The following is a 68,612-nucleotide window of genomic DNA, read 5'->3' on the forward strand; positions in this document are numbered from 1 at the left end:
TCCAGGACCAAATCCCCGCCCACCTCCACGGGAGCCCGTCCTGAATGAAGTTCATGCAGGAATTCCACGCTCACAAAAGGAAATCTCAAACAAGAAGTGGGCAATGCCACCCAAAAATGCCGTGTGCCAGGCTGCCACCTTCACATCCCCAGGATCCCGGGGAATCCATTCCCACTTGGTTTTCTGGCCATTTCCAGCTCTGCCTTTCCTGGCAGCCTGGGCTGAGCCTGGACAGCACCTTTAAAAAGCCCTCGTGGATTTACAATTTAAAATTCCAGCGTGGCGGGGGTGGGTGGGAATAATTGAATTTTAAAATCTGGGAGCTGGCAGCACAAACGGGAGTGGGAGAGCCCAGCAGCTCCTCCCCAGCACTTGGGAAAGCCGAGTTCACCCCCACGGAGTGCCGAGGGCAGCTGGGGAGGGAAGGGAAGCTCTTCCCTGTGCTGGGCAGGGCTGGAAAGTGCAGCCCCAAGTGGGGCCTGGGGGTCCCGTGCCCTCCCCTGCCCGGGCTCTCCCAATCTCCCAACAAAGGATTCCTTGCAATTCCGACTTTTTAATGGTCCCCCCATTATCGGGGCGGGCGGAGCGCCGCTCCTGCCTTTCATCCCTCCCTCGCAGCAGGTCCTGTCAGCTCGCATCCATCACGGGAGCCCCCGCGGGACGCTCCGGCTGGCCCAGCTCATGGAAGGGCTTTGTCTCCATCAGGGAGCTCGGGAATGCTGGAATGCATTGGGATGGCCGGCCCGGCCCCGGGGCAGGATTCCCTGATCAGGATTCCCTGATCCCTCTCCCTGCATCCCCAAATCCCGGCCGGAGCGGAACTGCCGCGTGCTGAAAGGGGAGGGACGGGGTTTGGGGTGGCCCGGGAGGAGCCCAGCCCTCGGCAGCACATCCCACGGGACTGGGGAGATGCCGAGGGCTGGGAATTTCTCCCATCAGTCCTGGGCTCCATCCCACCTCCAGCGCCACCCCCAAACTCGGGGGTCCCCGTCAGGGGCGTCCTGTGCCCCCCAACCCTCCCCTGCTCCTGCCTTTCCCCCCACCTCCGTGAAATTCCATGGATCAGAGGGTTTAGAGACACTTTGCTTGCGGTTGAGCTTCAGTACATTGACTTTTTATTCTTTTTTTTTTTTTTTCTCTTTTTGGCCCTTTTTACAAAAACCAGTGGTAGTTATTAACAGCTGTACAGATTCTGCTACATACTTTGGTGTGAAGTTGAGAGCCTGGCTCCGGAACGCGCAATTCCTGCACTTCCCTCCTGGCATTTCGGGGAGAAAAAACCCAGCAGCCGAGCCCGGGGGGACACGAGCTGGGGGTGACCCCACTGCCAGGGGGGGGCCCTGGGGACAGGGCAGAGCCCCCCAGCCCTTCCCAGCACAGCCCCACCCGTGCAGAGCGCGGCGCTCCGGAGGCCACGGAGCTGGGAACGCTGTGCCCAGGGTCAGGGAGCAGAAAGGGGCAGAGCTGCCCCCACAGATCCCAAAAACCGACCCCAAAACACCCCTGGGACAGCCCTGGACCCCTCCCAAGGCTCTGCTGGCCGCAGGGGCAGTCGTTAATCCGAGCCAAACCACCCTAAAACGCCTTTCCCTAAAAGCAGCTTTAGAGAACTTTCCCTTCCTTGGGTCACCCGAAGTGATCCCAACCCTCCCACGGAGCCACCCCAAGCCTGGAACCTTCCCTCACTTTCAGCTCAGAACCCTCTCATTCCGATGGGAACACCGGGATTTCCCGGGAGATCTCTCCTCCTTCCCAGCTCCTCTGTCTGCCCCGGGAGCAGCCGGAGGGATGGGATGGGTGGGGATGGATCCCTCAGAGGGATGGGATGGGATGGAGGCTCCTGGGAGGGCTGCAGCTCCAGGTCTTCTCCATCCTCCTCTCCCAACCGTTCTCCCCTCAACCCTAAACATCTGGTTTTTTTTATTTCCTTTTGGACCAGATCCAACTCGCCAAAAATAATCCATAAAAATGCGGTATAAAAATCCTCTGCCGTGTGCTACGATACAGGTGAGCACTGCTGCTACACAAATACTTTTATTTTCCCGTTAGGTCTTCGGGTTTTTTTTGTCTTTTTTTTTTTTTTTTTATGTCCTTTTTGGAACCCTTTAGTACAAAAGGCCTGTGGGGGGAGGGAGTTGCTCCATAAAACCAGAAGACACAAGACCATAAAGCCCACAAGGACCACGAACAGCCCCCCACCACACACAAACCCTACTTGTTAGTAAACTTTTCGCTTTTAAAAAAAACTGTATTTTCTTTTTTTTTGTCTTTTTTTTTTTTTTCAAGGTTATCAATTCTAATTCTTTACTTTCATTTGAATACAAAACACATAAGTTTGCTATTATCTTTCGTGGCTCCCTGAGCTGAATTTTTCTAAGCTTTCTTTGAAATCACTCCTCATTTGCTTCTGTCCGAAGACCAAGAAGGGCTTGCGTGGGCTTCCCCTTTTCTTCAAACATCCAAGCACGGGAAAAAAAAAAAAAAAAAAAAAAAAGGATAAATCCATAAATCCATCTATAAAAAACAAACCCCAAGGTGATTGTGTTGATGTCCCGTCAGTAGCTGAGGATCCGAGCGATTCCCCACCATCACTAACACACGACGCACGACAGGAGGAACAACTTTTCACCAGTGGACATCTCTGCTCAGCCTGGATGGCAAAGTCCCCACGGACACTCCCGGAGTGGGGAAGGAAAAAGGAGGGGGGGAAAAAACCCCAAAAAACAAAAACAACAACAACAACAAAAAAAAAAAAAAAAAAAAAAAACAACCAACCAAAAAACCCCCAGAATAAAATTGCCACCACCAAAACCATCAGTGGAATACAATTACAGCAGACAAAAATACACAACTAAGTGTACTGGGAGGGTCCCCCCTTCCCACGCTATTTCCTAGTCCAGTATTTACATTTTTCACAAGTCTTATGCGGGATGCACAAAAAAAAAAAAAAAAGTCCCAATAAAAAAGGAGTCCTTTATAGTGCCACCAAAGCCAGACGGAAAGAACCGGAAAACCAAAAAAAAAAAAAAAAATCAAAAGGAACCCCAAAACCTTAAAACCAAATAAAAATCCGTTTAGGGCTTCCATGTGTGCCAGAGTTGCAGATCTCCAAATAAATCCGAGTGTGGCGGGTGCCGGTGGAGCTGGGCCGGGCCCGGGGCCTCCCCTCGGCATTCCCGGGGCGTTCCCGAGTGCTGGAAATCCCAGGATCAGTAGATGACCTCGTAGACCGTGGCCTTCTTGTCCCCAGAGCCCGTGACGATGTACTTGTCATCCGCCGAGATGTCGCAGCTCAGCACGGACGAGGATTCCTTGGACTGGGAAAAGCAGGAGGGGAGAGGAACCATCAGTGGGGGAGAGAGAACCCAGAGGGGTGGGAGAGAGAAACCAACAGGGGCAGGGAGAGAGAACCCAGAGGGGTGAGGGATAGAGAGAACCCAGCAGGGGCAGGGAGAGAAAACTCAGCAGGGTCAGGGAGAGACAGAAAACAGCAGGGTTGGGAGAGAGAACCCATCAGTGGGGGAGAGAACCCAGCAGGGGCAGGGAGAAAGAAAACACAGAGGGGTCAGGGAGAGAGAAAACACAGAAGGGTCAGGGAGAGAGAACCCAGAGGGATCAGTGGGAGAGAGAAAACAGCAGGGGAAGGGAGAGAGAACCCAACAGGGGCAGGGAGAGAGAGAACCCATTAGTGGGGGAGAGAACCCCATCAGGGTCAGGGGGAGAGAACCCAGCAGGGTCAGGGAGAGAGAAACCAACAGGGTCAGGGAGAGAAAACCCAGAGGGATCAGGGAGAGAGAGAACCCAGCGGGGTCAGGGAGAGAGAACCCAGAGGGATCAGGGAGAGAGAGAACCCAGTGGGGTGAGGGAGAGAGAACCCAGCAGGGTGAGGGAGAACCCAGAGGGATCAGGGAGAGAGAGAACCCAGAGGGATCAGGGAGAGAGAGAGAGAACCCAGAGGGATCAGGGAGAGAGAGAACCCAGAGGGATCAGGGAGAGAGAGAACCCAGAGGGATCAGGGAGAGAGAGAGAACCCAGAGGGATCAGGGAGAGAGAGAGAACCCAGAGGGATCAGGGAGAGAGAGAGAACCCAGAGGGATCAGGGAGAGAGAGAACCCAGAGGGATCAGGGAGAGAGAGAGAACCCAGCGGGGTGGGATTCCAGGATTCCCTCAGCAGCATCCATGCTGGGGGCAGCACCATATCCTGCGCCCTGACACCCACCCAGCCATCCCAAAGGATCCCCCCTCTCTCCAGGATAATTGGGAATGGGAATCTGGGAGCAGCCCCTACCTGGAAGATGCTGGCTCCGTAGGGCGTCCTCCAGGCGTTGAGCAGGTTGTCCTTCCCAGTGCTCACAAACCACTTCCCTGCAGCAGGAATTTGGGATCAGCAGCCGAACGCTGCCGGGGCCACCTCCCCAACCCTTCCCTGTCCCCACAGGCTGTCTGAGCCCAGAGATTTGGGAGAAATGGGAAAACCTGGAGGTTCCCTGGGGAGTCCTGCCCAGCCCTACTCTGCTGGAAGAATCCAAGTGCTGCTTCCCACCTCTGGTGGTGCCCCGTGGCCGTTTGCAGCCACAGCTGGGATGGTTTTATGGGAATAAACCCTGCCAGAGCCAGGATGGTTTTATGGGAATAAACCCTGCCAGAGCCAGGATGGGTTTATGGGAATAAACCCTGCCAGAGCCAGGATGGGTTATGGGAATAAACCCCACCACATCCAGGATGGGTTATGGGAATAAACCCTGCCAGAACCAGGATGGGGTTATGGGAATAAAACCTGCCAGAACCAGGATGGGTTATGGGAATAAACCCCACCACATCCAGGATGGGCTTATGGGAATAAACCCCACCACATTCAGGATGGTTTTATGGGAATAAACCCCACCACATCCAGGATGGGTTATGGGAATAAACCCCACCACATCCAGGATGGGTTTATGGGGATAACCCAGGGAATAAACCCTGCCAAAACCAGGATGGGTTTATGGGGATAACCACGGCCACAGCCAGGATGGTTTTATGGGGATAAACCCCACCACAACCGGGATGGGTTCATGGGAATAAACCCCAAGTGCAGCATCCATGGGATGGATCCTGCTGGAAACATCCGTGCTCAGCCCTCCCTTGCTTCACTGGGCACTGTTCCCTCCTGCACTTCATGGACATCCCTGGAAGTGTCCACGGCCAGGCCGGATGGGGCTTGGAGCACCTTGGGACAGAGGGAGTTGTCCCAACTTAAGGTTCCCTCCAACCCCAAATATTCCACGATTCCACGCTCCCATCCACGAGGAGGGGGTCCAGGGAGGGGGGTAAGATGGAAGGTGCCCCAGAGACGAGCTGGAAGGTCTCTCCCAACCCGAACCACTCCACGATTCCGCGATGCCCATCCCTGCCCGCTCACCGCAGTAGGCAAATTTGAGGGAGAGGACGCAGCTCTCGTGCAGGTGCAGCTGGTACTTGTCGGGCTTGGTGTGGTGCAGCACCTCCACGTTGCTGCTCTCCATGCCCACCGCCAGCCACTCGCCCGTCGGGCAGTATCCCAGAGAGAAGATCTGCGGGAAGATACGGGGAGATCATCCCGGCGCCCCCACGGAAGGTTGGGATGAGAGATCCTCATGGTGCCTCCCAACCCAACCGTTCTGGGATCTGTGGCACTGCTGGAGGTGCTGGCCAGCCCCAGATGGGTGGGGAGAGGCGGATCCCTGGGTTGGGATGGCTCCATCCCCATGGATACTGCTGCCCTTGCCAGTGGGACACAAGGTCCCAGCTCTGTTCCTCTGGATCAGGGCTCTGGCAGGCTCTGCTGAGCCTGATCCCTGCTCTCATCCCCACACACAGGGCACCCAGAGAACCCCGTTACAGCCACAGGCATCCCACGAGAAGAGCTGCTTCCTCAACAGCAGCCTCATCCTGCCAGGACGGAAAAGAGGAGCTGGCACAAGACCCAGGGAGCCCCACGGCTCCGGCATTCCTGGGCCACCCCGAAACCAGCGGGAACAGCCACGCTCGGAGCTCCCAGGGCCGTTTTCCCAGCAGGAAAAGCCCCTCCCAGGAGCCAGGGGCTGAGCAGGACCCCGTGTTTCCCGTGGGGATGGATCCCTGGTCCCTTGCCCTACCTGGGAGGTGAAGTCGTGCTGCTGCAGCTGCCGCCCTTCCCGCAGGTCCCAGGAGCGCACCGTGTTGTCCAGGCCCCCCGTCCACAGCTTCGTACCATCGTGGGAGATGTCTATGCAGCTGGCCCCGTCCGTGTGGCCTTGGAATTGCCTTGGGAGCAGAAAAAAAAAAAAAAAAAAAAAGATGGAATTCTGCAAGGGGAGCGCTAGAAGAAGCGCGGAGCCGCGTTCGAGGCTCATCCACACCGAGCATTCCTGGAAATCCATCCAGGAGCATCCTGGGCAAAGGAGCACCAGCCTGGCCAAGGACCGGGCTGGTTCAGGGATGAGCACCCCGAGGTGGTGCAGCATCACCAGAGGGTGTTCCTGGCTCCAGCCCAGAGGGGATGGTGGAGTCCCCACCCCTGCAATGTTGAAGGCCAGGTTGGACAGGGCTTGGAGCAGCCTGGGATAGTGGAAGGTGGTTTTGCTCAAGGAAAAGAGGAAAGGGACCGTGATGGGAGGGAAGTGGAAAAGGGACCATGATGGGAGGGAAGAGGAAAAGGGATCATGATGGGCAGAAGAGCAAAAGGGACCATGATGGGCAGAAGAGGAAAAGGGACCATGATGGGCAGAAGAGGAAAAGGGACCGTGATGGGAGGGAAGAGGAAAGAGATGGCAATGGGGTGGGGAAAGAGGAAACGAGACATAGATGAAGGAAGAGGAAAAGGGATGTTGACATAAGAAGAGGAAAACATTGACAAAAAGAAAAGGAAAAGGGACACTGACAAAAGGAAAAGGAACACTGACAAAAGGAGAAGAAAAGGGATGTTGTGGGGGAAGAGGGAAAGGAACACTGACAAAAAGAGAAGAAAAGGGACATTGTGGGGGAAGAGGGAAAGGAACACTGACAAAAAGAGAAGAAAAGGGACGTTGTGGGGGAAGAGGGAAAGGGACGCCGACAGAAGACAAAAAGGAACGTGACGGGCTCAAAACAACCTTTAAGGTCCTTCCCACGGCAGGATCCCCGAGCTCACCTGACCAGGGTCTGGTTGTGCAGGTCCCAGACGGCGATGTTGCCGTCGCTGCAGCACGAGAAGCACACCTTGGCGTCGGGGCTGATGGCCAGCGCGTAGCACGCGGGCGCCGACGACGTCAGCTCGGCCTTGATGCGCGGCGTGGGCGACGCCAGGTCCCAGATGGTCAGAGTGCTGGCCTCGCCCCCCACGATCAGCGTGCGGCCGTCCGGCAGCAGCTTGCAGGAGCGGATGTAGTTATCCCTGTTCTGGGGACAGAAGGGAGCGTGAGGGAAAGGGCTGGGGACGGGGCAGGCGGCGACCGAAGGGAAAGGGCGCGCGGGGAAGGGGTGTTATGGGGGGGAGAGGAAAAGGGATGGGGAGAGGGAAGAGGAAAGGGAGTGCAAGGGGGTGGGAGAAGGGGAAAAGGGACGTTGATGGGTGGAAGAGGTAAAGGGACGTTGATGGGGAGAAGAGGAAAAGGGATGTTGATAAAGAAAAGAGGAAAAGGGATGTTGATAAAGAAAAGAGGAAAAGGGATGTTGATAAGGAAAAGAGGAAAACAGATGTTGATGGGGGAAGAGGAAAACAGATGTTGATGGGGAGAAAAGGAAAAGGGATGTTGATGGGGAGACAAAAAGAGACGCTGATAGGGAGAAGAGGAAAAGGATGTTGATGGGAGAAAAGGAAAAGGGATGTTGATGGGGGAAGAGGAAAACAAATGTTGATGGGGAGAAAAGGAAAAGGGATGTTGATGGGGAGACGAAAAGGGACGTTGATAGGGAGAAGAGGAAAAGAGACGATGGGGGAAGAGGAAAAGGGATGTTGATGGGGAGAAGAGGAAAAGGGATGTTGATGGGGAGAAGAGGAAAAGGGATGTTGATGGGAGAAGAGGAAAAGGGACATTGATGGGAGAAGAGGAAAAGGGATGTTGATAAGGAAAAGAGGAAAAGGGACGTTGATGGGGAGAAGAGAAAAAGGGATGTTGATAAAGAAAAGAGGAAAAGAGATGTTGATAAGGAAAAGAGGAAAAGGATGTTGATGGGGGAAGAGGAAAAGAGATGTTGATGGGGAGACGAAAAGGGATGTTGATAGGGAGAAGAGGAAAAGGATATTGATGGGAGAAGAGGAAAAGGGATGTTGATAAGGAAAAGAGGAAAAGGGATGTTGATGGGATAAGAGGGAAAAGGACCATCACAGGAGAAGAGGGCAACAGGGTGAGAAAAGAGGAAAAGGGACGTTGATGTGGAAAGAGGAAAAGGGAAATTTAAAGGGGGAAAAGAGAGGTAACGGCAAGAGGAAAGACAGTGATGGAAGACAAAGAGTCGGTAATGGGGAAGAGCAAGAGGGTGTTAAGGGGGGGAAGAGGAAAGGGAGAGCAGCGGGGGAAAGAGGAAACACAGACAGCAATGTCTGTGAGATGCTGACGCTAACGGGGAGAAGGTGATGAACAACATGAGAGGTGGCTGAAGGCAGGGCACACAGCCCTGGGGACAGCAGCAGCCCCACGGTGGGCACCGCGGCCCTCACCAGGCAGTCCAGCTGGGAGATGGGGCTCTTGCTGCCGGGCTGGCTGATGTCCCAGATCTTGACGCAGCCCTTGCCGCCGGTGTAGACGTGGCGCGTGGGGTTGCTGATGGTGACGGCGCACACCACCTCGCCGTGGCTCAGCGTGTTGATCTGCCGCGCGTGCCGCGGGATGCCGGGCCCCGCCAGCGCGTCGTGCGGGAACGGCACCGGCTGCATCTGCCCGTCCGCGCTGACGTGGAACGAGTAGGCCCTGCCAAGGGTGGGAAAGGGCTCAGCTCCAGGGACAGGGCTCGTGGGCGCCGTCACACGCCAGCCCTGCGTGGAGGCCGCCCCCGTCTCCCCTCCCGGCCGCTCGTCCCCTCCGATCCCGCAAAAATCCAAGCGGGGCTTACGGTTTCCCTCCAGGGATGGACGCCAGGCTGGAGGGCAGGCCCGGGGCTCGCATGGGTGGGTGAGGGTCAAACCCGACCTGCCAAGAGATGCACGGACACGGGTGAGGCCGGGAATGCCACGCAGCTTCCCGTCCGTGACCCCTGGGGACACTGGGCAGCTCCTCTTTTCCCCTGCTGCTCAAACTGGCATTTCCCCCTGGCAGGAAGGTTTTGGGTCTGCAAGAACCAGGTGGGGCGTGCTCCCTCTCCCCGTGTTGCTACCAAGCCCCCAGGGATGGGGTCAGCCATGTTGTGCCCAGCACGCCGAGGGCAAAAACCCCAAAGTCTGCTTTAATGGCAGAAACCCCAAAGTCTACTTTAATGGCAAAAACCCTAAACTTCAATGGCAGAAACCCCAAACTTTAATGGCAGAAAACCCAAAGTCTACTTTAATGGCAAAAACCCTAAACTTCAATGGCAGAATCCCCAAACTTTAATGGCAGAAACCCCAAACTTTAACGGCAGAATCCCCAAACTTCAATGGCAGAAACCCCAAGGTCTGCTTTAATGGCAGAAACCCCAAAGTCTGCTTTAATGGCAAAAACCCTAAACTTTAATGGCAGAAACCCCAAACTTTAAAGGCAGAATCCCCAAACTTTAATGGCAGAATCCCCAAAGTCTGCTTTAATGGCAGAAACCCCAAAGTCTGCTTTAATGGCAAAAACCCTAAACTTTAATGGCAGAAACCCCAAACTTTAATGGCAGAAACCCCAAAGTCTACTTTAATGGCAAAACCCCCAAACTTTAACGGCAGAATCCCCAAACTTTAATGGCAGAAACCCCAAACTTCAATGGCAGAAACCCCAAAGTCTGCTTTAATGGCAGCGTTGGACTCTTTGTTCTGCCTTAAACCCGGAGTTTAGTGAGAGAAACGGGAGAGGGGTTGAGGAATGGGATAAGGGGCCAAGGAACGGGAAGGAGAAACCCCAACCCACTGGCACGCGCGCGGGTCACCCCACGAAGAACCATCTCCACCCCACACCCCTCTGACCCAAAGCACAGCTGGCTTTGAGAGGGAACCCCAAGGTCCCAGCCCTCCCCTCAGAGAGAAAGGAGCTAAAAGTGCTACGTACAGCTCCAAAGCTCACCATTGGCGACCGGCCGTAGGCGGCGGCGGCGCGGCGGCGGCCGCGCTCATCTGCGGGGGGAGGTTGTGCAGCCCCGCGTAGGCGCCGGGGCTCGTCAGGGACCCGTTCATCTCGTGGTGCCCCATCATGGCAAAGGGCGCCGCGTAGGAGCCCGCGATGGAGATGGGCGTCCGCAGGGCCGAGGCTGCGAGAGCGGGGCACCGTCAGGGCTGGGGCACGGGGGGCACGGGCAGGGAGTGGGGCATGGGCATGGTGTGGGGCACGGGCAGGGCTGGGGCACGGGGGGCACGGGCAGGGAGTGGGGCACGGGCATGGTGTGGGGCACGGGCAGGGCTGGGGCATGGGGGGCACGGGCAGGGAGTGGGGCACCATCAGGGCTGGGGCACGGGCAGGGAGTGGGGCATGGGCATGGTGTGGGGCACGGGCAGGGCTGGGGCACGGGGGGCACGGGCAGGGAGTGGGGCACCATCAGGGCTGGGGCACGGGCAGGGAGTGGGGCATGGGCATGGTGTGGGGCACGGGCAGGGCTGGGGCACGGGGGGCACGGGCAGGGAGTGGGGCACGGGCAGGGCTGGGGCACGGGCAGGGAGTGGGGCATGGGCATGGTGTGGGGCACGGGCAGGGCTGGGGCACGGGGGGCACGGGCAGGGAGTGGGGCACGGGCAGGGAGTGGGGCACGGGGGGCACGGGCAGGGCTGGGGCACGGGGGGCACGGGCAGGGCTGGGGCACGGGCAGGGCTGGGGCACGGGCAGGGCTGGGGCACGGGCAGGGAGTGGGGCACGGGCAGGGAGTGGGGCACGGGGGGCACGGGCAGGGAGTGGGGCACGGGGGGCACGGGCAGGGAGTGGGGCACGGGCAGGGAGCAGGGCACGGGCAGGGCTGGGGCACGGGCATGGTGTGGGGCACAGGCATGGTGTGGGGCACCGTCAGGGCTGGGGCACGGGGGGCACGGGCAGGGAGTGGGGCACTGTCAGGGCTGGGGCACGGGCAGGGCTGGGGCACGGGCAGGGCTGGGGGCACGGGGGGCACGGGCAGGGAGTGGGGCACGGGGGGCACGGGCAGGGAGTGGGGCACCGTCAGGGAGTGGGGCACGGGGGGCACGGGCAGGGAGTGGGGCACGGGGGGCACGGGCAGGGAGTGGGGCACCGTCAGGGAGTGGGGCACGGGGGGCATGGGCATGGTGTGGGGCACGGGCAGGGCTGGGGCACGGGCAGGGAGTGGGCACGGGCAGGGGGGGCACGGGCAGGGAGTGGGGCACGGGCAGGGAGTGGGGCACGGGCAGGGAACGGGTCACGGGCAGGGAGTGGGGGACACGGGCAGGGCTGGGGCACGGGCAGGGAGTGGGGACATGGGCAGGGAGTGGGGCATGGGCATGGTGTGGGGCACGGGGGGCACGGGCAGGGAGTGGGGGCACTGTCAGGGCTGGGGGCACAGGGGGCACGGGCAGGGAGTGGGGGGGACACGGGCAAAGAGTCAGGGGACACGGGCAGGGTGTCACAGGGAAACAGAGGCAGGGAGTGGGACATGAGCACAGCTGGGGGGACACGGGCAGGGCCGGGGGGGACAGCTGGAATACCAGCAGGGCTGGGGGGACACGGGCAGGGCCGGGGGGACAGCTGGAATACCAGCAGGGCTGGGGGGACACGGGCAGGGCCGGGGGGACAGCTGGAATACCAGCAGGGCCGGGGGGACACGGGCAGGGTGCGGAGCAAAGCACGGCCATGGAAAAACCCAACACTGTGGGTGGCCCAACAGCACCTTCTTCCCAGCCCAAAGCACCGAGTGCCACATCCCGGGATTCCTTGCACGCCTCCAGGGATGGGGTCTCCACCACCTCTCCCTGGGCAACCCCTGCCGAGGCCTGACCACCCTTTACACGAAGAATTCCCCCTGACGTCCAACCTGAACTTCCTCTGGCACGGCTTGAGGCTGCGTCCCCTCATCCCAACCCCGCTCACTCCACGACCAGACCTCCCTCCTCACCCCATCAGCTGTCCAGCCCCGGATTAGGTCCCCCATAAATGCAATCCCCCCCAGAGCTGCTGCTCCCCGTTGACAGGGACGAGGTGAAGCTGTGCTGGGGACAATGGTGACACCGCGGTGACACGGGTACCCACCCAGGGGGTCCATGCCGCTGGGTTTGCCGGGCATGGGCCGCAGCCCCGGGGTGCTGCTGGTGCCCGGGGTGGGAGCGTCGTTCCTGGGCGTCGGAGTGTTGGACTTGAGGCCGGGCGTGGAGGATTTGTCGTTCTGGGGGGAGAAGGGACGGAGAAGGAGGGATGAGCTCCAGCTGCTGGGAGCCCCAGCCCTGCCCCAGGCACCCCCCAGGAGGGACGTACGTGGCCCAGGTCCTTGGTCTTGGAGGAGGGAGTGCTGCTGGAGGAGGCCACCGAGGCCGGGCTGTTGGGAGCGTCGCCCTTCTTCAGCCCGCGGGCTTTGTCCAGGCCGTTCTCCGGGGGGGAATGGGCCGGGCTCACCCGGGGGGTGGCGGGGTCCTGAGAGATGGCAAAAGCCTTGCAATTCCCACCGTGGGAAGGAAGGGCTCCCTCCGGCTTCACCCTTCAGGCCGGTGTTGGGAGGTCCCCCTAAGGAATCACCTCCCACGTCCCAATCCCAGAGCTCACCTCGTTGGAGACGTCGACCACCAGGTCATCGCTCTTGTCACCATCGCTGTCCTGGAACACGAAACGTGTCACACGCCGCAGAGAGCTCCAAAAACTGGGGGGGATCAGCCCCCCCCACCCCGAGGAGCCAAACCACCCCCAGCAGCAGCAGGACTCTCTGGCTGGAGATCAGGGGAAGTTCTCCCGTGGAAAAGGCGGTCAGGTGTTGGAAGGGGCTGCCCAGGGGTGCAGTCAGCCAGGGGAGTGGATGTGGCACTTGGGGACACGGATTATGGTGGCCTCGGCAGCGTGGGGGGACGGTTGGACCCCACGGTCTCCAAGGCCTTTTCCAGCCTGAATGACCCCACGGTTCTCTGCCCCAGCTCACCCACATCACCCCAAATCCCGCTTCCTGCCCCCAAAACGCCACGCCCAGGTGTCCCCGTGGCTGTCACTCACATATCGGCTCATGCTGTCCTTCTCCTCCGCTTTCCGCTTCTTGGAGTCCATGCTGTAGTCCGTGGAGCTCCGGTGCTTCTCGCTGGCCCGCAGGCTCTCCGAGGGGGACACGGAATTATTCTGTGGGGATGGGAGAAGCTTTGAAGGGGGAGCAGAAGGAAACGGGGCTCCACGAGCAGCAGATTCCCGAGGGGACGCGCACAGCCCTGCCCCAGCAGGGGTGAGACCCCCTGGTCCCCACCCCGTGCCACAGGATCCAAGGGGACAAAGCAACATCAGCCTCGCTGGGAGCACTGGGAATGCTGTGAGGGTGTCCACGGACACCTGAGCTGCAACAGCAGGAAAATGCAGGAGGAGGTTGTTCATAGAAACATCTGGGAAATACCACATGGCCAGGAATGGCAGAGCCCACGGCACAGCTCTGCCCATTGGGAATTCTGTCCTTGCCTCAAGCAGCAAAGCCCAGGACAAGCTGGCATTCCCAGGAAAGCTCCAGAGCCCAGGAGTTCTCCCTCCGGCAGAGCTGGGAGCCTGAGCCAGGAGGAGCGAAGGAACGGCTGCATCCCGGCCCTGGAGCCAAAGGACAGCCACAAAATGTCCTGGAAAAGCCACGTGACCAGGAGTGCCAGTGGCACAGGGGACATTCTGCCCTTGCTCCAGACAGCAGAGCCCAGGAGACGCCGGCATTCCCGGGGAACGCTGGAGGCACACACGGCAGCACAACGAGGAGGATGCCTGGCCCCAATCCCACATCCCCCTGCACATTCCCTCCCCTCAGTCCCGGGGAGCAGCAGGATCCATCCCTGCTCCCTCTGAATCCCAGGATCAGCAGGATCCATCCCTGCTCCCTCTGAATCCCAGGATCAGCAGGATCCATCCCTGCTCCCTCTGAATCCCAGGGATCAGCAGGATGCAATCCCTGCTCCCTCTGCTCAATCCCAGGATCAGCAGGATCCATCCCTGCTCCTCTGAATCCCAGGATCAGCAGGATGCAATCCCTGCTCCCTCTGCTCAATCCCAGGATCAGCAGGATGCAATCCCTGCTCCCTCTGAATCTCAGGATCAGCAGGATGCAATCCCTGCTCCCTCTGAATCCCAGGATCAGCAGGATCCATCCCTGCTCCCTCTGAATCCCAGGATCAACAGGATGCAATCCCTGCTCCCTCTGCTCAATCCCAGGATCAGCAGGATCCATCCCTGCTCCCTCTGAATCCCAGGATCAGCAGGATCCATCCCTGCTCCCTCTGAATCCCAGGATCAGCAGGATCCATCCCTGCTCCCTCTGAATCCCAGGGATCAGCAGGATCCATCCCTGCTCCCTCTGAATCCCAGGATCAGCAGGATCCATCCCTGCTCCCTCTGAATCCCAGGGATCAGCAGGATCCATCCCTGCTCCCTCTGCTCAATCCCAGGATCAGCAGGATCCATCCCTGCTCCCTCTGCTCAATCCCAGGATCAGCAGGATGCAATCCCTGCTCCCTCTGAATCCCAGGATCAGCAGGATGCAATCCCTGCTCCCTCTGAATCCCAGGATCAGCAGGATCCATCCCTGCTCATTTCCCTGAATCCCAGGATCAGCAGGATCCACCCCTGCTCCCCCAGCCTGCCAGCCCCGCCGAGCAGCGCCGTTCCCGAGCCGTTCCCGAGCCGTTCCCGAGCCGTGCCCGCCTTTCTCCCCGGCTGAAAGGGAGAACCAAAGCAGTTCATGTTTCTCCTCGGTCCCCACTAAGCAGCTTTGGATAACATGGAGCTCTTTCTTCCCAGGCAGTCATGCTGAAAACCCTCGCAGCTCCCAGAGAATCATGTCAGGCATTTAGAGGCATCGATCCATTCAGCCCCGCTCCTGGCCCGCCGCCAAGGAACTAAATATTTTTTATTGCACAGGCAAAGGCTGGGGAAAATATGAATGACTAACGCTGATTATCGCACACATTAAACCTCCACGGGGAATACCCCGGCTCGCAGTTTATGGATTGGGAAGCTGCCCGGCTCCGACGGCCCCCTGCCCGCCCGAGGAGCGGGTTAATGATGCCCAATTCCCCTCTGCCTCTCCCCCCTCGCAGAGCACTTCCCTTTCCCCACTCTCCAAAGGGCCGTTTGTGGGCTCGGGGCTGGCAGGAAATCGCTGCCAAGCCGCAGCTCAGCCGGGGCTTTTTGTCCTGGCAGCTTTTCACACGGAACGCTGGACTCGGGGAAAAGAGCTCCGGGATCGCCGAGCCCGACCTGGAGCCAGCCCCACCTCGTCAGCAGCACAGAGAGCTCAGGGACGTGTCCAGGCCGTGCTGGGACACCTGCAGTGCCTCCCTGCGCTGCCCCTTCAGACCTTTCTCAGCCCTTCCCGTGGAGGAGTCCCTGCTCGTGTCCCATTTTCCCTGAACTGGGGTGGGAGGTGCTGGCTCAGCCCCATTCCATGAGCAGGGCAGCCCTCACCTGGCCCCTGCCACCCTCCACATCCTCTCCCATCCCTGCTCCCAGGGAATCCATCCCAAGGGCAGCCTGCGAGGCGCCTCCAAAATCCAGGATTTCCCTGGTTAGGAGCTGCTTGAGCTTCCAAGTCCTTGCGTAACACGGAGAATTAACCAACCCCATCCCAGATGAGTGACCCCAGATAAGGGGGGAGTGATCAGGAATGAAGCAGCTTCCCTGGCCACCCAGGGGTTCTGGGTCTGACCACGCTCACTCAGCCAAAATGATGGAATTTCCTGACGTTCTGCCACAAGCCAAGGGATTTAAATCAAATTTCCAAGCCACCACCACGGAGAAGGTGACTCCGCTCATCCCAGCACAGCTCTTCCAGGCAGGATGAGGGATTTTATTGCCTGGTTTATTAGTTAATAAGACCTGTGCCAAAGGCAGCCCTGCAGCTCCCAGCCACCAGGCGGGTTTTTAAGGGATAAATAAAACTCAGCCGTGCAGACACCAAAAAGTGGCAGCAAAAGGAAGGAATGGGACTTACTGCACTTGAGTCTCGCTCTTCAGGAGATGCCAGGGCAGAGGGGAGGGCACAGCCAAAACAGAGACAGGAAAATAAAGCAAGTTAGGATAAGTCTTAAACCAGAAAAATAAACCCAGAACCTCCTCGTGCTCTTAACTCAAACCCTTAAACCTCAAGCCCTGCCTGGGCTCTCCCCAGCTTTAGAATCTCCCTCCATCCATCCATCTCTCCCATCCCATTCCTGCCCCTTTTTGTCCACGTGATTTATCGGGCCAAACACAGCTGGGAATGCCCTGGACCCAAAGGGAATGGCAGCAGCTCCAGGTGTCTGTCCCTGCAGTCACCCCACAGCCCTGGGGGCACAGCTCCACATCCAAGAGGTGCTTCAGCCCTTCCTTTGTACCCAAATTGTACATTTCCCCTGGAATCTCTGGCAATCTGAATCCACGCTCCGGGAAAAGCAACGGAGCAGGAGCGTTGCTGCCAACAGTTTTGTCTCACTGCTTTTTTCCCCACCCCAAATCCCCCAGCAGAGCCCAACAGCTCAGAGAGGCTGTGGGAACCTGCCCTGCCAACGGGAGAGTGGAAACATCCCAAATCCTCCTGTGCTGGTGGACAGGGGGATCTGCCAGGACAATCCTGAACCCCCAGGTTTGCAGCCGGATCCACAGATCCTTCCATCTTCTGACAAATGGTCAGATCCCAAATAACGGGGGAAACCACCACGTTCCTGCTGCACAGAGCTGGGCCCCTGACCATGGGAAGGCTCTGGTGGTGATGGAGGGGAGGAGGAAGAGGAGGAGGGCAAAGGCTGCTTTCCCATTAAGGCACAGCACAGGAATTGCAGCCAGGCTCCACCAAGGGCTGAGCACCACTGTAGGGAATTCTGCATCCCTAAAAGCGCAATCCCAGGATCTGAACGCAGCTGACCCGAGGCATGGGGAGGTGGGAAACGAGTCACGACAGGACCAGGGAGTTCCCCCAGCATCTGAGGGGTCCTGCAGCAGCTCCTGAGGAGGCCACAGAGCTGCTCCAAGGGCTGGAGCCCCTCTGGAGCCAGGCTGGGAGAGCTGGGAACATTCACCTGGAGAAAGGAACGACCCACGGAGAGCTCAGAGCCCCTTGCAGGGCCTGGAGGGGCTCCAGGAGAGCTGGAGAGGGACTGGGGACAAGGGATGCAGGAGACAAGGAATGGCTTCATAGCGGAAAAGTGGAGACTTGGGTGGGATACTGGGCAGGAATTGTCCCCTGTGAGGGTGGTGAGGCCCCGACACAGGTGGCACAGGTTGCCTAGAGCAGCTGGGAGAGCTGGGAATGTTCACCTGGAGAAAGGAACGACCCACGGAGAGCTCAGAGCCCCTTGCAGGGCCTGGAGGGGCTCCAGGAGAGCTGGAGAGGGACTGGGGACAAGGGATGCAGGAGACAAGGAATGGCTTCATAGCGGAAAAGTGGAGACTTGGGTGGGATACTGGGCAGGAATTGTCCCCTGTGAGGGTGGTGAGGCCCCGACACAGGTGGCACAGGTTGCCTAGAGCAGCTGCATCCCTGGAAGTATCCAAATCCAGCTGGGAGCACCCTGGTGCCATTTCCAACCCTCTCCTCCCTTCCAAGCGACCCAGCCCAGCACCGCGGCCGCAGGAGCAGCCGCCCTCCCTCTCACCTCTGTGGTCCAGGTCGTGGTGGTTCTTCTCATCCTTGACTGCCAGGTGTGCCTGGCTGCCCAGGGCGCCCAGCGCCAGCAGCCCCGAGCTGGTGCCGGTGACCGGCGGGATCCCGGGCGGCTGGAGCCCCGAGGGGTGCGGCGGCAGCTGGACCGGGGGCCCGTGCGCGGCGTGCGAGAGGTGCTGAGCCTGGAGCTGCTGCTGCTGCAACGAAAGCACCAGTGAGCCGGGCGGGGGCCACCGGGACGGGAACGGGAAGGGAACGGCCCCGGGAAGGGAACGGCCCCGGCCACGCCGGGGGAGCGGCCCCCGCTGGATGATGCCTGGAAGGAAGAGGTTAGCAGGAGAGCAGAGGTGCCCAGGGATGCGCCCAGGACGTGGCAGGGTTCCCCGGGATAATCCCGAGTTCCCTGGGATAACCCCGAGTTCCCCAGGATAACCCCCAAGTTCCCTGGGATAATCCCGAGTTCCCTGGGATAACCCCAAGTTCCCCGGGATAATCCCGAGTTCCCCGGGATAACCCGAGTTCCCCGGGATAACCCCAAGTTCCCTGGGATAATCCCGAGTTCCCTGGGATAACCCCAAGTTCCCCGGGATAACCCCAAGTTCCCCGGGATAACCCCGAGTTCTCCGGGATAATCCCGAGTTCTCCGGGATAACCCCAAGTTCCCTGGGATAACCCCCAGGTTCCCTGGGATAATCCCGAGTTCCCCAGGATAATCCCGAGTTCCCCGGAACGCTCGTCCCCAAGGACAGGGTTAGTTTGGCTTTTCCAGCAGTGAAAGGAAAAAAAAAAAAAAACCCCAAGAATCCCACTCAGGAGGCAGAGAGGCTCCATGGCTGGAGGGGCAGCAGCTAAACCAGTCAGAGAGGGAAAATTCCAGCACCCAGGAGCCTCCCAGCCAGTTGTGCTCATTTGCTCAGGAGCAGCTTCCAGGTGCTTCATGGGGAGAGGAGAATTCCACACCATGTCCTGGTCCCATCCCAGGATGCTGCTGCTCCCAGCCCCTTTGTGACACCAGTGGGCACCCCTGGCACTGGATAAACCCTGCAGGGATCCTGCATTCCCACCACGGGGTTGGACATTCCCGCATTCCCCGGAGCTGCAGCCCAGCCAGGATGGCACAGAGCCCCCAGCTGCTCCCAGGGATTTTTTTTTTTGGGAGTGAGCTGCAGCCATCCCAGCACTCCTCCAGCCATGGGAGATTCACTGCCCAGCCCAGCTGAGCTGGAAAAAGCTGAACCATAGCTCTGGGGAGAGAAGGGAAAACCAGGCACATCCCCTGCTTCAAACAATCTCGGGAGAAAAGCAGCTGGAATCCACGGAGCCGCTTCCGAGAGCCCCCCAGGCCTGCCCTGGTCCAGCCAGGAGGGTCTTGGAGCTGCTGCCCCTGCCTGCAGCCAGAGCCCCTCCAGCAGCATCCCAGGGAAATCCCATTTGGGCATCTGAGCACAACGGGAATCACGGGCTGGGGACCCCCGGAGCCCCCCCCCAGGTCCCCACAAACAGCCTGGATCAGGATTTGTCCCAGGGCACAACGAGGGGCAGGGATGGACAGCAGGAGCTGCTGGCACAAGGGCCAGCCCAAAGGACACCCCCAGGAACACAACAAAGCACCCCCGGGGATGGAGGGCACCCCAAAACAGCCCTGGGGATGGAGGGCTCCCCAAAACAGCCATGGGGATGGAGGGCACCCCAAAACAACAGCCATGGGGATGGAGGGCACCTCAAAACAGCCATGGGGATGGAGAGCTCCCCAAACAACAGCCATGGGGATGGAGGGCACCCCAAAACAGCCATGGGGATGGAGGGTTCCCCAAAACAACAGCCATGGGGATGGAGGGCACCCCAAAACAGCCCTGGGGATGGAGGGCACCCCAAAACAGCCCTGGGGATGGAGGGCACCTCAAAACAACAGCCATGGGGATGGAGGGCACCCCAAAACAACAGCCATGGGGATGGAGGGCACCCCAAAACAACAGCCATGGGGATGGAGGGTTCCCCAAAACAGCCATGGGGATGGAGGGCACCCCAAAACAGCCCTGGGGATGGAGGGCACCCCAAACAACAGCCATGGGGATGGAGGGCTCCCCAAAACACCCCCGGGGATGGAGGGCTCCCCAAAACACCCCCGGGGATGGAGGGCTCCCCAAACAACAGCCATGGGGATGGAGGGCACCCCAAACAACAGCCATGGGGATGGAGGGCTCCCCAAAACAGCCATGGGGATGGAGGGCACCCCAAACAACAGCCATGGGGATGGAGGGCACCCCAAAACAGCCCTGGGGATGGAGGGCACCCCAAACAACAGCCATGGGGATGGAGGGCTCCCCAAAACACCCCCGGGGATGGAGGGCTCCCCAAAACACCCCCAGGGATGGAGGGCTCCCCAAAACACCCCCGGGGATGGAGGGCTCCCCAAAACACCCCCAGGGATGGAGGGCTCCCCAAAACACCCCCGGGGATGGAGGGCTCCCCAAAACACCCCCGGGGATGGAGGGCTCCGTCCGTGTTGCCACCAGCTCCATCAAGGCAAGCCCCAGCACATCTTGCCCAGAGCTGCAGAAGGTGCTCCCAGCTGCCCCTGGATCCCTGGCAGTGCCAGGCTGGAGCAGCCTGGGGCAGTGGGAGGTGTCCCTGCCATGGCAGGGGTGGCACTGGCCGGGCTTTAAGGTCCTTCCAACCCAAAGCATTCCATGATTCCAGGATCAGTTTCCCCACATCAAGTCCAAGTTTTGGGGGGGACAGCTCCGGCCCATTCCCGAGGGAAGGACCCGTTTTGGGCAGCAGAAGGTGACGTCCTGTCCCACTCCATGGACACAGCAGGATGGAGCCAGCCCTGGCTGGGTCACCCAGCCCTTCCAGAGCTGCTTTCTCATCCCTGTGGGATGGAGAGGGAAATCCCCATCCAGAAGAAGATTCCAGGTGGGAGCTGAGGGCAGAGGCTGCAGCCCCAGGCACAGGAGATCCATGGAAGCAGCTCCAAGATCCCAGCTGCAGCAGCAGCCACACGGAGGCCTCTGCTGCAGGAAATCCATAAATCCCCGAGCTCTCCAAAAGCAGGAGCTGGTTCTGCCAGCAGGATGGGGAAGCATCCTCAGGGTGGACATTCCAGAGTGTCCCCAGACCAGGACATGGAGCTGAGGTCGGTCCCTCGGCAGCTCCTCAGTGCCAGGATCAATCCTCTGGCACCAAAACAAATGGAACAGATCCTCAGGGCTCTTCCCGATCCCAATTTCACAGGATTTCCACCCACTTGAGGGAGAGGCAGGGCTGGCCATTGTAGCAGAGCATCATCCCAGAGAACGGCCCCAGGTGGTTTTCCAGCACCTCCAACCATTCCCACATTCTGGGAGCTCTCCCTTGGTGCCCATCCCTGGAACACACCAAGATCCAGCGGTTTATCCTCAGCCATCCCCAGCTTCCAGAAAGATCTGCACGCTGTAACTCATCCCAGCAGCTTGCCACCCAAAAAAAGGGACGTGGCCTCGTGGAACAGCAGCACTCCAATTCCCAGGATGTGGATGGCAATTCCAACCCTGGAATAGCCCAGGGGACGGCACAGCCCCACCATGCAGCAGCATCACGGGGAGGAGAATCAGCACCTGGAGTTGCTCCAGCAGAGAAGAAAAAAAAAAAAACTGGGATTTCTTCCTGGTTTTTAGGCTGCCAACAGATAAATCCATCCACGGGCTCGGTGAGCTGCAGGAACAGCCCCTCGCAGGACGTGGGAACCAGGATCAGGACACATCCCTGGTGGCCCACAGCATCTCCAGGCGGGTTTGGTTTCCTCCCCTCTGGCAGTGGAGAGCAGAATCCGTGTGGGACACCCCGAAGCCTCGTCCCCGTGTCAGCCAAGATCCCAAAGCAGGGCTGCAGAGCTCCATCCGTGTCCCAGGGCAGGTCATTCCCGTGGCAAGGAGAGCAGGGTGAGCCAAGGAGCTGGGGCTCATCCCAGGGTGGTGCTGCAGAATTCCCAGGCTCCCAGCGCGCCATCCTTCCTGCACATCCCTCGGGAACAACGTCCTGGAGGCTCCCAGGAGGGGCACAAACCCCACAGGTCCTGCTTGCCCCGAGTGTCCCCTGCTGGAAAGGTCCCTCCCCTCCCATCCCTTATCCCAACCCTGGAAATCCTGTGTTCCAACAGCACCACCGGGTGAGGGCTTGCTGCAGCAGCCCAGGGATGGGGAGGCTCTTTGGGAACCCCAAATCCCCCTGCCCAGGGACCGAGGTCCTGCTGGACAAGTGACACACACAGGACAAGGATTTGGAGCAGCATTCCGGGATGGTGGAGTGACCGAGCCCATCCACAAGTCGGATCCCTCAGGATGCTGCACTGGGGCTCCGACTGAATTCCAGCACCAGCTGGGCTCCTCCTGGGCTGGCAGGACCCCGGCAGGGAGCGATGTCCCCAGAGTCCCAAAAAACAGCAGGCTGGGGAGGGAGGGAGAGAGGGAGGGATAACAATCCTGCAGAGCCAGCCCGGGGCAGCACCCACGGAGCTCCTGGGGTTGCTCACCCACCCTGAGATGGGGACACGGGAAGAGGTTCTGAATTTGGGAGGAAGGCTGGCAAAGGAGTGTCTGCTGGTGGAGTGGCTTTAATTGGATTATGTCCATCACGCTCCATGCCTTTGTTCCCGATTTAATGGTTCAGCACTTCAGTTCAGCGCCGGCGTTAAATTTAGTGACGGAGTTTAATCATTTCCAGGGCTACAACCAAATCAAGGCTCCATTTCAGCCCAGCCTCGAGCGCAGGAGCTGCGAGACAATGGCCCAGATGCATAAAATTACCAGTTCTTGACCTCAAAAGGGGCAAAAAAAAGAGCTTTGCACCGTTTGTGGTGGGGTTTGGGTGGTGCAGCACCTGCACCGAGGTGCTGGGGCAGGCTGGGGACAGTGGGGCCAGCCAGGGCTGGAGCCCAGGGACACTGGGACGACCCCAGTGCTGAGCAAACCAAGCCAGGGACGTGTCCATGTGGGCAACCCTACAAAAACAACCTGCTGAGGGGCAGGGCAAGACACCAAATCCTCTGCATTTGGGGACTCGGGCTGGAGCTGCCACCCAAACCAGCCCCACGCTCTGGGAGGAGCCTGGAACCATCTCTAAAAACCATGGCAGGCCATGGGATCACCATCCCCTCCTGCCATGGGATCACCATCCCCCTCCTGCCATGGGATCACCATCCCCCTCCTGCCATGGGATCACCATCCCCTCCTGCCATGGGATCACCATCCCCTCCTGCCATGGGATCACCATCCCCTCCTGCCATGGGATCACCATCCCCCTCCTGCCATGGGATCACCATCCCCCTCCTGCCATGGGATCACCATCCTCTCCTGCCATGGGATCATCCCCTCCTGCCATGGGATCATCCCCTCCTGCCATGGGATCACCATCCCCTCCTGCCATGGGATCACCATCCCCTCCTGCCATGGGATCACCATCCCCTCCTGCCATGGGATCATCCTCTCCTGCCATGGGATCACCATCCTCTCCTGCCATGGGATCACCATCCCCTCCTGCCACGGGATCACCATCCCCTCCTGCCATGGGATCACCATCCCCCTCCTGCCATGGGATCACCATCCCCTCCTGCCATGGGATCATCCCCTCCTGCCATGGGATCACCATCCCCTCCTGCCATGGGATCACCATCCCCTCCTGCCATGGGATCACCATCCCCTCCTGCCATGGGATCATCCCCTCCTGCCATGGGATCACCATCCTCTCCTGCCATGGGATCACCATCCTCTCCTGCCATGGGATCATCCCCCTCCTGCCATGGGATCACCATCCCCTCCTGCCATGGGATCACCATCCCCTCCTGCCATGGGATCACCATCCCCTCCTGCCATGGGATCACCATCCTCTCCTGCCATGGGATCACCATCCTCTCCTGCCATGGGATCATCCCCCTCCTGCCATGGGATCACCATCCTCTCCTGCCATGGGATCACCATCCCTTCCTGCCATGGGATCACCATCCCCTCCTGCCATGGGATCACCATCCCTTCCTGCCATGGGATCACCATCCCCTCCTGCCATGGGATCACCATCCCCCTCCTGCCAGCAGCCACCCTACAGTAACCGACCGCTCCCTGCGCAGAGGGGAGGAAAAAAAGGCAAAATCCTCTGGATTTTCTGCTCTGGGAAGCTCTGGAGCAGGTGCAGGAGCACGGAGCCACCACCCAAAGCTGCTCCCCATCTCTGGACAAGCCATGGAAGGCCAGCTGCTGCCAGCACCGTGTCCCTCCCTCCTGTGATTCCCACTGGGAGCTTGTCAGGGAAGCAATTAAAGGGCTGGGCTGGCTGGGAATGACAGCAGGGCCTCGCTGTGACCCAGGGAAGCAATTATCCAGGGAATGGGGGTCACGGGCCTCCTCATCCCCCTTAATTGAATTCCAGTATCTGCCACCTCCAGCAGCTCCTGCTCCGTCCCCAGCCCACCCCAAACGGGTGAGGAGCAGCAGGAGGGTGCAGCGTCACCCCAAAGCTCAGCTCCCATTCCTGGGGCACTTCCCAAGTGGCACCAGCCCCACCACGAGGGATCCGGCTGCTGCCTCATTCCCAAAAATCAGAGGAGCCCGGAGCACCATTCCACAGTGGGCAACACTCATAAAATACAGGAAAATGGAGGAAGAGCAAGTTAGACACAGAGAATTATAGAGATCCGTGAAGCCTAAGAAGTGTAAATAGTCATTAAAAAAATTAAAATCATTATAAATGAGTATTTTCTGGGAAACAAAGCCAGAGGAGCTCTGGAGCCACCTGGCCAGGACGTGGATTGGGAATTCCGACGTCCCGGGGTTTGCTGCAGGATCAAGGCAGTGACAGCAATTCCAGAAACGATTTAAATTGTTAATTTGCAATCAGAAACGCCTCAGTCTGTGCAGGGGAAAGGGTCAATGCATGGAACAACAACTCCGCCGAGGGCACAGCACATTCCACACCAACAGCCCGGCAGAGACAAGCCTGGCCTCAGGGGCTGCGGGAGGCTCCCATCCCAAATCTCCCCAGGAACATCCCACTGGAATCCTGGAGCTGCCAGGGAGGCAGCAGCTCCCAGCCCTGTCCTGCTGGGGGCCGGATCGGGGCGGTTTTGGGGTTTTGGGACAGCCAGGAGCTGTGGGATCGGGGCGGTTTTGGGGTTTTGGGACAGCCAGGAGCTGTGGGATCGGGGCGGTTTTGGGGTTTTGGGACAGCCAGGAGCTGTGGGATCGGGGCGGTTTTGGGGTTTTGGGACAGCCAGGAGCTGTGGGATCGGGGCGGTTTTGGGGTTTTGGGATGGCCGGGGACTGGGAGCCGCCCTGTGTGCCCTCCTGAGCGCAGGGTTGCCTCTGGATATGGTAAATGATAGGAATAAAAGGGGAATACACACGGTGAGAGGCAGATTGGGAAGTCCACGTACCCCGATGATAGCATTCAACTCCGTCATTGTCACTTGCTTGGCACGTTCAACAGCCTGGGCCACCTGCTGTTGGTGCTGTGGGGACACAGGGCCCGGGTCAGCCACAGCCCAGGACCCCCCCAGGCACAGTCCCCCCTCTTTTGGGCCCTATTTTGCCTGGTTTTCCCAAGATTTTTGCCCTGTTTTGTGTGCAGCAGCCCGGGGGCACTTGCCAGGGAAAAGGGGAAGCCCCTCGCAGCTTTTTTGGGCTCAGTGCAGCCCCCCAAGCTGAGCAGATCCCCTGCTCTGCCCATCCCAAGGGTTTTCCAGCACTCAGGCAGGATTTAAATCCCATTTCTCACATTCCCCCCCTGCCAGGGACCCAGTACTGCCTGCGAGGGAGGGGAAACCCCTGGGAGAAGCCACACTCCCTCCAAGAGGGTGTGGAAAAGTCCTTACCTCTTGTGACAGAAAAGGCATGATCTGGGCTAAAATGGTGTTCAGTCTTTTAGCAATTTCTGTCTGAAAAAAGGGAAGAAGGAAAAGCAAGAGTCAGCACCCGGCAGCCTCCCACGGGTGGCACGAGGCTTCCTGGCAGCAGCGCTGTGTCCCCTCCCATCCCTTCCCAAAATCCCCTCTCTGTCCTTTCCCAAAATCCCCTCTCTGTCCTTTCCCAAAACCCCCTCTCTGTCCCCTCCCAAAACCCCCTCTCTGTCCCCTCCCAAAACCCCCTCTCTGTCCCCTCCCAAAACCCCCTCTCTGTCCCCTCCCAAAATCCCCTCTCTGTCCCCTCTCCCTGTCCTTTCCCAAAATCCCCTCCCTGTCCTTTCCCAAAATCCCCTCTCTGTCCTTTCCCAAAATCCCCTCTCTGTCCCCTCCCAAAATCCCCTCCCTGTCCCTTCCCCCTTTCCTTTCCCAAAATCCCCTCTCTGTCCTTTCCCAAAACCCCCTCTCTGTCCTCTCCGAAAATCCCATCCCTGTCCCTTCCCCCTTTCCTTTCCCAAAATCCCCTCTCTGTCCCCTCCTCAAATTTCCTCACTGTCCCCTCTCCCTGACCCTTCCCAAAATCCCCTCCCTGTCCCCTCCCAGCCCTGCCCAGGGAAGCAGAGACACTTCCCTGCTTCCCTGGGACACTTCCACCCCCTTCCCACCACGGGATGAGTGTCCTGGAGCAGCCTGGCTCCACACCAGCCTGGAAACAGCCAGGCTCATCCCAGGAAATCCAGGTTTTGGTGGTGCCTCCATCTCCTCCCGCTCCCAGGGCTGCAGCGAGGGTTTGGATTCTCCAAAACCAAAGCCACCAGCCCTGTGCAGGGAGCTGAGTCCTCAGCAGGGCTGGGGGCTCTGCTCTGCCCCCTGCCCACGGGTGGCATTCCCTTTGCCAGCCTCACATCCCGCTCTGGGAACAGCCTGGCTGCACCAACACCCGCCAGCTGCACCTTGAGGGGTTCACTGGAGGAAAAACCCCAAAGGACCCTTGCTGGGATGGCTGGGACACGCTGCTCCTGCTACAGGAACAACCCAACAAGCACCACCAGCATTCCCAGGGACACCACAAGCAAGGAGACACCGGGAAAATCCTGATCTGCTCCAGCCTGGAGCCACCCTCGTGGAGGGAACAACCCCACAGACCCCAGAGCTCCGGGTCCTGCTCCAAGAGGTCCCCATGGGCTGCAAAGCCACGGGAACATTCCTGGCCATCCTCTTCTCCAGAAGCATTCCCAGAGATTGGGCTGTTCCTCATGCTTTCCGTAGGAATTAGCTCTGTGGAAGCTCCCAGAGATGCTCCTGGTGTCCCTCTCCAGGGATAATCCTGGTGGGATGGCCATGTCCCTCTCCAGGGATAATCCTGGTGGGATGGCCATGTCCCTCTCCAGGGATAATCCTGGTGGGATGGCCGTGTCCCACCCCAGGGATAATCCTGGTGGGATGGCCGTGTCCCACCTCAGGGATAATCCTGGTGGGATGGCCGTGTCCCACCCCAGGGATAATCCTGGTGGGATGGCCGTGTCCCACCCCAGGGATAATCCTGGTGGGATGGCCGTGTCCCACCTCAGGGATGCTCCTGGTGGGATGGCCGTGTCTCACCCCAGGGATGCTCCTGGTGGGATGGCCATGTCCCTCTCCAGGGATAATCCTGGTGGGATGGCCGTGTCCCTCTCCAGGGATAATCCTGGTGGGATGGCCGTGTCCCACCCCAGGGATAATCCTGGTGGGATGGCCGTGTCCCACCCCAGGGATGCTCCTGGTGGGATGGCCGTGTCCCTCTCCAGGGATAATCCTGGAGGGATGGCCGTGTCCCACCCCAGGGATGCTCCTGGCAGTTTGGCCGTGTCCCACCCCAGGGATGCTCCTGGTGGGATGGCCGTGTCCCTCTCCAGGGATAATCCTGGAGGGATGGCCGTGTCCCACCCCAGGGATGCTCCTGGCAGTTTGGCCGTGTCCCACCCCAGGGATGCTCCTGGTGGGATGGCCGTGTCTCACCCCAGGGATGCTCCTGGTGGGATGGCCGTGTCTCACCCCAGGGATAATCCTGGTGGGATGGCCGTGTCCCACCTCAGGGATGCTCCTGGTGGGATGGCCGTGTCCCTCTCCAGGGATAATCCTGGAGGGATGGCCGTGTCCCTCTCCAGGGATAATCCTGGAGGGATGGCCGTGTCCCTCTCCAGGGATAATCCTGGTGGGATGGCCGTGTCCCTCTCCAGGGATGCTCCTGGTGGGATGGCCGTGTCCCACCCCAGGGATAATCCTGGTGGGATGGCCGTGTCCCACCTCAGGGATGTTCCTGGTGGGATGGCCGTGTCCCTCTCCAGGGATAATCCTGGAGGGATGGCCGTGTCCTGGCTCCCAGGGGTTAACTCCGGCTGCTCCTGGCCAAGGCAGCTGTGAAAACAGCTCCAGCTCCAAGTCAAACACGGCCGAGCGGCCGCGAGGATCCAGCGCCACAACAATGGCCGGAGCCGAGCGCTGGCACGGAATCAAACGCCCCGAAATTCCTTCCGCCAGCCCCAGCAGCTCGTTATCAACAACACAAGTGATTAACCGGGAGAGCTCCGGCCTCCTGCTGGCAGGGAGCCTCCTTCCCGGGACAGCCACAGCCACCCCCTGCTCCCAAACCCCGCTGTGCTCCCCAAATCACCCCAAATCCACCCCGCTGATCCCACAGCTCAGCTCCCTGGGACAGGTCCTACAGCACCTCTGGGTTTTAAGCCCAGCCAAAGCAAAGGAGCCCTCAGCTCCACCTGCTCTCAAGCACCCCAAGGAAGATCCCCAAAGATCCTAATCTGGAGGAGAAATCCCGATGGACACCCAGCCCTTGCTGCTCCTGCTACACAAACAACCCAACAAGCACCACCAGCATTCCCAGCAGCACCACAAGCAAGGAGACACCGGGAAAATCCTGACCTGCCCCAGCCTGGAGCCACCCTCGTGGAGGGAACAACCCCACAGACCCCAGAGCTCCGGGTCCTGCTCCAAGAGGTCCCCACAGAGCTCCCCACGGGCTGCAAAGGCACAGGAACATTCCCGGCCATCCTCTTCTCCAGAAGCACTCCCGGTGATTGGGTTTCACCTGATGCTTTTCTTAGCAATTCCAGAGGCAGGGAACGTGCTGGCACACCGTGCCAAGGCAGGGACGGCTGGAAGTGACCACAGCTTGGACTCAGGTACCCTGGCCACAGCCACCAAGTCACCAGGATCATCTGGCCCTGAGCGTGAGGACGCAGAGATCCAGCCAGGGATCACGGAATACTGGAATGGTTTGGTTGGAAGGGACTTCAAAGCTCATCCAGTTCCACTCCCTGCACCTTCTAGGAGCCCAGGTTGCTCCAGCCTGGCTTTGGACACTTCCAGGAATGGGGCAGTCACAGGCACCAGCATCCCAGCCCCCTCCCAGGGGAGGATTCCTTCCTATCCCTGCCCTGGGCAGGGGGAAGCCACTCCCCGTGTCCCACCAGCACAGGGACACTTTGCTCTGGTGGCCCCTGTCCCCAGCAGCAGGCTCTGGCCAGCACAGCACCCAGGGCAGGTTTTCAGCACCCAGCACTCCCACAGCACCCAGGCTGGAAGCTCCAAGGGCCGAGCCCAGCCCCGGCGCCGTGGCCGGAGCAGCCGGGCTGGCACCAAGAGTGCCACCAGCCCCCGTGGTGCCACCGCCGTGCCCCGCCACGGGAAAAGCTCCTTCCAGGCTTTTCTGGCACTGGCACTTTGATCAGATTATATTTAGCTGCAGCTCCATTAAAGATTTATTCCTCCAGCTCCAGCCCTTGGAGGCGGGATGCGGCGAGCGCGGCCGCAGCTCCAGGAGCTCTGCCCCGGCAGCTCCCTGATCCACAACAAATCTGATCCACGTTTGAGGAGGGAACAGCGGGGCCAGCACCAGCTTTCCCTGGGCTGCATCCTGGAAAAACACAGCATCCAGCCAGGCTGGTTCCATGGAGCAGGAAGGGAAGGAGCTGGGTTTTCCCCGGACAGCCCTGACCAGCAGCACACGTGATGCTTCCACCTTTAAATGCAAAACTTCCAAGCAAGATGTGAAGCCAAACTCCCCGTTCCACACAGAAAGAGACTTCCCACGTGGGATCCGGCGAGCACAGAGATATTGGATGTCCAAAATATTATGTTTACAACCGTGAGGTTTCCTGTGAACACGAGATTCGACAGTCTTTAAATATTTGCTCACTTTCCCTTTTCTCATTCCCTGGCACATTAAACTCCAGTCGTCCCCATTAAAACTTTAACCGGGAGGGAAAGGGATTCTCTGGAACACTGGGAACAGAGGAGGGCTCCATGCCTGACACCTTCCCCCTTCACAGGGCTCATCCCCCACCTCGCCCAGAGCCCCCGAGCCCTACCTCGAGCTGCTCCTGCCAAGGAAAGCCTCCATTCCCACGGCGGGTTGCCATGGCAATCCCAGCTCTGCATCCCCTTCTGCTGCCCTGCACCTTCCCTGGACCAGGGCGGATCAAACACCCGGAGAGGCTCCCAAACATCAGTCCTGGGATACTCCTGGCTGTTAGAAAGGGCAAGGAGTCGGGAGAAGCTGCGATCCCGACTAATCCCCCCCTCGCTCTGTGCCCCTGCCAGGAATCTGCCCTGCTCCCTCCCGGCGTGGGGTTTCAGCGAAACCAGAGAAAACATCTGCACCGGTGATAAATCAACACCGGGAGCACTTGGCCCCGGCTGAGGCTCCTGTCACCTGCTCTTAAAATGGCCAGAGCCACCAGCAGCATCCGAAGCACTTGGGGACACGGGGAGCTGCTGCTGGCACTGCCGGGAGCTGGGATGGGCTCGCAGAGGCAGCAGCTCGGTGTTAAATAGCTGGGGCTGGCTCTGCCCCACAGCTCCCTGCCCTCCCATCCCTACACCTGGATGGGGCAGAGGGAATTTAAAAATAACCCCCCGGATGTCAGTCATGGGAGAGGCAGAGCAGCCCTAAAACTGACCCGAAAAATGAGAGTGCAGAGCTCCCAGCTGGATCCAGGGTCTGGGGTGGACACCCCAGACAGGGCTCCTTGTGCCAAATTGTCTCAGCTTTGGATGCCCAGGAGGCAAACGGGAGCTGCAGGGATGTGCCAGCCCCGGGGTGACCCCCCAGATGGATCCCAGCATCCCCCCATGGCACAGGGCAGGACACAGATCCCTCCTGGGAGGATGGAGTTGCCTGCAGGAACCAGCCCCACAGGCATTATTCAGCATCCTAAAAAGCCCTGCACAGGGCACCCCCCAAAAAAAACCCCAGACGTGCAGAGAACACCCCAAAACACCCCGCACAGGACAACCCCAAAACACCCTGCACACGTCACACACCCCTCAATCTGTCCCCCAGATGGAAAATGTTCTCCACGGGGAAGGGAATCCCACCAGGCCATGGCAGGTGGTGTCTCAGCACAGATTTTGGGCCACACCAGCCCCAAGTCCAGCCTGCCCTTGCTGCTGGGTGCATGCAGCAGGATGAGGGATGGGGAGAAGGTGCTGAACAGTGCAAAACACCCCAAAACATCCCTACTAATATCCTCAAATCCAGGAATCTCCAGAGGTGAGGGGGGACACCAGGATTATCCTGCACAGACACCCCACCAATCCCAGTCGCAAGGCCCCAACCTTCTGGTCCCCTCCAAAGCACGGCTCCCTCCAGGCACGCCCCGTGGTGATTTCCCAAAGGCTCTGCGCCCCACAGCCCCCTCCAGATCCCCCCCAAAACCAAAGCCTCCTCCCCGCGCAGGAGGAGGAGTAAATCACACGAGGCGTGAAGCACCAGCAGCATTTGTTGAAACCAGGATATTGTCTCTTTAAGCACATGAAAATCAGGCCCTTGAGCAGTGTGGTTCTCACTCGGGCGCACAATTATGGGTACTTTCAGCTGTCTACCACTATTTCAAGTGCTCTCTCCAAGCGGGCTGTCAATGGCATGTTGAAAGCTATTTGTGGCTGCTATCGTTATTAGCAAAGTGGAGAGCCTGGCTGATGAGAATTAAATTCAGGGCGGGGGTGTGGAGGGGCAGGGCACAACCCCTCATTAGGGAATTACCACCAGCAATGGGGTAAAGCTTGCAGAGAGCCCCAAAACTCAGCCAGGAGGCCCCAAAACTCAGCCAGGAGGCCCCAAAACTCAGCCAGGGAAGACAGAATTCCCTTCTGCCTTGGGAGTGCTGAGAGCACAGCTCACAAATTACTCGGCTTCTGAAGTATTTAGCAAATTATTACCTGGCACTCCTTGCTAACGAGCACGACAGAAAGGATATTGTGTTCCTAGAATATTCTGGAAACACACACACACACAAAAAGCTGCCTCTCTTCGCTGGAAGTGTTGAGGGGGGTTTAGGTTTGTTCCAAGCATTAGGCAGGAAAACAAGAAGTGCTTCTGTGAAGCGTTCTCAGCCATAACAAGAAATCAAAGGCACACAAAGGTTCTGTCCTCCGAGGTGTCCCGTTTCCCCACGCAAAATGAGTTTTCCTTTTGGAATGGTTATTGCCCTCGGCGATTATCCACGGAGATCTGCACAGAAACAATGCACGGCCGACAGGGGAAGGGAAGTTTCTTTTGGAAAAATCAATTAACCCGACAAAAAAAAAAAAAAAAAAAAGTTCTGTCGGGGTTTCAAAAGAAAACTCCTGATTGGAGTCGGGTTTAGGAAAGCTGAGCCCGGGGAAGGAGTTGAGTTCAGCAGGAAGACTGATGTAAGGAGCAATTCACTGCAACCGACTGGGGAATCACTTCCTAAATATTTCCTTGCATATGGAGTTGTTTATGAAACTCCATTTTTTTTTTCCCTAATGAGAAACAAAACGAGAAGAAGGGGGGGGGGGAAGGAAAAAAAAAAAAAAAAACACCAAACCCCAACCCCACACGCAGCCACATATGCACACACTTAATATTCAGCGTGGAAGAGATAATCTGTTATATAAGCCCACAGACAGACAATCCCCTTTTGCTTAAAGATGAAGTATCCATCAATGTTTGTCTGGAGCAGATGTAATCACAAGCAGTCAAGTCTGGAGGGCAGGACACTGCATGAATAATTCAAGCACTTCAGTCTACTTGATTGTGTGCAGATAAACACAAGTCAACCGCTAAACAGGTCAGCTGATAAACTTGTTTGTTCAGGACCAGCCACCCTCAGCCAGATGCCGGCAGGACCACGCCGCAATTAGCGGGATGCCTTGCGGGATGCCCGGCGGGGGGGATGCTGCGCCAGGGATGCCTTTCGGGGGATGCTGCGGCCCCAAAGAATTGGGGGGGGAAAACCCTCCCCGGGCGCCCGCTGCGGTCCGGCGCTCCCCAATTTTTCGCCTGCAAGCGCAGCTTTGTTCGCTCCCTCCGCGCTGCTGTCAATTAAAAGGAGGAGACGGCTCCAGCTTCCCCCCAAGTTCCCGGCAGCGGGCACGCAGCAGATGTCACCGGGAAGCGCCCGGGCAGGCACGGGATGCTGCTGGAATCGCTCGCAAAGCAGGGGCCACGCTGGGCCTTCCTGGGCTGCCGCCACCGGGAACGACCGGGACGAGCAGGGACCGAAGCAGAGCGGGAATTCTGCGGCTCCGAGACCCCCGCGGCACACACGGAGGAGGGGCCGCTCCATCCGCACCTCCCCGCGCCGCCAAAGCTCGGGATGCACCCACGGAGAAGGGGGAAAACGCTTGGGGAACGTCTTGGGAAGGGCATCTCCCAGCGAGGGAACCAACCCGGCACCCTGGGGCATCATTCCAGCATCTCCCAACGAGGGAACCAGCATCTCCCACCCTGGGGCATCATTCCAGCATCTCCCAACGAGGGAACCAGCATCTCCCACCCTGGGACATCATTCCAGCATCTCCCAGTGAGGGGGCCAACATCTCCCATCCTGGGGCATCATTCCAGCATCTCCCAACGAGGGGACCAGCATCTCCCATCCTGGGGCATCATTCCAGCATCTCCCAGTGAGGGGACCAACATCTCCCATCCTGGGGCATCATTCCAGCATCTCCCAGTGAGGGGACCAACATCTCCCATCCTGGGGCATCATTCCAGCATCTCCCAGTGAGGGGGCCAACATCTCCCATCCTGGGGCATCATTCCAGCATCTCCCAACGAGGGAACCAGCATCTCCCATCCTGGGACATCATTCCAGCATCTCCCAGCAAGGGAACCAACCCAGCATCCCAGGCCATCATTCCAGCACCGAGCAGAACCGTCCAACACGCAGCAGCCAGGTAGGAAGAGGAGACCCTCTGCCCCAAAAGCCTGGGCTGGGGTCACCCCAGTCCCCCCCACGCCACCCCAAGAGCCCCGCGGGTGTTGCCGCAGGCTCCGTGTCCCTCTGGCCGCACCAAAGCCGTGCCCCTCCTCGCAGGAGGCCGGGCCTACCGCACAATCCCCAATTTCGGGGTGTCCCCGAGCACCCCAGCACCAACCGGGCCGAGTTCCCCCGAGCCCGGGGGGTCCCCGCAGCCGCCGGGCCGGGCAGCGGCCCCCCGAGCGGGAAGCGGGGATTATCTGCGTGGAAGGAGATATTTATAAAAAAAAAAACTGAAGACTAAGCAGGAATTATTTTCGCTGCCCCGTGACTACGGCGCAGAAAGGCGAGGCGAATTCAGAGACGCTGCTTTGCATCTCATCAGCGCCCTGCGAGCCTCCGAGGAGGAGGAGGGCGATGCCGCTATTAAGCCAAACCACTTCGGAGCTGAATGGGGCTGATTTGCGAGCGGCAAAGTTGATGTCAACTTCTATCTGCCCTAAGTTCTTAATTAGAACTCCTTCTAAAACCAGTAAGCAGCAGCAGCACAAATAATCAGGTCTAATCTCAATAATAACTTTATTCCTTTAAGTTTTACCATCATGTGCGCAGCCTTTAGGCTCTTTAGCGATAATCTTATCAAGGTAGCACACCACATTCTGCTGGGGCCTTCTCTATTTTTTTTTCCTTCAGGCAAGTTACACATTAGAGAAGACTGGAAGGGAGGGAAAAAAAAAAAAAAAAAAAAAGCGCCAACAAAACCCCAACCAGCCCCAAACATTGCTTCATTTCCCAGATGCAAAGACAACTCCGTGACATTGAGCAACGCACGGTGAGCTCCGGAGATAATTCCCTGCTCGGTCTCACGCTCGGGCAGGGCCGGGAGCAGGGGATGACCTTACAAACAGCCCTGTTGTACCCACAACACGAGCAGAGGCCAGCGCAGCCCCTATCAGTGTTTTCCAAGCCTTGGGAACGCGCTATTCCAGGTATTGACCTCCCAGCACGGGAGGCGAGGCTGTTCTCGCCTCTTTGCATAAACACTCTGCCTTAAAAACCGAAATTCCTCGTGAATATCGACAAAATAACCCCACCGAGTGCCATCAACCTGCGGCTGCCAATTTAACAGCCGGGCCACGGGATCCCACCTGGAGTCACATCCCTGCCTCCAGCACTTATTCCCTATTTAGTGCAATCAGGGCCGATTTTACCTCAGGTGGAGGAAAAGGGCAACAGGAGATCAATCAATCACAACTTCCCCCCTCGAAATTACTCACCTGTTTGTGCATTTCAATATTCAAACCGTACGACATTTCGTAGTACTGGGGAAGGAGAGCCAAAAAAAAAAAAAAAAAAAAAAAAAAAAACATAAATAAATTCAATTAAACACGAGAGCCAAGGAGAATTTGAATTCCATTCACAGAAGGTATTTGCATAAGGTCATTACCAAAAAGCATCCTGGGCAAAACTGGGCTTAAAGCACGGGTAGCCAAGGAAATTACACCTTATAATAAGCAGATGTTTATGGGTTTAACTGGCAGGCACTTAACGAGGGGACACTCCTTTTGACTCCTGTTTTCTCCTCCTAAGCTACTTAGAAAAACAAAGAGGCGCAGAGCTGGGTGACAGGCGTCTGCTCAGCCCTGGCAGAACAGGTACAGCCCGGAGTCTGGCCAAAAATCCAGCTTCTCACCGGGGGGGGCGGATTTGTTCCCCCCCCCAGGGACCAGGGGAGCGGCCGGGAAAGGGGGTGGGGGGTGCTGGCTCCTGCCAAACCCAGCAGAAAACCCCAACGAGCCCACCCGGGGTTCGTTTAGCTTAAAGAAAAAAAAAAAAAAAAAAAAAAAAAAAAAAAAAAAGGAGCGTTTTGAGGCAACAAAAGTGCCCATTTCCCTCGGGAAGGATGAACGCGAGGCGGGGTGGGTGGGGAGGAGCTGGGATGGCTCCCGGGTGGCCTCGGGGCGAGCAAGGGGGGGACCCCCACCAGCATCGGGGATCCCCCCCCGACCCCGAGCTCGCCCCTCCAGCCCCCCCCCGAGGGCACAGGACCGCGCCAAAGGGGTTAACAGGAAACTTGGGATCGCGCTTCCAGCCTCTGGGGCTCGCAGCGCCGGGCACCGCCGCCCCCCCGGCCCGGGGGTCTCCGGGCAGGCAGTGCCCGTGCCGGTGAGGGGGGGGGGTCCCCCGGTTTTCCCTCCCCCCCGGCCCGTTCGCAGGCTCGCAGCTAATGACATTTGCAGGCTGATCCGAAATCTGATTAAAGTCTCTCACCATAACGTAATGGCGCTGCATTTCGGTCTTCTCGTTCGCCAGCTTGTCATACTCCACTTTGAGGCTGGGGGGGGCGGAGAGCGCACGGTGAGACCCCGCAGAACCGGGAAAAGGGGAGGTGGGGGGGGGGGGGGGTGGCGGCCGGGGGTCCCCCCGCGGGCTCACCTGTGGTACTGAGCCTGCAGGAACTGGAACTCGTCCTTGATCCGGTCGCAGGACTCGGCCACGGTGAATTTGAAGCCCGGTTGGCCCGGCTGGTGCGGAGCCTGCGGGAAGCGGCCGCGGGGGTTACCGGGGTGGGGTGGGGGGGGGGGGGCAGACGGAAGGAGGGGAGCGGGGGGCGCGGGCCGGGGCTACCGGGACTCACCGGGTGCCGGCCCTGGGGGTACATGGCCGGGCTGGGGCGCGGTCACTGGAAGCAGCCGCGCCGAGCCTCGCTACGGCGATCGCGACGTGCGGAGCTGCCGCTGCTGCCCGCCGGCCTCGGAGCGCTCCCGGAGAGGCCGAGAACTGAACAAAGGGACGAGAGGAAAGTCCGTGCGGGGGGCGGAGGAGGGAGGGCGGAGGGGGTTGGGGGGGGGGGGGGGGGAGAAAAGCGGGCCCGGCCGGTTCCCCCCCGCACGTTTTCCCCCCCCGCCGCCCCACCACCCAACCCAACGCCGGCCCCGCACCGCCGGGGAGGCGCCCGCGGAGCCGAGCCCAGCCCCGCAGCGCCGGGGCCAGGTGCCGACCCCCCCCCCCCCCCCCCCCCCCCCCCCCCGGCCCGCCCCGGCCGCCGCGCTCCGCGGGCCTCCGCTTCCTCACCCCCCCCCCCCCCCCCTCCTCCTCCTCCTCCTTCCGGCACTCGCTGGCGGAAAAAAAAAAAAAATAAAAAAAAAAAATTTTAAAAAAGGAGAAAAATCAAACCGATCACCCACCTCCTTTCCCCCCCCCCCCCTCCCCGGAAAAAAAAAAAAAAATTAAGGAGGGAAAAAAAAAAAAAATAGATCAAAAAGCCACAGCGACAACAACAACAACGCGGCGGCGGGAGGAGGCTCCCGCGGTATTCCTGCGGCCGGGAGAAGGGGAAGCAAAGCCAGGAACTAACGCCGGAGCACGACGGCCATGGAGGAGAGGAGGAGGGGGAGGAAGGCCGTACACATCCGACTTCCCGGGCGCCGCGGACATAAGCGAGGTGCGAGCGGGTCCCCCCGCCCGGGGGGGGGGCGGCCGTTCAGCTGCGTCCAGCCGGGATCGCCGTAACTCCGGGAGCCATCGCGGAGCGGAGCGGGGCAGCGGCGCCCGAGCACGCGGTGCCGCCACAGCGCCCGGGCGGAGCGGGGCGGCGGGCGGGGGGACAAAACCCGGGCGGCCTCGCCGCCGCCGGCCAATGGGAGAGCGCCGCGCCCACGTGGGGCCGCCGCCGGCGGGCGCCGATTGGCCGGCGCCGGCGCGACGTCACAATGGCAGCCTGTGTCTCTGACCGAGGGGCGGCCGCCGCGCCACGCCCACCGCGGGACACGCCCCGCCCCGCGCGCCCCCCCCCCCCCCCCCCCCGGGCCGTGACTCGGGCCCGGCGCTGCCGAACCCGGTTCGGGCGGTAAAACAAACACGGCCGCTTTGGCACCGGAGCGCCTCCGCTCCGCGCCGGGAAAGCGCTCGGTACGAGCCAGCCCCGGCAAGGCCGCCCAGCCTCCCCCGGCGGCCGCGCGGCCGCTTTGATGTGTCGTGAGGGCCGCGCTGCTCCCCCCTCCGCGCCTCCCCTCACGCCCGAGGGGCTTTAACGAGGAACACGGGTAATGGCGTTAACGTCAGGCCCTCCCGCCGCGCCCCCGGGGGTAGCGGTGGGGGGGAACGGGACTCCGCGGCCGCATCAGCGGAGCGGGAGCAGCCCCGGTTCGCGGCGGGCCGGAGGGAGCGGGGCCGCAGCACCGGCGGCCTCACGGGCGGGCCGGGCCCGGCCCCGGCGCACAAAATGGCCGCTGGCCCGCGCGTCAGACGGAGCCTCCGCCCCACGTGGGGGCCGCGCGGCGCTCCGCCAATCGGAGCGCGGAGCGGGCCGCCGCCGCAACGCTATTGGGCGGCGGCGGGCGGCGCTGTCAATCAAAGCCACGCGGGGCCGCCGGCGCGCAGCCCCCGCCCGCCATGGCGGCGTAATTAGCCCGGGCCGGCGCTTCCTGCAGCTCAAACAATCTGTCACCGCCGAGCCGGGCGGGCCGCGGCACCGCCGCCGTTCTCTCTGCGGCGACGCCGCGCGCGTCTCCTCGGCGAGAGTGAAACGCCGCCGCTGAAATAACGAGCGCCCCGAAACGCCGCCCGGCGCGGGGGGGGGAACGGGAGGTGCGGGATGGGGGTGCCCCGGCCGCCCCCCCCCCCGCCCCCCCCCCCGCCCGCCGCTAATTGGGCGCGTTCCGGTTGTTGACGTGACGAGCGCTGTCAGCTCCCGGCGCTGCCCATTGGCTGCCGCCGCCAGGCCACGCCCCCGCCCCACGTGGGGCGCGGCCGGAGCGCGGCAAAACGTGGAGCGGAGTCCAGGCGGAGCGGAGTCACGGCGGGGCCGCTGCCCCCGCGCCCTTCCCGCCTCCTCCGCCGCTCCCGGCTCTTCCCAATTCCCTCATTTTGCCGCCTTTCGGCTTTTTTTTTTTTTTTTTTTGGGGGAGTTTTCATCCGTCGAGGCAGCAGCTCTTTGTGAGTCCCCCGCACTGCATCGGGGTGACGGTGGGGGATCCATTGGGGTATCCGCAGGAGCACCCGTTGGGATGGACAGTGGGTGTCCATTGAGGTGTCCATCCTTTGGGGAATCCATTGGAGCACCCATTGGGATAGACATTGGGGTGTCCATCCCTAGGGATATCCATTGGAGCACCCATTGGGGTATCCATCCCTTGGGGTGTCCATCCCTTGGGGTGTCCATCCCTTGGGGTGTCCATTGGAGCACTCATTGGGGTGTCCATCCCTTGGGGTATCCATCCCTTGGGGTGTCCATCCCTTGGGGTGTCCATTGGAGCACTCATTGGGGTGTCCATCCCTTGGGGTGTCCATCCCTTCGGGTATCCATTGGGTGCCCATTGGGGTGTCCATCCCTTGGAGCACCCATCAGGGTGGACATTGGGGTGTCCATCCCTTGGGGTGTCCATCCCTTCGGGTATCCATTGGGGCACCCATTGGGGTGTCCATCCCTTGGGGTGTCCATCCCTTGGAGCACCCATCAGGGTGGACATTGGGGTGTCCATCCCTTGGGGTGTCCATCCCTTCGGGTATCCATTGGGGCACCCATTGGGGTGTCCATCCCTTGGGGTATCCATCCCTTGGGGTGTCCATCCTTTGGGGTATCCATTGGAGCACCCATTGGGGTGTCCATCCCTTGGGGTATCCATCCCTTGGGGTGTCCATCCTTTGGGGTATCCATCCCTTGGGGTGTCCATTGGGGCACCCATTGGGGTGTCCATCCCTTGGAGCACCCATCCCTTGGAGCACCCATCACCTGTCCATCAGGCCCTTGGAGCGCCCATTGGGGCATCCACCGGGATGTCCATGGAGTCCCCCTGGGTGGGGGTCCCTTGGGTGACCCATCAGGACCCCCACCCACCCCCCCCGGCGGATGCTGGGAGCTGGGATCATGCGGGAGCACCCGGAGCAGCTCCCGGAGCCGCCGGGGAAACGAGGAAAAGGAACGGCAAGGAGCAAGCCTGGAAATCTTTGGTGGTCCTTGTTCCTCCTGCAGAGCGCTCTCTCCGACGGGAGAAATCTCCGTGACGGGGATTTAGTGGAGGGACGGGGCCGAGCTCCCGGGACATCCCCAAGCACCTGGAAATCCTCCCCGGGAATGGGACACGCTGCCCTTCTTCCCAGCTCACTCCCGGCAGGAAATGGGGATTGTCCCCCTCTGCCCCCCCAGGTGAGACCCCACTGGATCCCAACATCAGAGGGACGTGGAGCTGCTGGAGCAATTCCAGAGGAGGCCCCGGGGCTGCTCCAGGGCTGGAGCCCCTCTGGAGCCAGGCTGGGAGAGCTGGGAATGTTCCCCTGGAGAAGGGAAGGATCCAGGGAGAGCTCAGAGCCTGAAGGGGCTCCAGGAGAGCTGGAGAGGGACTGGGGACAAGGGATGGAGGGACAGGACACAGGGAATGGCTCCCACTGCCAGAGGGCAGGGATGGATGGGACATTGGGCAGGAATTCCTGGCTGGGAGGGGCTGGGATGGAATTCCCAGAGGAGCTGTGGCTGCCCCTGGATCCCTGGCAGTGCCCAAGGCCAGGCTGGAACCTGGGACAGGGCAAGGTGTCCCTGCCCATGGCAGGGGTGGCACTGGCTGAGCTTTAAGGTCCCTTCCAAACGTCTCCAGGATTTGAGGATTCTGTCCAGCCCTCACTCTGCACCCACTGAGCTGGGAAATGTGGGAAAGGGGGTGATTCCCGTGGTGGGGCTGAGCCAGACTCTCTGTCCCAGGGACTTTCCGGGGCCAGACTCAGGGGACGTGAGGCCACTAGGAGAGGAACAGAAAGCGGCGATTTTGCACCGAAAATTCACTTTATTGCTCAAAATAGAAGCCATTAGCTGGGCTGTGCCCCTCCCCCTGCGGTACTTATGGACAAATTCTGATTTTTACTTAATGGTTTCCCTGAAAAGGTTGTAATTTTCTTCCCATTCCCATCGAGCCCCAGCTCCAGCGCTGTTGTGGTGAACTCCAGCGGCCGAGGATGGCTCTCGTTAATTGATATTCCTCATGCTGGGACTGCACTGAGAGAGGAGATGTTTTATTTTAGCTTATTAAAACTCACCTGGTTGGGGGAGGGGGAGAAATCAAAAGAACGATTAGGGGTGAAAGGAAACGTTCTGGTTCATATTGATTTAAGGTCTGCTTAAATTGATATTTGCACATCCCAATTAGAAACCCGTGAGCTTTTCCCAGAACTTATTTTTCTTTTTCCGAGTCGGGTTTTCTTTTTTTGAAGGATCTCAGGAAAAGCCTCAGAGGGAGAAGCTGCTGTCCCCTCTGCCAGCTGGCCTCGAGTCTGGACATCAGTGGGGACATGGCGTCCCACCTCTCCCGAGGATGGACACCCCTCCAGGTGAGGATGAGGATGAGGATGAGGGCTTTGAGGACATTCAGTGTCACCATCACGTGCCTTGCAGAGAGCAGCTTCCCGTGGGATGGCGTCCCCATGGAGAGCGGGAGGGTTGGGGTTTTTGGGGACCGTGTGGGGCTCCCCTGCCTGGGCATGTCACGGCTCCAAGGGTGGCTTTGTCCCGTTCCTGGTGCCCCGTGAGGTGGCACAGCCGGGAAGGGAAGCTGGAGATGTTCCCTCCCCGCATCTGGGGAGAAACCTCGGGCTCAGCTTCTGGGCACGGGGTGTTGTGACACTTGGTGACACCGTCCTGTTCCCAGCAGCCTTTCGGGGAAACCGCCCGCGCTGCCCTTCCTTCCCCTTCCCCTTCCCCTTCCCGAAACTCCTCTGCGGGATCAGCCACTGTCCCCATCCCCCCGCGGCCCCGCTGAGCCCTCGGGGGTGTCCACAGCCCCCCCAAACCCCCACGAGGGACACAAGGGAGGGAGAATCCCTCAGGATGAGGGCAGCGACTTCTGGAAGGGTCCGAGCATCCGCACGGCCACCGCCACCCCCGGCCTCGTGCGGGACACGGGTCAGGAACCCCGACAGGAGCCCCAAAATGTCCCCGTGCCACAGGAGCCCCAAAATGTCCCCGTGCCACAGGACCCCCACGATGTCCCCATGCCACAGGATCCCCACGATGTCCCCATGCCACAGGAGCCCCAAAATGTCCCCATGCCATAGGACCCCCACGATGTCCCCGTGCCACAGGACCCCCAAAATGTCCTCGTGCCACAGGAGCCCCACGATGTCCCCATGCCACAGGAGCCCCAAAATGTCCCTGTGCCACAGGATCCCCGAGATGTCCCCGTGCCACAGGAGCCCCACGATGTCCCCGCGGCTCTGGAAGGGGCTGCATCTCCCCGGGGCGACGCGGATTTGCTGCGGGGCCGCGGGAGAAGGCGGCCGGCGGGGCCAGAGGTGATTCCCGGCCGCTCACACGTGTGCACACGGAGGCCACACACACCCGCACCCACGTGTGTCCCTTGTGTCCCCTCCTCCCTCCCCGCGCAGCCCGGCGTGACGGGAGCCGCCCCAGAGGTGACTTTATCGCTGACGAGGCGGTGCCAGCCCCGGTCACTGCTGTGTGTTTACATTGCAGGTGACATTATCTGCCCTCCGCGCAGGGCAGGACCCCGCCTGCCAAATTCCCTTCAGCTTTCAAGTTTATCTAAACAAGGGTTTCGGAGCGGGAAGGCAGCGGAGCGCTCGGCAGCCGCCGAGCCCGGGTATTTGGATGTTTGGCTTTGCGGGGAGCTGGGCTCCATCCGCTCTCGGCTGCGAGGTTTTCCCAGCGCCCCTGGCAAGGCAGGGCTCAGCCCCGCGCCCCTCCGGCCCCGCGCTGGTGGCCACGAGAACCCGCAGGGCAGCAGCAGCACCGGGATGGGGCAGGAGCGGCACGCTCCGAGGGAGATGTCCCCGCTCGTGGCAGGGGCTGGCGGAGCCCTTTGGGGTCCCTTCCCCCCCGTGGCTGAGCCCTCTGGGGTCCCTTCCCTCCCCGGACCGTTCCGTGGCCAGTGACGTCGCCAGGCGGTTGCCGCCGTTGCCACAGCAGGCCCCGATTGCCGCGGCCTTTCACAAGCGCGGCTCCGCTGACCTCGCCCTCAGCGGATTTGCTTGAGCAACGCCAGTGCCCGGCCCAGCCCGGCACCTCTGGCTGCTGCCGCACGGCCCGGGGGGGGGTGGGGGGTCCTGGGGGCAGCACCCCGCCTCGGGACCCCCCAAAACCCCCTGAGCCCCCGGCAGGCTCCCAGCATCAAAACCGACGCTTCTCCGCCCTGTGTGTCCCTGGATTTGGCACTGGCGGGTGAGGAGCGCCCTGGGGTGCTGGGGGGGGTGGGGGGGGGAGAGCCCCAGAACCCTCCTGGCAGCCGAGACAGCTCCAAAGAGCTGGAATTGCAAAGTTCTGCCCAGGGAGTTGGGACAGCAGGAAGAGGGATCGTGCCCAGGACTCCCCGGCTGCAGCCCGGGTCCCGTCCGGTTTGGGTGGGAAGGGACCTTAAAGCCTGTCCAGTGCCACCCCTGCCATGGGCAGGGACACTGCCACTGTCCCAGGGTGCTGCAAGCCCCGGCCAGCCTGGCCTGGGACATTCCAGGGATGGGAATGTCCAAGGACGTTAAATCCTCCTTGGGAGGATGTGGGAGGGGAAGGCAGGTTCGGCTGTCCCCTGCACATCCCCCCCATGCCCCGGGGCTGGAGCCAGGTCGCTCTGGGATCCTCATGGAGGCTCCTGGATCCTCCCAGATCCTCCTGGGTGGTGCTCCTGGGTGCTCCTGGATGTTCCGGGGTGCTCCTGATCCTCCTGGCTGCTCCTGGATGTTCCTGGATCCTCCTGGGTGCTCCTGAATGTTTCTGGATGATCCTGGGTGGTCCTGCATGCTCCTGGGTGCTCCTGGATCCTCCCAGATCCTCCTGGATGTTCCTGGATGATCCTGGGTGCTCCTGGATCCTCCCAGATCCTCCTGGATGTTCCTGGATGATCCTGGGTGCTCCTGGATCCTCCTGGGTGCTCCTGGATGTTCCTGGATCCTCCCAGATCCTCCTGGATGTTCCTGGGTGCTCCCGGATCCTCCTGGGTGCTCCTGTATCTTCCTGCATGTTCCTGGATCCTCCTGGGTGCTCCTGGATGATCCTGGATCCTCCTGGCTGCTCCTGCATGTTCCTGAGTGCTCTTGGATGATCCTGGGTGCTCCTGGATGTTCCTGGATCCTCCTGGCTGCTCCTGGCTGCTCCTGGCTGCTCCTGGCTGCTCCTGGGTGCTCCTGGCTGCTCCTGGATGATCCTGGGTGCTCCTGGCTGCTCCTGGATGATCCTGGATCCTCCTGGGTGCTCCTGGCTGCTCCTGGATGATCCTGGATCCTCCTGGCTGCTCCTGGATGTTCCTGAGTGCTCCTGGATGCTCCTGGATGATCCTGGATCCTCCTGGATGATCCTGGGTGCTCCTGGGTGCTCCTGGCTGCTCCTGGATGATCCTGGCTGCTCCTGGATGATCCTGGGTGCTCCTGGATGCTCCTGGATGATCCTGGCTGCTCCTGGATGATCCTGGGTGCTCCTGGGTGCTGTCCCGTGCCCGTCGCCCCCGGATCCCGGCCCGCGGTCCCGCAGGCTCACCTGCCCTCCCCTCCCGGGGCAAACAGCTCAGCCCCGGCTTTTGCTGAGCACTGTCTAATTATAGATATTATATTGCAAATGGCTTTTGGGCCTGCTAATGGTATTACTGGTGTTATTCTTCTACTTGTTAATTATAACCAATTTGTTTGGGATGCCTTCCCAGTTTTCGGCTGTAATTGCTCTCCCCATTCCCTGATGGCTGTGACTCAGCAGAAACTCCGCAGTTTCGCTCAGGGATGAGGTTTCTCTTTGTCTCTCCTGCCAAGCGTGGCTGCAGACGCTGCCTGAGCGGCGTGGCTACTGCTCCCACCCCGCCGGTGGCCACGGGAGGGGCCGGCAGGGCTGCGGGATGGCGGCGCCGGTACCCACGCGGGGCCCGGGAGCGGGACCGCGGCAGCTCCGCGTCCCCCGAGCGCTCGGGAGCGGGTTTGGGACGCCCCGGAGGAGCCGGATCAGGGCTGTGATCCGTGAACCGTCCCAGGATCCCGCCCGTGAAATCCCAGCGAGCTCCGTGCGCCCAAAGGCTTAGCCCGGGGAAGGGGGGAATATTAAAGGGATTGTTTTCTTTTTCTTATTGCTAAATTCTTAAGAAGTTTGCTCTTCTCCTCTGGCCGGCATTAACTGCAGATAAGTTATTTGGAAAGCGAGTATTTCAGCAGAACAGCCGCTCAAGTAGCCTAATACACACCTTAGAGTCTATTTGCACTTAAAAGAAGTGGGAGGTATTAAATCAGCCCCTGGCCAGATAGGCATTGTATAAACAAGAGCTGTTAACTCCTACTTGATAGCGATGATAGCGAGGGAAAGCAAAACAGCCCTGCAGTGTCACCACCGGCCTGACACGACTTGTTGTAGGTCTGGGCAGAGAAAGAAAACAAACCCCCGGGAGTTCACGGCTGCGGGGGGATGATCCCAAAGCCCCTCCCGGCCCGGGAGCGGCTCCCACACCGCGGGGAGCTGCCGGACAAGAGGCGGACGCGCGGTGGACGCGCTCACGGACCTGCGAAGGCCACCGGGAGGTGGGGACGGGGGGTGGGGGTCGTCCCCTGGGCATGGGGGGGGTTTCCGTCCTGGATCCGGCTGCGCGCGGGGCTGGGGGGGGATGCGGCTGCCTGGGTATTAATGAAACTTATGAGTCAGAGCGAGCAGAAGAAACTGTTTTCAGCTGACTTCACTCACCACTTCCTCTCCTCGCCTTCGCCTCTCCCGGCAGCCCACTTATCTTCGCCTGGAGCGGTGCCCACCGCCCCTGCCCGGTGCCGCTCCCGGGAAAGGCCGCAGCGCTCGGCTCCGCTCCCGCGGCGGAGCTCCCTTCCTCCCTCCCTCCTTCAGTCACTCAAGCACTCTCAAGTTGTTCTCTGTGGCTAATCAAATGTCAAAACAAGCTGCCCCTGTGATTTGGAGAGCTTTTAAGCAGGAAGACATTCGCCGCCGAGACACGAGAGTGCCGGCAGCGGGAGCGGCCCGAGCTCAGCGCCGCTCCCGGGAGCTGCTGGGCGCTTTGGGGTCTCTCTTTGCTGCTCCCGGGAGCTGCTGGGCTCTTTGGGGTCCCTCTTTGCTGCTCCCGGGCGCTTTGGGGTCTCTCTTTGCTGCTCCCGGGCTCTTTGGGGTCTCTCTTTGCTGCTCCCGGGCTCCTTGGGGTCTCTCTTTGCTGCTCCCGGGCTCTTTGGGGTCTCTCTTTGCTGCTCCCGGGCTCCTTGGGGTCTCTCTTTGCTGCTCCCGGGCTCTTTGGGGTCCCTCTTTGCTGCTCCCGGGCTCTTTGGGGTCTCTCTTTGCTGCTCCTGGGCTCTTTGGGGTCCCTCTTTGCTGCTCCCGGGCTCTTTGGGGTCTCTCTTTGCTGCTCCTGGGCTCTTTGGGGTCCCTCTTTGCTGCTCCCGGGCTCTTTGGGGTCTCTCTTTGCTGCTCCCGGGCTCTTTGGGGTCTCTCTTTGCTGCTCCTGGGCTCCTTGGGGTCTCTCTTTGCTGCTCCTGGGCTCTTTGGGGTCCCTCTTTGCTGCTCCCGGGCTCTTTGGGGTCTCTCTTTGCTGCTCCCGGGCTCTTTGGGGTCTCTCTTTGCTGCTCCCGGGCTCCTTGGGGTCTCTCTTTGCTGCTCCCGGGCTCTTTGGGGTCTCTCTTTGCTGCTCCCAGAGCTGCTGGGCTCTTTGGGGTCTCTTTCTTGGGGGATTGTCACTGTGGAGCTGGTAGCACTGATCCCATGGCTCATCCAAAGCCAGCAGTGCTGGGATTAGGGCTTCATCCATCCATCCATCCATCCATCCATCCATCCATCCATCCATCCATCCATCCAGGTGGGCAGCAGCAACATCCCCACCCTTGTGTCCCCTTCCTTGATTCTTAGCCATGGTTTGTAGCCTGACCCTAAAGCAGCTGCTCTGGGCCCTCAGCTCTGCCCTGGCTCTGCAGCAGCGGGGGATGGAGGGGACCAGAGCCCAAATCCTTCCCGAGCTCTTCTTTGCCAGAGCTCCCGCTCCAACCTCCCCACCGAGCAACCCCTGGGGGGGGGCCGTGCCACTGCCAGCACCCCCCGGTGCCATCTGCGGGGCTGGCACGGGGCTGTGCCCGCTGCCACCACGGGGAGGGCACCGGGAGCACACACTCTGTCCCCTTTGTCCCCGCGCGGGACCAGGAGAGCCCTGCGGGTTTGTTTTTGGACAAATGAATGGATTTCAGTGTTTGACCAGCACGGCGGGGGGAATGCCAGGCCTGGGGATTTGGCAGCACGGCTGGCACTCGTCAGCTCCAGTTCCTGAGGGAGGGAGCAGCCCGCTCTGCCCTCTCTGTCCCCTCTCTGTCCCCTCTCTGTCCCCTCTCTCCGAGGGCAGTGAGCGCGGGGCCGTTCTGGGAAGAACGCGTGGCAAGGGAAGATCCAGCAAATCCTCGGGAGCGCCGCATCCCGGAGAGCTTTGTCGGCCGGCCGGGAAGTTTGGGAAGGGCTTCACGCTCTGGAGACAGCCAGGGCACTGCTGGGGCTTGGGAGCAGCACGGCAATCCCCGTGGCATCCCTGGGAGCCGCCGTGCCAGCCCCAAGGCCGGGAGGTTCCCACGGGGGGCTCCGGCACGGACCCTCCCCTGCTCCGGTGCTCGGCGTGGGGCACAGCTCGGCCCAGCCTGGAGTGGGAATTCCCAGGGGAGCAGCCGAGGGAACGCCAGCCCCGCACCCCAATCAGCCTGGGAGAGGGCAGGGCCGGGAGCTGCCGCAGGGCGATGCTGCAGCGGGAGCTGAGCCCGGCCTGCGGAGCAGCCCCGGCCCGAGGGCCCAGCCCAGCTGCCGTGAATCATCCCGGCCATGGAGGCAACCCCCACCTCTGCAAGGGCAGCAGCTGCCTCTCCCTGCGGTGTTTGGGAGCAGCTCTCGAGGAGCCAGGGCTTTTCCAGTCTGTGTCAAATCACAGGATCACGGAATTCCCAATGGTTTTGGGTGGAAAGGGACATTAAAGCTCGGCCCGTCCCACCCCTGCCATGGCAGGGACACCTCCCACTGCCCCGGGCTGCTCCAAGCCCCAATGTCCAACCTGGCCTGGGGCACTGCCAGGGATCCAGGGGCAGCCACAGCTGCTCTGGGCACCTGTGCCAGGGCCTGCCTGCCCTCCCAGGGAACAATTCCTTCCCAATACCCCACCTCACGTGCCTGGGCTGTGCTCCCACAGCTCCTGCTGCCCCTCAGCCCAGCTCCAGGCCTGGAATGTGGGTTTGGGAGGCGCCAGCCCAGCACCCAAGGGGTGTTTGCTGCTCTGTGGGCAGCCACGGAGCAGAGGCTGGGATGGATAAGGGGAGCTGCAGCCCAGCTCTGGGGGTGAGGGAGCTCCTGGGCTCTGCCCGGCTGGGACTCCCGGGCAGCCACGGAAAACCCGGCTCACTGCGGGCGCTCCGCACTGCCCAGCTGCCAGCCCAGCCGGGTGGGGCGGCCCCGGCTCTGCCCCGCTTGTGTAACGAGCCCGGGGCTGAGCCAGGAGCCAAACCCACACTCCTGACCCGGCCACCGCTCGCCCACGGCGGGCACAGGCTGGGACATGCCCCACGCCCAGCTTCCAGTGCTGCCCTGCACGGGGAGCACGGGAATGGATCCACGCGGCTCCCTCTGCTTTGGACACCCCTGATCCCAGCCCTGTGGCTGCCCGGCCTCGTGCCGTGGGTGCACGGAGCGGGACGAGGATCCAGCTCTGCTTCGTGGATTCCCAGGGTGGTTTGGAATGCAAGAAAACCTTAAAGCCGATCCCATCCCAGCCCTGCCACGGCAGGGACACCTTCCACCATCCCAGGCTGCTCCAAGCCCCGACCAACCTGGCCTGGAACATTTCCAGGGATGGGCAGTCACAGCCTGGCCTGGTGGAAGGGGTCCCTGGGTGGACTGGAAGATCCCTTCCAACCCAAACCATCCCGGGATTCTGGGATCCCAAGGGGAGGCCTGCTCCTCCCCAGGTGGCTGCTCCGAGGGCTCCTGGAGCTGCTGGGCTCTTTGGGGTCTCTCTTTTGGTCCCATCGCCCTCGTGCTGCGGCACCATCAGCCCCTCCAACAGCTCTGTGTCCTCGGTTCCAGCTCTTTGAGGGGGTTTGGAACCCAACCTGCACGGCCCTCGAACCCAAGGGAAAGGATAAAACATCGAATGGTGCCTGTGGAGCACGAGAATTTCCTGCTTGGATGATGAATGCTCCTATTTCTTGCTTTAAGAGAGCAATGAGAGCTGCCAGAGCCAGCATTTATCAGGGGTGCCTGCAAAGGGGCACCAGACAGCCCCAGATAAATCCCAAAATAAATGGGATTACAGCCCTGCTGTTCCACCTTCGGATGCTCCCTCACCTCGTCCCTCTGGGCGAGCTCCGAGTGACCGTGAGAGCTGTGAGGAGCCTGCCCGGGTTCCTTTCAGCTCCTTCATTATGGACAGCCCAGGCTGCCTTGGAAAATCCTTGCCGGATGATGCTCTGGAGGAATCCGGTCTGGACATCAGAGAGGCCTTGTTCCCGCGCTGTTATTTCATTAAACCATTAAAAGACACTTCTTTAATAGCTCCAGAAATACCTTTTTTTTTTTTTTTTTTTTTTTTTTTTCATGTGGCTGGGGCTGCTCCCACCTGGAACCGCGGCACAAATCCTCCCGCAGGTTCAAAGCTGTCTGGCTTCTGCTGCTCCGCCGGGAGTTGGGCATAATTGGGACGTTCAAAGGAGAGCGAGGTCGGCGGAGCTGACACCGCCCGGTGCCTCCCGCCGAGCCCGAGCCCCGGCCCGGCTGCCCCGGTCCCGGCGGGTCACTGATGGCCCAAGCCCCGGCGAGAGCCGGGCCACGACGGCCCCGGAGCCCGCAGCCTGCCCGGACACGCCGCTCGGGATGCGGGAGATGATTAAAGGCTCCTGCTCGGCAGCGGGGAAATGCAAATGCTCCTGGAACGAGCTGCTCATTGCTGAACCGCAGCATTTCGGGGTAATCGTCCCCGGAACGCCTGGAGCGGCTCCGAGCAGGCCCGGAGCTCCCCGGGAATGGGCTCCGGGAGAGGAGGATGTGTTTTGTTTGTGGCTGTGGCGGATGCAAAGGAGTGGGGAGGGATGTGGGAATGCGGGGTGGGGGAAGGGAAATTGGAGAAGTGGGAAAGGAGAGGGCCGGGGGCACAGCTCTGCTGGCCGTGGCTCGAATCCCAGGGGATCCCAGGGGAAGGGAGAGCCCTGATGGAGCGGGAGATGGGGCGGGTGGCGAGGCTCAGCCCGCTCCTGGGAAAGGCCGATCCCACTGGGAATGGCCCCGGGGCTGGCACGGAGGCCGCGGCGGCTGCAGCACCTCCTCCCGAGGCCAGGGCTGCTCCCAGCTCGTTGCCACCACGTCCAGCCGCGGCTGTCGCTGCCCCCCCCGGGGCTTTGAGGTGCCAGCAGGAGCTGCTCTCTCCCCACGCCGCCCTCCCGGGGCTGAGCTCCGGTGTTTCCCACCGAAAAGGGGAGCGAGAGGTGGCCCAACCCAGCGAGAAGGGACCCCAAAACCACCCTGGGACAGAAACCTGCAAATCCCCCAAAAAGGCGGCCCCGGCCCCGCAGCCCCCGCCGGCACCTGGAGGTCCCTGCATGAGGAACGCGTTCCAGAGCACCGGGATATTTTTTTTTCCTTGCCCTGGTTTTGGGAAGACAGAGAACCCCCCCGGGCGGAGAGCGGCTCCTTCAGAGCCGGGTTTCAACAACCAGGAACTCGTGTGTGTCTTGGACTGGAATCCGGTGCGGCTGGGGCCATGTGCAAGATGTAATTTAAGCTCCAGCTCCGGGCCCAAATGTTCTCCAAGTGCGGAGGTTTTGGCACCGAGGGTTTGGTTTGGTCCCAGCTTTCATGGCAAATTGAATAATCACAGGAGGGGGAGGAACGGGGAGAGAGCAAGAGGGGAAAAAAAAAAAAAAAAAAACCCAACAACACTCGACAGTTCTTCCAAAAGTGGAAAGAACCAAAACACATTTTGGCTTCTTCAGCCCTGAGCCGGAGTTATTTCCCTCTAGATCTGGAGCAGCTTTCCCAACAACCTTTTTCAATTTAGCTTTTTATTAAAATCAAGCCGTGCCCTGGCAAATCCGTGCGGAGCTGCCTCCTGCCACGGCCGTGCCCGGCTCCGCAGCTCCTGCTCGTGCTGCTGGCACCCCGACCGACATTCCCCGCTCCCGAGGCCTGGGGGAGCACGGCCAGAGAGCCCCGGGCACGCCTCGAAATCACCTCCCGGTGTGCTGACTTTCTGGCCTGCTCCATCTTTTAATTATTCCCATGTTGAGGGTTTGCTGCGGCTTGCAGGGTTTTTTTTCCCCTCAGATGGTGTTTTCCTGACAATTAGCCCTGCTGGCTGGAAGAGCAGGGATCAGGGGATGGAGCTCAGCACCACAGCCCGGAGCTCAGCACCACAACCCGGAGCTCAGCACCACAACCCGGAGCTCAGCACCTCAACCCAAACCTCAGCACCACAGCCCAAACCTCAGCACCACAACCCAAACCTCAGCACCTCAACCCAAACCTCAGCACCACAACCCAAACCTCAGCACCACAACCCGGAGCTCAGCACCACAACCCAAACCTCAGCACCACAGCCCGGAGCTCAGCACCTCAACCCAAACCTCAGCACCACAGCCCGGAGCTCAGCACCTCAACCCAAACGTCAGCACCACAACCCAAACCTCAGCACCACAGCCCGGAGCTCAGCACCACAACCCGGAGCTCAGCACCTCAACCCAAACCTCAGCACCACAACCCAAACCTCAGCACCACAGCCCAGAGCTCAGCACCTCAACCCAAACGTCAGCACCACAGCCCCATCCTCAGCACCACAGCCCCAAACCTCAGCACCACAACCCAAACCTCAGCACCTCAACCCAAACCTCAGCACCACAACCCAAACCTCAGCACCTCAACCCAAACCTCAGCACCACAACCCAAACCTCAGCACCACAACCCAAACCTCAGCACCTCAACCCAAACCTCAGCACCACAACCCAAACCTCCCTCCGGGCTGCAGCCAGTGCTGGGAGCGCCGTCGGGAGCAGCCTGGGACACTGCGAGCTGTCCCTGCCACGGCCCGGGTGGCACCGGGTGACTCTCAGGTCCCTTCCCACCCCGACCATCCCAGGATTCCACGATCCACCCCCAGCACTCACCTGCAGCCGGGGACACCCCGGGTTCAAAGCCCGCCTGTAAAGCCGCCCTGCCGGGGGAATTTTGGGGGGCCAGGGGGGTCTCCCAGCAGAGCCCCCTCCACCCCGCCCTGCCGCCGGGCCCTCATTAGGCAGCGGAATGAGGCGGGAGGTTGCTGTTAATCAGCTACAAACGATTAAGTCATTGGCCCAAGCGCTTGGCTGCTGCTTTGGCGAGGAATTAGGCCTCCATAAAATCAAGCAGCATGAATCTCCGAGATTTACACGCTGCTTTCTTAACAGTTTTCAGTATATTTCAGTAGTTAATAAAACTAAACGCTGCTTTGTGTAAAAGGTAATGGATTACGATCGGGGGGGGTTTTACTGGCACTCAGTGTGTTCAGCCAACACCTCATACGTTCACCTCGGAATCCACGGAAAGCACTTTGTGCAGATTAAAAGCAGATTTATCACAGATGTGCCTCAACATTATGCTTGGCTTGAACCATTAGACTCCTGGAGTTTAAAGGTTAGGCTTTAATGACTTCAAGGAAGTCGAGTGCTTTTTAAAGCTTTAAATAAGCAGCTCGGATACTCCTGGCATTCCCAAACAGGGCAGACTGGTTACGGGCTGCTCCAAGGATGCAGAATTCCCACTCAGGAGTCTGCTGGGCACAGCCCTTTGAAGCAGGCCCGGCTCAGGAGTTTAGCCCTCATGCAAATCCAGAAGAAATGATTTACCAGATGAAAGTGCTGCCCTGAAAACTTTGGTGGCGGAGCAGCTTCGCATCCCCACGGACGGCACGGGAGAGATCAGCTGGGGGTCGTGCTGGAATGGGACATTAAATCTTGTCCTGTTCCGTGGAAAGGGACACCTCCCACTGTCCCAGCCTGCTCCAGCCCGGCCTGGGGCACTGCCAGGGATCCAGGGGCAGCCCCAGCTGCTCTGGGAATTCCATCCCAGCCCCTCCCCACCCTGACAGGGAACAATTCCCAATTCCCAATCTCCCACCCATCCCTGCCCTCTGGCAGTGGGAGCCATTCCCTGGCTCCTGTCCCTCCATCGCTTGTCCCCAGCCCCTCTCCAGCTCTCCTGGAGCCCCTTCAGGCCCTTCCAGGGGCTCTGAGCTCCCGGATGTGTGTCCGGCCTCTCCCAGTACCCTCAGCAAGGTGCTCCAACAACAAAACGCCCCCAAAGGAGGCAGGACAAAGCTCCTGCCGGGTCTCTTTCCCCTCCCAGCCACAAAGAGTGTGGAAATCCAAGCAGCGTTTTCCCCTCGGGGCTCTCCCGCCGCTCTCGGCGGTTTGTTTGCTGCCCTCGCACACGGCCGACGCTGGCAGCACCCCGAGCTCTGGAGGCCGAGCGCTCGGGGAGCTGGAAGTGCCCCCGCGGCTGTCGGGCTGATGGATGCGGCTGGAATGGCGCGGGAGGCGCGGCCGGGCCCGCCCCGGGGCAGCGGGGACCGGGAGATGCCCGGCGGGGCTAAAAGGGACGGAGATGGATCAGGGAACAGCGGGATCACGGGGTGGCCTCGCGGGGAAGGGACCTTAAAGCTCATCCCGTTCCACCCCTGCCATGGGCAGCGACACCTCCCAATGTCCCAGGCTGCTGGAACATTCCAGGGGTGGAGCAGCCACCTTTCTTCTCTGGACAGCTCCTTCCAGCAGCGCAGCCCGGGCGTCTCCCAGCGTGGGGGAGGGCGGGAGCAGCGGCAGGGATGGGAGCGGTGCCAGGGAGAGGATTCGGCTCTCCTGGGGACAGCCATGGAGCCCAGCCCTGCCCTGCCCTGCCCGGCACGGGCAGCCCGGAGCGTGCGGAGTGTCCGGAGTGTCCAGTGTCCAGTGTCCGGAGTGTCCGGAGTGTCCAGAGTGTCTGGAGTGTCCAGAGTGTCCAGAGCGTCCAGAGTGCCCGAGTGCCCGAAGTGTCCAGTGTCCGGAGTGCCCGAAGTGTCCAGTGTCCGGAGTGTCCAGAGTGTCCAGAGTGTCCGAAGTGTCCGGAGCGTCTGAGTTCCCGGAGTGTCCGGAGTGTCCAGAGTGTCCGGAGTGCCCGAGTGCCCGAGTGTCCAGTGTCCAGAGTGTCCGGAGTGTCCAGATTGTCTGGAGTGTTCAGAGTGTCCGGAGTGCCTGGACAGTGTCTGGAGTGCCCAGAATGCCCAGAGTGTCTGGAGTGCCCGAGTGTCCAGATTGTCTGGAGTGTCCAGAGTCTCTGGAGTGTCCAGAGTGTCCAGAGTGTCCGGAGTGCCCGGAGCGTCGAGAGTGTCCAGAGTGCCCGAGTGTCCAGATTGTTTGGAGTATCCAGAGTGTCCAGAGTGCCTGGAATGTCCGGGGTGTCCTGAGTGCCCGAGTGGTTGGAGTGTCCAGAGTCTCTGGAGTGTCCAGAGTGTCCAGAGTGTCCGGAGTGTCTGGGGTGCCCAGAGTGTCCAGAATGTCCAGAGTGTCCAGAGTACCCAGAGTGTCTGGAGTGTCCAGAGTGTCCAGAGTGTCTAGAGTGCCTGGAATGCCCGAGTGCCCCGAATGTCCAGTGTCCAGTGTCCGGAGTGCCCGAGTGCCCCGAATGTCCAGTGTCCAGTGTCCGGAGTGCCCGAGTGCCCCGAGTGTCCAGTGTCCAGTGTCCGGAGTGCCCGAGTGCCCCGAGTGTCCAGTGTCCAGTGTCCGGAGTGCCCGAGTGCCCCGAGTGTCCAGTGTCCAGTGTCCGGAGTGCCCGAGTGCCCCGAATGTCCAGTGTCCAGTGTCCGGAGTGCCCGAGTGCCCCGAATGTCCAGTGTCCAGTGTCCGGAGTGCCCGAGTGCCCCGAGTGTCCAGTGTCCAGTGTCCGGAGTGCCCGAGTGCCCCGAATGTCCAGTGTCCAGTGTCCGGAGTGCCCGAGTGCCCCGAGTGTCCAGTGTCCAGTGTCCGGAGTGCCCGAGTGCCCAGAGGTGCTGTGATGCTCGGAGGAGACGCCTGGCTGAGCAGAGACCTGGCTGAGCTCCCAGGGAGCTGCAGCCCCGGGCACTCGATGGACTTTGCTCCGATGCTCCAGGACCTCTCCGCGCTCCCCCGTGCGGATTTTGGGTTCCCCCATCCCTGTCCTGGCTCTCCCCCGTGCTGGGAGAGCTCCCGGGCCCCGCCGAGCTCTGCCTGCGGCCGGAGCGTCCCGGAGCTGCCGGCGGTGGGGGAGGATTCCGGCAGAGCAGCCGTGCGTGTTTGATGTGGTTTAAATTAACCTCGATTGCTGTCTAATATTTTAAAAAGACACTTTTTCTAACATGCGGGAATAATGTAGGAGAACTAATGTTCCCTCCTGAAATGCCTTTCAGGATGGTGATAAAAGTGCACTTTAATCTGCTGTGAGAAGGCTCCGGGAGGGAGAGACGTCACCCGGACAGGTGGAATCGTGGAATAAATGCAGTCATTAATGAGAAGGAAGAATTTGCATCTCCCGATTTTTCCACAACACCTGCTCCGTTGTTTTTTGTTGTGGTTTTGTTTTTTTTTTTTTTTTTTTTTCTCCAAGCAGCTGTATTTTTTTCCTGTGGGCCTGGAGAACCCAGGGATTCGGGATTGTGGCCATTATCAAGCGACACTTCCAAAGGCTGTAAAATGTCAGGGAAGCAGCGCCTGGGAACCGAGGGCTCCATTAAGTTTTCCCTGTGAAATTAAGCACCTTTATTGCCTTAAATGAGACTTACAGCCTAATGACGGCCCCATGCAAATCCGCAGCAGCGTTCCCGAGCCGAGGGCTGCTTCCCACCGCAGCGGGCAGGGAGGGGCTGCGGGAACAGGGAGCGCTCCCAGCCCGGGCCTCGCTGCCCAGCGCCGCATTCCAGGGCAAGGAGCCCGGGCTTGCGGGAACAGAGGGAGCCGGGGTGCCAGGCATGAGCCAGGAGGGCGCTTCTGGCCTCCACACGCAGGAGGGATCCCGGGAGAGGGGACAAATCCCGCTCCTGGGTCCCCATCCCAACTTCCCACAGAGGCTTCACCGACTGGGATGGTTCCCAGCTTCCCCCGTGGGCGGTGGCTGCTGCAGACACTGCCAGCGAGCTGTGGGCACAGCGGTGTCACCCCCAAACATCAGCGTCACCCCCAAACATCAGCATCACCTCCAAACATCAGCATCATTTCCAAACACCTGCATCGCCCCAAACACCGCCATCATCCCTAAAAATCAGCATCATCCCTAAATATCAGCATCATTTCCAAACACCTGGATCGCCCCAAACACCGCCATCATCCCTAAAAATCAGCATCATCCCTAAATATCAGCATCATTTCCAAACATCAGCATCACCCCCAAACATCAGCATCATTCCCAAACACCTGCATCATTCCCAAACACCTGCATCGCCCCAAACACCGCCATCATCCCCAAATATCAGCATCATTCCTAAATATCAACATCAATCCTAAAAATGAGCATAATTCCTAAATATCAGCATCACTCCCAAACATCTGCATCATTCCCAAACACCTGGATCGCCCCAAACACCGCCATCATCCCCAAATATCAGCTTCATTCCCAAACATCGGAATCATTCCCAAACACCTGCATCACCCCAAACACCACCATCATCCCCAAATATCAGCACCATTCCTAAATATCAACATCAATCCTAAGTATCAGCATCATCTCTAAGCATCATCATCATCCCCAAATATCACCCCCCACCCAAACACTGTCATCACCCCGGAATATCTGCATCATCCCCCAAAACCACCCTCAAATATCAGCGTCGTCCCTAAATACCGGCGAGACCCCCAAACGTCAGCATCACCCCCAAACCCTGACATCGCTCCTGAGCGTCAGCATCGCCCCGAGCACCAGCACCCCTGCCAGGGTGTGAGGGGACGGGGAGGGAGGTGGCAGCAGGGGACAGCAGGGGACACCGCACTGACTGTCCCAATGCCGGGGATGGAGGTGGCAGCAGGGGACACCGCTCTGACTGTCCCAATGCCAGGGATGGAGGTGGCAGCAGGGGACAGCAGGGGACACCGCTCTGACTGTCCCAATGCCGGGGATGGAGGTGGCAGCAGGGGACACCGCTCTGACTGTCCCAATGCCAGGGATGGAGGTGGCAGCAGGGGACACCGCTCTGACTGTCCCAGGAGTGGGGATGGAGGTGGCAGCAGGGGACAGCAGGGGACACCGCTCTGACTGTCCCAATGCCAGGGATGGAGGTGGCAGCAGGGGACACCGCTCTGACTGTCCCAGGAGTGGGGATGGAGGTGGCAGCAGGGGACACCGCTCTGACTGTCCCAATGCCGGGGATGGAGGTGGCAGCAGGGGACAGCAGGGGACACCGCTCTGACTGTCCCTCAGTGTTTCCTCGATGTTTTCCCAAGCCCAGGGGGGAAAAGCGGACAATAAAGGCGCGGAGTTTTCCTCGGCCGCGCTGCCGGGAAGTGCTGCCAGAGCCGCCGCTGCCGCTCCTTGCTCTGCCCGTGCCCCGCCGGACGAGGCTCGGCTTTCACGGGCTCGGTACCTACAAGGCGCAGCTGACAACAAAGATGTTCCACTAAACCTAACACGAGAGGGAAACAGCTCCAGCGCACGGTGAGTAATTAGAATCTAATTAATTTGCATTTCACAGGAGAGGCAGGGATGTCAGAGGGAGAGGAAAAATCCCCTCCTCCCCGAGATTAAAGGGCTGGCGGAGGAGAGCGAGGGGTGGCTTGGAACGCTCCCCCGGGAGCAGGATTAAACGGGAGCAGGTGGGAAGATGACAGGTCTGGGAGCTGCGGCCAACAAAGGCGTCTGCGGGTCAGCAGGATGGCGCTGAAAATACCCAAACAGCGATTTATTTTTTTTTTTTTTTTCCCGGGGAACAGCATCCCCGGCCTCGCAGGCTCCCTCCTCCCGCTGCTCCGCGGCTCTGCCACGGGAACCGAGGGGACAAAAAGACAAAAAGTGACGGTGTGGGGCCGGGAGCCGCGGCGAGGAGCAGCCCCCGGCCCAGGCAGCTCCTTCCCGGCGGTGTGCCGGTGCCGGTTCCTAACGCCGGCTGCTCCCGAAGCATCCCGGAGCCGCAGAACATCGAGGGGAGATTTACAGCTTCTTTCCGTAATGATGACACCAGGCAGGAGATTTCGCTGTCAGAGCTGCTGGCGCAGCCACGGGAGCCCTGGGGAAGAAAAACAACCCTCACACCCCGGAGTGCTCCGTGATTGTCAGCCCTGCTCAATCCCTGCTCCATCCCTGTTCTATCCCTGCTCCATCCCTGCCCCATCCCTGTTCCATATCTGCCCGATCCCTGTTCCATCCCTGCCCCATCCCTGCTCCATCCCTGCTCCATCCCTGCTCCATCCCTGTTCTATCCCTGCTCCATCCCTGCACCATCCCTGCTCCATCCCTGTTCTATCCCTGCTCCATCCCTGCTCCATCCCTGTTCTATCCCTGCTCCATCCCTGCTCCATCCCTGCTCCATCCCTGCCCCATCCCTGCTCCATCCCTGCCCCATCCCTGTTCTATCCCTGCTCCATCCCTGCTCCATCCCTGCTCCATCCCTGCTCCATCCCTGCCCCATCCCTGTTCTATCCCTGCTCCATCCCTGTTCCATCTCTGCTCCATCCCTGCTCCATCCCTGTTCTATCCCTGCTCCATCCCTGCCCCATCCCTATTCTATCCCTGCCCCATCCCTGTTCTATCCCTGCCCCATCCCTGCTCCATCCCTGCCCCATCCCTGCTCCATCCCTGTTCCATCCCTGTTCCATCCCTGCCCCATTCCTGCCCCATCCCTGCCCCATCCCAGCCCCCACACCCCAGCTCCCTGCCCAGGGAATGGGGCCAGGGTTGGGATTTCACAGAATCATGGAATTGTCTGGTTGGAAGGGACCTTCAGTCCATCCCATCCCACCCCTGCCGTGGCCAGGGACACCTTCCACTATCCCAGGCTGTTCCAGCCTGGCCTTGGGCACTTCCAGGGATCAAGGGGCAGCCCCAGCTCCTCCGGGCACCTGTGCCAGGGCCTGCCCACCCTGCCAGCCAGGAATTCCTTCCCAACATTCCCTGTGTCACTCTGAAGCCATTCCCTGTGCCCCATCCCCCCATCCCTTGTCCCCAGTCCCTCTCCAGCTCTCCTGGAGCCCCTTCAGGCCCTGGAAGGGTTCTGAGCTCTCCCTGGATCCTGCTGAACACCCCCGGCTCTGTAAAAGTTTGGGGATTTGGGGCAAGGAGAAGCAATTCCCTGGAATTCCCTGGCTGGGGCCAGGAGCCTCCGTCCCAGCCAGGTCGTTTCCTTCCCCCTCCCCACTGGAGCTTCCTGAACTTTCCCCCGGGGCTCTGCAGCCCCCTGCCCTCCGCGGTGGCTGTCACAGCCCCCGTGCCACGCTGGGGACGAACATCTGGCACATCTGCAGGGGGCAGGGGCGGCCACGCGGGTCTGCCCCCGGAACCGCGGCCGGATGCAAACAAAACCCAAAAGCAGCCAAGGGCGGATGCAAAGAGATGCAAATGGGGACGGTGCAGGAAAAGGGCTGGGGGCTGGGGGACACCGGGGACACCGGGGACACCGGGGGATACAGGGGCAGAGGGGACAAAGGGGACACAGGGGGATACAGGGGGACACAGGGGGATACAGGGGACAGAGGGGACACAGGGGCAGAGGGGACACCGGGGACACCGGGGACACCGGGGACACCGGGGGATACAGGGGGACACAGGGGGATACAGGGGATACAGGGGGATACAGGGGACAGAGGGGACACAGGGGGATACAGGGGACACAGGGGGATACAGGGGACACAGGGGGATACAGGGGGATACAGGGGACACAGGGGGACACAGGGGGACACAGGGGGATACAGGGGGATACAGGGGGACACAGGGGGATACAGGGGATACAGGGGATACAGGGGGACACAGGGGGATACAGGGGGATACAGGGGGATACAGGGGACACCGGGGACACCGGGGGACACCGGGGACACCGGGGGATACAGGGGACACAGGGGATACAGGGGACACAGGGGGATACAGGGGGACACAGGGGATACAGGGGACAGAGGAGCAGAGGGGGCACAGGGGGGCACAGGGGGATACAGGGGCAGAGGGGACACAGGGGGATACAGGGGATACAGGGGGATACAGAGGGACAGAGGGGCAGAGGGGACACAGGGGACACAGGGGACACAGGGGACACAGGGGCAGAGGGGACACAGGGGGATACAGGGGGATACAGGGGGATACAGAGGGACACAGAGGACACAGAGGGACACAGGGACACAGGGGACACAGGGGACACAGGGGCAGAGGGGGCACAGGGGGCACAGGGGCAGAGGGGGCACAGGGGACACAGGGGGATACAGGGGACAAAGGGGGACAGAGATGGACAGAGGGGACACAGGGGACACAGGGGACACAGGGGACACAGGGGGCAGAGGGGGCACAGGGGGGCACAGGGGGCACAGGGGACAGAGGGGCAGAGGGGGCACAGGGGGCACAGGGGGACAGAGGGGACACAGGGGGGACACAGGGGCAGAGGGGGCACAGGGGGGCACAGGGGGCACAGGGGGACACAGAGGGGGACAGGAGTCCCCCAGGCCAGCCCCACACCCCAAGCAGCCGGAGAGGAGCTGGGTGCAGGATGGAAATGGGGGGGATCACCGGGGCTCACGGTTCAGGAACCCCCGGCAGGGCAGGGAGAGGGGCTGGAGAAGGTCTCCAAGCCCAGCCGGGGCTCCCTTCCCTGGCAGCGGCCCCCAGGCCCCTCCTGCCCCACGGCAGGGCCACTCCAGCACCCGCAGCCCGCTCCGAGCGTCCCTTCCGTGCCTTGCCCTCCAACCGCGGCGCGTTTGCGGCACCGAATCAGCTCTGCAAACACGCCGAGGCGGGATTTGTTTTTCTTGAAAGCAAAATAGCTAAACAGCACATCAGAGGGAAGGCATTTAACTCAGCCGGCTCCTTTCTTTTGCTGGGAATCAAAGTGATGATGATGCGAGCACGTTTCTCCCAGCAGACGCGGCTCGAGCTCCATCCCGTCGGGATTTGGGGTGCATGGGGACAGGAGATAAGGCTCCTGCTGCTCCTGCCAGTCCCGCACGGCAGAGGGATCACAGCAGCACAGCCGGCTGGGCGCAGCACGTCCCGGCACGGGGGAGCCATGGGAGGGATGCCGGGGGCGGGCGGGAGCATCGCCAGCAGCGTTTTGGAGGCTCCCTCCTGTCTTTCCTCCCCAGGAAAACGAACCAAGCCCAGCCCGGCCCCCTCCTCGCACACTCCGCACTCCCTCTGCCCCATCCCGGGCACGGAGACACCGGGATGCAGCTGGAATTCGGCGGGATGAGGTCGTGAGGAGCCGAGGGCCCTGCGGCTCCCGGGCTGCGACGGTGTGGGAATCCAGGGCAGGGGGAAGATCCCCCTGTGTGCCCTGGGCTGCTCTGGCTGCCAGCAAAACACTGACTCTGACCCTCCTTCATGGAGAAGTAAAACCAGAGACCACAGAAGTGTGAGATAGATTGTAGGGGTTGCAGAGAGCAGTGTAGTGTGTCACATGGGTGAGGAATTTAGGTTTTGGGATTTTTAGTATGTTATAGATGGGTACAAGATGGAGGGTGCAGGGTGTTGTCTGGAGCTCCTTTCTTCTTTCTTCTTCTTCCTCTTTCTTCTTGGGTTTGGGTGGTGTCTTGTAACTGGGCAGAAAAATCCACATTGAGGGTCTTAGGGGTCAGTTATTGGGTTAGAAAGGGAAATAATCCAGGTGTCACTTCTTAACTGGGTAGTTTAGTTTTTGATTAGACTTAAAGACCTTGTAACACGAGGTTTTTGGCCACTTTTGGGCTGGTTTTCCTGCATGCAAGGCCTGGGTGCAGACAGTGCTGAAGTCATGATAAGATAACAATAAAACAAAAACCTGAAGACGGAAAAAGTGCTGTGCATCTGCTTTTCCTGACACAGAACTGCTCCAGGAGGGTCCCCCCTGCCAGGGGAGTCCTCGGGGAGCTGCCCGGAGTGGGGGGGCCGCAAACTCCCAGCAGGACAGGGACGCAGGAGCTCCTGTCCCCATGGAGAGACAGCAGAACCAGCCGGAGCCCTGGGGCGCTCCCTGCCCCGGGGGCATCGCGGGGGCAATTCCGCCTTGCCAGCCCCTGCCAGCCCCCAGCCCATCCCATCCCTGGGAAAAGCGGGACGCGGCTCTCTTGGAAGCGTTCCCAAAAACGCGGGGATGTGGCGCTTGGGGCCACGGCTCGGGGCTCAGAGGGCTTTTCCAGCTCGGCCATCCCGTGGATCCGGGCTTTGGCAGGGCTCACGCGTGGCTCGCTGCGCCCTCGCAGCGCGGCTGTGCCGGCGGCTCCTGCCCGAGGAAGGTGAGGCGGGGACAGGGCCCGAGCCGTGCGGACACGAGAGGGTCAGGCACCACCTCCAGGATGTGCCACGCTCCAAAGCAGCTCCCCAGAAAGCTGTCAGAGCCGGCAGCTGGGAAAGACGCCGGAAAAATCCCAGCGCCAGTCCTGGCCCGGCTCCAGCGCCGTCCTTCAGGGCCATTTGCAAACAAACCAGGCAAGATGAAAGATTGATGCCCGGCTCTCCCGGCAGCAGATCCAGCCCCTCCCCTGGGATTCGTGGCTCGGATAATTCATCGTTCCCACCTCACTTGTCACCGCCGTGCTCCGGAGCAATCAGGGGTGAGAATTCCGGGAGGTTCCCAGCTCGCCGCTGTGATTCGCCTGCGGATTTGTCACTTCACTAAAGACCCAAATTACGCCCGTTTAGGAGCCGGCTCCGCTGCTCGAACCTGCGCGAGCTCCTGCCGGGATTAGGGATTCGCGGCGGTAATTATGGAAATGGGGATGTGCAGACGGAGAACTGGCAGCAGGAGCGGTGCTGAAATGTCTATTTATAGTTCAGGGGGAAGAAAATAAACCTCGCCTTCTCCAGGCGAACAGATGGGCTGGGCGGCAGCCGGGTCCAGGGGAGAGGGACGGGGGCCGGGGAAGCGATGGGAGCCGGGCACGGCCCGGGAGCCGCTGCCAGGGCTGGCTGCAGGCGGGGAGGGCGGGTTCGGGCTTGGGCAGCTCGGGGGCACGCCGTGCCCTCGGTGCCACCGCCTCCAGCCCCGCGGCACGGGCCGGCTGTCTCACCCCAAGCTCAGCTCGCCGACCTTGCTGTGCCCCGAACGCAGCCGGGGTAGGGAGATTCTGGGAGGTGGCCCCGAGCTCCGGGGCACCCTGAGCCCGGGGGAAGCTCAGCCACCCCCTGCTCAGGGGAGCTGGCAGCCTGAAGGGGCTCCAGCAGCCCTCGGGCTGCCCTGGAGCTCCCAGGGAGGATATCCTGGAGGTCTGGATCTGCATCCCCGAGGTCTGGGACACCCTGGATCTGCATCCCCGAGGTCTGGGACACCCTGGATCTGCATCCCCGAGGTCTGGGACACCCTGGATCTGCATCCCCGAGGTCTGGGACACCCTGGATCTGCATCCTGGAGGTCTGGGACACCCTGGATCCACATCCCTGAGGCCTGGGACACCCTGGATCCACATTCCTGGAGGTCTGGGACACCCTGGATCCGCATCCCCGAGGTCTGGGACACCCTGGATCCGCATCCCCGAGGTCTGGGACACCCTGGATCCGCATCCCCGAGGTCTGGGACACCCTGGATCTGCATCCCCGAGGTCTGGGACACCCTGAATCTGCATCCCCGAGGTCTGGGACACCCTGGATCTGCATCCCCGAGGTCTGGGACACCCTGGATCCGCATCCCCGAGGTCTGGGACACCCTGGATCCGCATCCCCGAGGTCTGGGACACCCTGGATCTGCATCCCCGAGGTCTGGGACACCCTGGATCCACATCCCCGAGGTCTGGGACACCCTGGATCCGCATCCCTGAGATCTGGGGCACTCTGGATCCGCATCCTCAAGGTCTGGGACACCCTGGATCCGCATCCCTGAGGTCTGGGACACCCTGGATCCAATCTCCTCCTGCTCGGGGGGAGCTGGCAGCCCAAGGGAAGGGTCCCCATCCCTCGGGCTGTCCCACGGCCTGAGCCGCAGGCTGAGCACTCCCGGTGCTGGGCGAAGCCTCCATCCCGGGGGTCAGCAGAGCCCCCCCAAATCCATCCCTGGCACGGCCCCCCCCGTTCTCAGCTCCCAGCAGGATCAGGGCCGAGCCGTGCTGAATTCCAGGGCCCGTCGGGCGGCTCCGGGAGGGTTCGGAGCAGACAGATTCATCCGAACACCGCCGGCCCCGCAGCCCCACGCGGCGGCTCCGGCACCCGGCGAGGAGCGAATAAATCAGCGCTCCCTTCCCCCTTCCTCCTGAGCTTTCTCCAAGCCGTCCTCCAGGCGGGATCACAGCGGTTTTTCATTTATTTATTTATTTATTTATTTATTTATTTATTTGCCGCCGAGCGAAAACAAAAGCCCCGGAGCGCCAGGGGACCGCGAGTGACGGTGGCGGCCACCCCGGCTGGCTCTGCCGGCAACCACCGGCAGCATCCGGCACGGCCCCATGGAATTTGGGAATGGCCGGGCTGGAAAGGAGCTTAAAGCCCGTCCAGTTCCACCCCTGCCGTGGCAGGGACACCTTCCCCCGTCCCAGGTTCCTTCAAGCCCCGTCCAACCCGCCCTTGGAACCCAGGGGCAGGCAGTTCTGTGGGAAACCTGTGCCAGTGCATCCCCAGCTCCGCAGGGAGGAATTCCTTCCCTGTTCCTCACCCTATTGATCCCTCCTTCCAGCACGGCCCCTGTCAGGAGGGAAAATTGCTGAGCTCCCGGCGCAGCTCCGCTGCCAACGAGGATTTGTGGCGTTCAATAAATATTATTAGAAAAGCGCAAGATAATAATTATGTCAATTAGAGGATGGGTAATTGGGCCTGCAGAAGAAAAGTGCTTTTCTCCCTAATTGCTGAGGCCATGTGCCTGTGATTGCATGTGTGGCTTCCAAAAATAAAAGGGCGGCCAGCGAGTGGGAAAAGCACTTTTGTTTTCCCAATGAGCTCCGTGGCAGTTCAGATGGATGGGGGGAGGGAAGAGCATCCAACAGTGCATCCATGCTCCAGGAGGGAGGGGAGAAGGGACCCAGAACTGGGGGGGGAAGGGTCCCAAAACTGGGGGAGAAGGGACCCAAAATTGGGGGGAGAAGGGATCCAGAACTGGGGGAGAAGGGACCCAGAACTGGGGGAGAAGGGATCCAAAACTGGGGGGAGAAGGGACCCAGAACTGGGGGAGAAGGGACCCAGAACTGGGGGAGAAGGGACCCAGAACTGGGGGGAGAAGGGATCCAGAACTGGAGGGAGAAGGGATCCAGAACTGGGGGAGAAGGGATCCAAAACTGGGGGGAGAAGGGACCCAGAACTGGGGGAGAAGGGACCCAGAACTGGGGAGAAGGGACCCAAAACTGTGGGAGAAGGGACCCAGAAGTGGGGGGAGAAGGGATCCAGAACTGGGGGAGAAGGGACCCAAAATTGGGGGGAGAAGGGACCCAGAACTGGGGGGAAAGGGGCTCCCAGCACAATTCTGGGAATCCCGGGACACAGGGAGCTCCGTGCCCTCTGCAGATCCCTGGGACCAGACCCTCACTCAGCAAACATTCCCATGGGGAAGGGGAGCCAGAATTCCCTCTGAATTAAACCCTCCTGAGGCTCCAACTGGAGCTCCAGCAGAGACTTCCCCCACCCAGGCATCAAAGCCGTTTTCCTCCCACTGCCAACCCCTTTCCCAACAGCCAAATCAGCTCCCAAATATGCATTTGGCCTTAGCATATTCCCATATTCTGGAAATCCATCGTGAGCACCAGGCCAGCTCCAAGCCCTGAAGGTCTGGAGGGCAGGAGGGGGAAGGGCTGTAAGCAAAGCAGGCGCATTCATTTCAAACCAGAGCTAAAAAAAAAAAAATATATATATATATATAAATATAAATTTTAATTTTCTTTTGGCTGCCCGGGGGCCGCTGGAACATATGCACAGACAAGTTATGCAGAATTCCTGCATGGAAATGGGCTGGCTGGCTCCTCTGGGTTTATCATCTCATCCAGAAAAATCTGCCGGGCTCTCCCCTTCCTGGAGGGCGGTCCTGCAGTGTCACCGCTCCCAGGAGGTGACAGTGGGAGGGGGCAGAGCCCTGGTGGCTCCTCCTGGTGCTCCCGACCGGGAGCTCCCGACACTCCTCCACCGGCACATCCCTGGAAATCCTCCAGGCCAGGTTGGACAGCGCTTGGAGCAACCTGGGCTAGAGGAAAATGCCCTGAAAATGTCCCTGCAACCCAGAGCAGCCCAGGGCTCTGTGATTCCCAGTGCTCCTCTTGGGTGGCAGCTCCCACCCAGGAATTCCAGAGAGGTTCCAGGCTGTATCCAGGGTCCCACAGCCAGGCCGATGTCTGGGAATGGTCCCACACCGAGGCTGATGCTGGGCCTGGCACAGATGGAAACCCCACACCCAGAAATCCCGGGGTTTTCTGATAAATATCCACAAAAATCCAGCCCTGGAGAGATCCAGCCACAAGCACGGCAGGAAACCAGGGATAAAGCAAAGCCCCAGCTGGTGCTTCAGCTTCCAAACCCGTGGGTTTGAGGCTCTTCCAGAAGCCAAAGGTCTCTTTCAGCGTCCTGGATCCAGCACACCAGGATGTGTTATATCCCAACCGCTGCTTTTCCTTGCATAATCTCCATTATTTATGGTCATGAGCTCCTAATTGTCCCGGTTATCTGATAAGTGAGGGGGGAAAGGGTGGGGCAGGGAACTCCTGGCAGGGCACAGCTGTGCCCGGCATCAGCTGCTGCTTTTGGAAACTCTTCCCAGTGGGAGATGAGACCCGGGAGGCTCCAGGGAACCGGGAACACCCTTGGATTCGCCGTAAGGAGAATTTCTGAGACAGAGATTGCAAAGATGAACCAGATCCACAGCTCAGGTTCTTCCATTATCCCCTCTCTGGGCTGTTTCCATTGGAATTTCCATTCTGGACTGTTCCATGTGGAATTGAACAAGCATGGAAAGAACACAGCTTTTTAAATCCTCTCCTGAGCTTCCTTTCCATCCCGACATTGCTGCTCCCGGCGGCTCCAGCAGCGCTCCCTGGTACCAATCCAGGCCTGTTCAAGCCACAAGAAGGTGGATTTAGGTGGGATTTTGGGAAGCAATTCCTCCCTGTGAGGGAGGTGAGGCCCTGAGGTTACCCAGAGCAGCTGCGGCTGCCCCTGGATCCCTGGCAGTGCCCAAGGCCAGGCTGGATGGGTTTTGGAGCAGCCTGGGGCAGTGGGAGGTGTCCCTGCCACGGGAGGAACCATTCCAGGATTCCCTGGTTCTATTTTGAGGCCAAACCTCCCATTTCCTGCTCGGCGTGGGCTGGGGGGATGTGGGCAGGAAAAGCCCTGGGAGCATCTCCCGCCGGTGCCAGGAGCGCGGCGCGGTGACAGCGGCTCGGGGGACACCAGGCTGGGGCTGAGCCTTGGGAAAAGGACTGGGATGACCCCCGGGGGGCGAGGCAGGGACCCCTCAGATCCCCTCGGTGACCACAGCCACCTCTCCGGCCAGGGTCACCGCTGCCCCCCGCCCCCGGCACACAATGCCCTCATTGTGTGGAGATCTGATTCACCTCAGCCGGGGGTAAAATTAGCAAAGCAGCCCCGAGTCCCGGGAGCCTCGTTAAATCAACACAACACGCAGCAGGCAGGCCCGGCACAATGCAGGGCTCAGATAAAACGAGAGCCAGTCCCCCTGGGGGGGCGTTGATATCAGCCCCGCAGCTCGGAATTGGCAGGCGCTTGTGCATAATTTATCAATTACAAACAATTTAATTCGCCCGGAATAATGAGCGGCGGGGCAGCTCTCGGTGGGTCCAGTGACACAGGGGGTGAAGGCCGGGGTGGACTCAGAGGAGAACCCACCCCAGGTCCGGTTATTCCAGAGGCTGGGAAGGGCACAAGGGGCTCTCCTGGGATGGTCCCAGCCCTGCAGGGTCCCCAGCAGAATGTTTGCATGTTCCTGCTGTGGGTGAAGACACAGACGGGCTGGGAATGCCGAAAAGAGATCCAAGGCTTTTCCAGCAGCCCCCTGGAGCCGAGAATTCCCAGCGCTCCCAGCCCTATCTCCCCGTCCCAGCAAGGGAAACTCGCGGGGGTGAAGGGGAGGTTATTTCAAAGAACAAAAGTGATAAAAATCAAAAGCCTTTCTGCCGCTGAGAGGAGCCTTCGGAAGGTTGGGAAGCGTTTCCTTCCTGCAGCCCCCTTTTGTTCCTGTGCCCATCGCCCCCGGGCCGGGGCTCGCTCCTTCCCAGCGGGAACAATGGGAACGGCTCCGGGAGAGGGCAGGAGGAGCCGCCCGCCAGGATGACACCCCTGGGAAAGGCTTTCCTCCCCCTCCAATCCCCCACACCGAGCACCGGGATCTGCTCCCTGGCTTTCCTGCTGCCTCCCGCAGATATTAAAGCCAAGAAGTTAAGTGGTGCGTAATTATGGCATTGTAGTCGCTAATTATAATCCCACAATGAGATCAGGGCCGTGCAGGGACGGCCGCAAGGAGCTGAGGGTTTGGAGCAGGCTCAGCCCTGAACCCTCGGAATTCCTCGGGGAAGCCAGGAGAACTCGCAGGGAGGGTTCAGGGAAAGGGAGAGGAGGAGAAACCCCCAACCCCACCGAGCTCCTCCCAGCCAGAGCGCCCAGGGACTGCTCCACGGAGCCTCTGCGGGGATCAGTGTTATGGAGATGGTGCAGAACCCATGGAGCACCCAGGTACAGCCA

General features: G+C 60.5%; 3 protein-coding genes across 5 annotated transcripts; 2 read left to right on the forward strand and 1 right to left on the reverse strand.

The window, feature by feature from the left end:
• Positions 1-2,251: 2,251 nt before the first annotated feature.
• Positions 2,252-37,628, reverse strand: TLE3 (TLE family member 3, transcriptional corepressor). The gene is given in 22 exon segments (XM_053954344.1): positions 2,252-3,317; positions 4,290-4,366; positions 5,403-5,553; positions 6,118-6,265; positions 7,131-7,378; positions 8,640-8,889; positions 9,032-9,108; positions 10,159-10,190; positions 10,193-10,342; positions 12,277-12,409; positions 12,499-12,654; positions 12,784-12,834; positions 13,222-13,341; positions 16,178-16,194; positions 17,817-18,021; positions 25,230-25,304; positions 25,668-25,730; positions 35,197-35,241; positions 36,191-36,254; positions 36,356-36,456; positions 36,558-36,700; positions 37,278-37,628. Coding segments are annotated over 21 exon segments (2,295 nt in total). The 5' UTR covers positions 36,582-36,700; positions 37,278-37,628; the 3' UTR covers positions 2,252-3,209.
• Positions 37,629-40,509: 2,881 nt separating this feature from the next.
• LOC128794930 (uncharacterized) lies at positions 40,510-44,493 on the forward strand. Of its 3 annotated transcripts, XM_053955237.1 has the most exons (4): positions 40,510-41,239; positions 42,071-42,199; positions 42,381-42,507; positions 43,524-44,493. In XM_053955237.1, the coding sequence occupies exons 1-4, from the start codon at positions 41,224-41,226 to the stop codon at positions 43,957-43,959; spliced, it is 708 nt and encodes a 235-aa protein (XP_053811212.1). In that variant the 5' UTR covers positions 40,510-41,223; the 3' UTR covers positions 43,960-44,493. The 3 variants fall into 3 exon arrangements, 2 of the variants coding, with proteins under 2 accessions (XP_053811212.1, XP_053811213.1); XM_053955238.1 differs by lacking the exon at positions 42,071-42,199; XR_008433317.1 differs by lacking the exon at positions 40,510-41,239 and having other exon boundaries at positions 41,249-42,199; positions 42,381-43,085.
• Positions 44,494-62,827: 18,334 nt separating this feature from the next.
• On the forward strand, positions 62,828-64,702 carry LOC128794784 (collagen alpha-2(I) chain-like). Its single transcript, XM_053954988.1, has 2 exons — positions 62,828-63,736; positions 63,799-64,702. Exons 1-2 carry the CDS (start codon positions 62,828-62,830, stop codon positions 63,826-63,828), a joined length of 939 nt encoding a protein of 312 aa, XP_053810963.1. The 3' UTR covers positions 63,829-64,702.
• Positions 64,703-68,612: the final 3,910 nt, after the last annotated feature.

This window comes from Vidua chalybeata, chromosome 13, assembly GCF_026979565.1.
Source record: "Vidua chalybeata isolate OUT-0048 chromosome 13, bVidCha1 merged haplotype, whole genome shotgun sequence".
NCBI classification, from domain to species: Eukaryota; Metazoa; Chordata; class Aves; order Passeriformes; family Viduidae; genus Vidua; species Vidua chalybeata.

What these genes read in the sequence shown, in the direction of transcription:
- LOC128794930 (XM_053955237.1), top strand. An exon ending in GGCGGCCGGCGGGGCCAGAG is followed by an intron (nt 42,200 to 42,380) that starts GTGATTCCCGGC and finishes TTTACATTGCAG; the next exon opens with GTGACATTATCTGCCCTCCG. An exon ending in TCGGCAGCCGCCGAGCCCGG is followed by an intron (nt 42,508 to 43,523) that starts GTATTTGGATGT and finishes GGATCCTCCCAG; the next exon opens with ATCCTCCTGGGTGGTGCTCC.
- LOC128794784 (XM_053954988.1), top strand. Translation starts at nt 62,828, where the DNA reads ATGGGCTGGGCGGCAGCCGGGTCCAGGGGAGAGGGACGGGGGCCGGGG. An exon ending in CCTGGATCCACATCCCCGAG is followed by an intron (nt 63,737 to 63,798) that starts GTCTGGGACACC and finishes CGCATCCTCAAG; the next exon opens with GTCTGGGACACCCTGGATCC.